At 42.2% G+C, this 60,620-nt stretch overlaps 1 protein-coding gene across 8 annotated transcripts; it reads right to left on the reverse strand.

The window, feature by feature from the left end:
* Window positions 1-19,893: 19,893 nt before the first annotated feature.
* On the reverse strand, window positions 19,894-33,677 carry Pgap4 (post-GPI attachment to proteins GalNAc transferase 4). 8 transcript variants are annotated; one of them, XM_055605392.1, is made up of 3 exons: window positions 33,479-33,677; window positions 29,566-29,729; window positions 19,894-22,846 (listed from the first exon to the last, which is right to left on the reverse strand). In XM_055605392.1, the coding sequence occupies exon 3, from the start codon at window positions 22,769-22,771 to the stop codon at window positions 21,560-21,562; it is 1,212 nt and encodes a 403-aa protein (XP_055461367.1). In that variant the 5' UTR covers window positions 22,772-22,846; window positions 29,566-29,729; window positions 33,479-33,677; the 3' UTR covers window positions 19,894-21,559. The 8 variants fall into 8 exon arrangements, with proteins under 8 accessions (XP_055461367.1, XP_055461370.1, XP_055461368.1 ...); XM_055605395.1 differs by lacking the exon at window positions 33,479-33,677 and adding an exon at window positions 33,041-33,289; XM_055605393.1 differs by lacking the exon at window positions 33,479-33,677 and adding an exon at window positions 33,000-33,021.
* Between the last annotated feature and the right edge of the window lie 26,943 nt (window positions 33,678-60,620).

Genomic DNA, 60,620 nt, shown 5'->3' on the forward strand with positions numbered 1-60,620 from the left:
GGATCCCAACAGGGACAAGAGAGAGCTTTGACAGTGAGTTCAGGGAAAGGTGATCAATTTCTGAGACAGTGGGAAAGAATAAGGATGAGGGAACTGTGAGCAGAGTTGGGAGTGTTGACTGGGTAGGTGTGTGTGTGTGCATGTGTGAGTGAGATGATGATGATGAAGAGGTTACAAAGAACAGTTTTTCCGTGGTGCTGTTTCCCTCTTTTCCCCTGTAACTGTGGGCATGGAACAAGTTTAGAAAACAAAAAAGAAGAATCAACAAGGGACCAGCACCCTTTTACACTAACATGGCATAACTTCTTTCTCTTGAGCTAGACATGGCCAAGTCATACAGCAATATTGTAATCAAAGCTGAGAAGTTACAAAGCTTATAAAGCCTGATGACAAAAAAAAGAGTGGGGCTCTTGTTTAAAAAGAAGGGTTAAAGCGCCATTAAGGACAGTAAAATAATGCTGGAAAATGACTCAGCTGGTAGCATGCTTATCACCCAACCATGAGAACCTGAGCTCAGTCCCCAGAACTCATGTGAAAATCTTGGGGCAGAGAGAAAGAAAGGGTACAGAGTTGGGTGAGCAAATAGGGGAAGAGGATTTGGGAGTTAAGGGAAAGAAAACTGTAATAAGAATATATTATATGAAAAAAAATCAATTTTCAATTAAAACATGGGGGAAAAGGCGAAGGCAAATTTGGATACAAACAAACAAATAACAAAGAAAACTGGGTGTGGGGACCTGCTTGTAAACAACTGCAGCCCTGAGAAGGCAGAGACAAATAGATCCTTGAGGCTGGCTTTCTTGACGATCTCTAGGCCATTGAGAGACCCTGTCAAAAACAAAACAGGATAGTGTCTGAAGAATGACACCCAAGGTTGACCTCTGGCCTCCATGTGCATTCATATCTATAGGAATACTCACTCACGTGCCCATTCACAAACACAATGTAGTAAAACAAAAAGTTAATGCGTTCTGCAAAAAGTCTTTGATTTCTCACAGTGTCCTAAAATGCTAAATACTGTTATTCCAAGCAGAGCAAGCTTAAAATGTAAGTTATTAGGATGGGTTTTGCCACTCATTCTGACATTATACCACGAATGCAAGAACACTCAACCTCTGTATAGACCCATCAAAGTTATACAATTTATATTTCATAGTTCATAAATACAATTTTTCACTCTTTCAAGAAGAGTAGAAACACTACATGAGATGAACTCAGTGTTGTCATTTCACTTCTTAACAGCACACAGTCTGTTTATACTTGCTGAATCACTGTAGAGTAAGGAAGAACTGAGAGGAAAAGGATTATGGGTAGCTTTTTCTTCCTCCTGCCACAGAGTGACAGGGAAAAAAGGCTGTGGTATTCATTTTTCTTCTCATTTCTTCTCATCTGGAAAACAGAAGTAAGTTCTAGAGTGAAATGTGGCTTGAATGAGAATGTTCCTTGTTGAGTCATGCATTTGAACAGTTGGACCCCAGATGGTGGCTGTTCAGGGAGGAAGTGAAGTAAAATAAGGTAGAAAAGACCAATTATTAGACAGTGATTTATTGATTTATTTATTGATATATTTATTTATTGATTGATTGATTGATTGATATATTTAGAGCATTGCCTGTTCTGTCAAGCATGACTTCCAGAGGCCCCAGGGACATCTTCTTCACCATGAACTCTAATTTTTCAAGAGAGACAGCTGCTCTGGAGCCCTCAGCCCACCAAAAGTCTCTGGAACCAGGAATTGTTTTCCCTTCAAGGGATTTTTGGATCCCTTTCCAATGGACAAAGGGACTGGGAGACCCAATAGTGAAGATACCTTGTGGAAGAAGTCTTGGTTGGACATCTAGGCCAGGAGAGGACCCCAGGGAAGTAGGCAAGATGAGCCAGGGCAGGCTTGATTAACCCACAGGGGAGTGCACACAGAGCCTCGAAGGGATACTGAAGATGGCCACAGTCTCCAAGGAAAAGGTAGACTGGTTTCCAGAGAAATAGACTAGGAAATGTATAATGGATAATGCAAATGTAAAATGGAAATGTATAATAACTTCTGAATGAATGGTGAATAAATGTATGAATGCCTGTAAGGGTCCCATGGCTCTGTGGCTATGGGATCTGATTGGGTGAGTTAATTTCACCTAAATAGGCATTCACCTTGAAGTGGCCCTAAGATAAGACCTTCTTAAATCTTTGGGAGGCAGCTTGCTAGATGTATTGCAATAATTAATTTTGGGGGATTTACTATGGCCCCCTTGCTTCTAAATAACTATTTGAGTTCTCTACTCCACTTCAAATTGTTTAGTTTCCAATAAAAGACATAGAGACCTTATAGAATTAAATAAGCTTTAAAGCACAACTGGGCAGTTATCAACCCTCTAAGCTATTTTGCTATTTCCCATCGACACACCCCAAGTTCCTTGCCATAATTGTTCCTGCCTGGACTTCTTCTGTTCCAACAGGCCAGCCCTCTTAGCTACATGCTCATGGTCCATACTACCCCATGGCCACTTCCTCCTCTCCAGCTTCCTCTTCTGCTTCCCTCTCCCACCTGACCCCAATTGAGAAACCTAAGTTCCGTCTACTCTCTTCTGCCCAGCTATAGGCTGTTTAGCCTTTTTATTGACTAATCAAGGTTAAATTGGGGGGCAAGGTCACACAACATTACTTGGTGTACAAAGGAATTTTTGGTTTGGACTGAAACCAGATCTTAGGGGCCAGTATTTAGCATTTGAATACATAGCACCAGATTAATCCCCAACATAGGTAGGCACTTGCTTGAGGGAGAAGCTTGTCTTTTTCACCCTACCCTATGCACCACATGGGACTAGGCACATATAAAATTCTCCAGCTCCTAGTTAGGAAACTTTTCTGGTCATGTTGTCTGCACAGTCCAGATGTGAGATCTGCACAGTCCTGCAAAGACTTTTTTTTATTTTAATTTTATTTATATATTTATTTATTACAATTTATTCATTTTGTACCCCTGCTGCAGCCCCCTCCCTTGTCTTCTCCCAGTCTCACTGGACCTCCCTCTTCTCTCTCTATGCCTTTTCCCTAGTCCTCTGATAGGGGAGGACCTCCTCCCCTTCTATGTTACCCTAGCTTATCAGGTCTCATCAAGGCTGGCTGCATTCTTTTCCTCTGTGGCCTGGCAAGGCTGCACCTCCCCAGGGGGAGGTGATCAGAGAGCCTGCTACTGAGTTGATGTCAGAGACAGCCTCTGTACCCCTTATTAGGGAACCTACTTGGAAACTGAGCAGCCAATGAGCTTCCTTTGAACAGGGGGTCTAGGTCCTTTCCACACATGATCCTTAGTTGGTGTATCAATCTCTCATAATATCTAATAAAATAGACTTTCAACCAAAATTAATCAAAAGAGATGGAGAGGGACACTTCATTTTCATCAAAGGAAAAATCCTCACAAGGAGGACCTCACAATCCTTAACACTATGCACCAAACAAAAGGGCTCCTGCCAACTAGGAGTAGTGCTACCTCAAGACCCAGCTATACCACTCCTAGGTATATACCCAAAATTTGCTCAAGTACACAACAAGGACATTTGTTCAACCATGTTCATAGCAGCTTTATTTGTAATAGCCAGAACTTGGAAACAACCCAGATGTCCATCAACGGAGGAATGGATACAGAAACTGTGGTATTTTTACACAATGGAATACTACTCAGCAATCAAAAAGGAAGAAATCATGAAATTTGCAGGCAAGTGGTGGGATCTAGAAAAGATCATTCTGAGTGAAGTATCCCAGAAGGAGAAAGACAAACTTGGTATATACTCGCTTATATAGACCTACAAGACATGATAAACATAATGAAATCTACACACCTAAAGAAGATAATCAAGAAAGTGGACACAGGCGAAGGTGATTAATCCTCATTTAGAAAGACAAATGGGATGTGCATTGAACTTATGACAGGAGTCTATCACAAAAGGCATCTGAAAGACTCTACCTAGCAGTGTTTCAAAGCAGACACTAAGACTCATAACCAAACCCTCGGCAGAGTGCAGGGAATCATATGAAAGAAGGGAAGTTAGTATGATATGGAAAGGATAGGAGCTCCACAAGGACCAAATATATCTGGGCACAGGGTCTTTTCTGAGACTGACACTCAACCAAGGACCATCTATGGATATAACCTAGAACTTCTGCTCGGATGTGGCCTGTGGTAGCTCAGTAACCAAGTAGTTTTCCAAAGTAAGGGGAACACGGACTATTTCTAATAGGATCTCAAGGGCAGGCTGTTTGACCCCCACCCCAGGGGAGGAGCAGTCTGTTAGGCCACAGAGGAGGACTTTGCAGCCAGCCCTGAAGATACCTGATAAAACAGGGTCAGATGAAAGGGGAGGAGGTCCTCCCCTATCAGGGGACTTGGAAAGGGGCAGGGAGGAGACCAGGGAGGGAGTGTGGGGTTGGGGAGGGAATGAGGGAGCGGGATACAGCTGGGACACAGAGTTAACAAAATGTAACTAAAAAGAAAAATAAAATAAAAAAAAAAACAAAAAAACAAAAGGGCTCCTGCATTTGTCAAAGAAACATTATTAAAAGCTTAAATCATACATCGATCCCAACACCTTAATATTGGGAGACTTCAACACCCCACTCTTGCTAAGGGACAGATCATTGAGACAGAAGCTAAACAGAGAAATAATGACACTTAAGAGGTCTTAAATCAAATGGACCTAATAGATGTCTACAGAATCTTTCACCCAAAAACAAAAGAGTTTACCTTCTTCTCAGCGCCTCATGGAACCTTCTCCAAAATTGACCATATAGTTGGTCACAAAGCAAGCCTCAACAGATACAAGAAGATTGAAATAATCCCTTGTATCATATCAAACCACCATGGTCTAAAACTAGACCTCAACAATAACAGAAATAACAAAAAGCCTACACACACATGGAAACTGAACAACACTCTACTCAATGACACCTGGGTCACGGAGGAAATAAAGAAAGAAATTAAAGACTTCCTAGAACTTAATGAAAATGAAGGTACAACTTACCCTAACTAAGCAGTGCTAAGAGGAAAGTTCATAGCACTCAGTGCTTTCATAAAGGCCTCTCCTACAAGCAGCTTAATGGCACACCTGAAAGCACTAGGAAAAAAAAAAAAAAGAAGAAGAAGCAGACACACCCAAGAGGAGTAGACAGCTGGAAATAATCAAACTCAGGGTTGAAATCAATACATTAGAAACAAAGAGCACAATTCAAAGACTCAATGAAACCAAGACAAACCCTTAGTCAAACTAACTAAAAGGCAGAGAGACACTGTCCGAATCATCAAAATCAGAAATGAGAAGGGGGACGTACAACAGACACTGAGGAAATTCAATGAATCATTAGGTCCTACTTCAAAAGCCTATATGCAACAAAATTTGAAAATGTAAATAAAATGGACAATTTACTGCAAAGACTTTTAAGTCCAAAGACACCAAGGAAGCACCTCCACTAGCTTTCTCAGAAGATAAAATTGTGCCTGTGATGATCGTGGACCTCTACTGGCTCCATATGAGACCACACCCTCCAGCTCCTAGAAGCTGTCTGAGCACCAGCTGTGTCAGTGGTGATCTGCTAAGCTCACACTGAGTCAAATTCAAGTGAGTTGGGGAAGCAAACTGGCAAACCAGACCACCAAACATGCCAGCAGTCTCCCCAAGAAGGTATATTTTAATAACTGATGAAGGGGTTACTGAAAATCAGGAAGACTTCCCAATTACTACTGACAGGAAAATAATAATTCTAGAGATGACAGATCCCAGCCTAGTCTGGCAAGCTTATATAAAGCAACACACCTGGAAAAACTGCCTTATAAGAACTGTTGCAAAGATATTTGGTTGTCCCAAGGTTGCTAACACTGATCCAACAACCTAGCAAAGCCTAATCCTAGTGTGCTTGAAACAATCCCAAGCAGGGGCCCAAGGGCCTCATGCAGACACAAAACCAGGGTTCCTATATTTGAACAACTGAAAGTTCCTTTACTGACATTGAACCCAGCAGATGGTATGGATACTTGCTGGTTCTGTGCACTTTTTCAGGCTGGGGAGCAGCTTTTCCTACGCTCACAGAGAAGTAATTTGGAACTTAAACACACAGTACCACCCACAATCTTCAGGCCAGGTCAAGAGGCCGAGTAGTAATAAAAATGGCATTGACCAAACACTGCTCAGATATTGGCCAGAAGTTCTGTCATTTATACTGTTACTGTCTGTTGTGTGCCCCATTAATGCAGTGTGATGGCTATACTCAGTTGTCCATTTGACTGCACATGGAATTAACTAAAACCCAAAAATGGCTGGGCACACCTGTGAGGGATTTTTGCTTAATTAAATCACTGGAAGTGGAACAATTCACTTCTAAAGTGGATCTTTGAAGTGGGAAGACTCACCTCTAATATGGGCTATACCATCTCCTGGGAGCCTATATAAAACATGGAAGAAGAAAACCTTGCTCTTTACTTGCTTGCTCTTGCCCTCGATAGCAAATCCATTCCTTCACTGGCGTCAGAGCCTACTTGTTTGGGACTCCAGCATATTTGAAGACCAGCTTCACGGACTGAACAATTACAAAATTCTGAACCTTGTGTTCATGAGCAGCCATTGGTGGGTTATCAGTTCAGTCTCTGTGAGCCTCTATGATAAATATTACTTGATTCTGTGGTTTTTCTTGTGGCATTCTTCACCCCTCTGGTTCCTTCCTCCCGCTCTTCAGTATTCTCTGCAGTATTCTCCATGCCCCCATGTAGTGTTTGGCTGTGGCGCTCGGCATCTGTTTTCATCAGATGGGCAAAGCATTTCTGATGACAACTGGGCTAGACGCCGATCTATGAGTATAGCAGAATATCATTAGGAATCATTTCATTGACTTTTGTTTGTTTTTGTTGTGTTGTTTCATTTTGTTTTGCCAGTCATGTTTGGTTCTATCCTAGGTCTCTGGGCTGTCCAGTCTCTGGTTCCTGGCCGCTCAGGCAGTGTCAGGGGTAGGCTTCCTCTCATGCCTCCTTCAATTTCTGCGCCATCTTGCAGGTAGGATAAATTGTAAGGTACAGTTTTGTGGCTGGGTTAGTGTGGGCACGTGGACCGTCATGGAGGTAGAACAAGGTGGAGACATGTCCAACCCCCAGAAATGTCAATCTTGAGACTGGCAGGAGTAAAGACCGCTTTTCCCCTGTTTCTCACCTGCATGCCCTGGTGCCTCAACCCCCTATCTCTGCAAATAAAGAAATCCCACCATCTCAGCCCCAGCCAATGATATGAGCGTACCCTGGAAGTTCCGCCTGAAGAAAGCATACAGGCTGTTTCACTGAATATCGTCTAAGAGTCCCTGTGTCACTGGGTGAGCTCCGAGTTAAAAGGCTGTACCACTTGAAGAGCTGTTTCAGAGAGAACTTTCTCTCTTCCGGCATGACCTGCCCGCCCGCCCGCCCGCCCGGCTAGGCTTCCTTCATTTAGGCCTGGACCTTCCAGTGCCTGGACGCTCTGGTGCCAAAGGGAAGAAGCAGACTCCAGGCTGCTATTGCCCAAAAGAGCTATAACACTGGAAACCTCAGAGAAGGACCTTCTCACCCATGCCGGCCCGCTTTGTCCTTCACAGTCTGGTGTGCAGTGATGCCTGGATGCCCTGAGGGAGGAAGCAAAGCGTGACCAAAGGTTTGTGGACCGCAGGTTGGGGTTCCAATCTGTCCACTAGAAGTCATGACTGATTAAAGAAGATAGCCAGTTCAGGCTCCATGTCCACGCTACAAGGAGTGTTAGGTAGGGTCTCCCTCATAGGTTCCAGGGAGTTTCCATTGCACGAGGTTTCTATCTCACCTGGTTTCTATGCCCCCCCCCCCAACTCAAGACATCTCTCCCAGTACCATCTCCCTCCATCCTCCCCCCACCGGAACCCTTCTGTCCCCATTCCCACCCTCCCCAAGTACACCCTCAATATTTATTGTTTTTAGTAAGTGCTAGCCATGAGCTCCTTAAACTAGGTCAGGGATGTTGGAGATGCTTGCATGCAAGCCAGGCTATTTATACTGGAGTAGAGGTGACTAACCAAACCCTGATTAACAGCACAAAGGGGCTTATTTAATAGGGGCTCCTGTTCAGTAATAGGAAAAGCTCAATCAATGGGTGGAGATAAGGGGGATGTGCCAGACTAGATTAATATAGTAGTTTCTAATAATACATCTGCCTCAAAGGTATTTATACCTGCTATCAAGAAGGCAGTTGAAGAATGTATTATTGGCCATTACTTACTTCCAGGAAGTGAGGTAGAGCAGATAGTTATATGCCTTAGATTCAAGAAATAAGAGAGCTTTCAGTAGACCTGCTAGAGATGGCCCTGTCAGGGTCCATGACGTGCAGTTCCACTGCAATAGACATCCAACAAAATCAGCAGAACCAGATCTCTATGATGATATGGAATAATAGTATGAGTAAGTGTCAAAAGTTATTAAAAAGGATTAAGAGTAGAGGTACAAATGAGAGCCAACAGGTGATATGCCAAGAGTGCCAAACCAGTTTTCAATATAGGTTCATAACATGTTATGAGAGTCAAAAAGAGAGAATGGAATAGAATTAGTTGAGAAGACCAGTTATTAAACACTGATTACAAGCTGGACCTTGGACCTCAAGGCTCTTAAGGAATATCCTGATTTCATTCCAGTGGTTACATCTCTTTCCCACTCTCACTGGTGTGGGAGTACTTATTCCAAAAAATTTCCCATAATGAAATGCAAGTATGTCACTGGGAGTGGGCTTTGAGAGCAAAAAGCCACAGAACACTTATAGTTTTCCATCTCTACTGTCTGCTGTGGTTCAAGACATGAGCTCTTAGCTTTACCACTCCATCCAATATGCTTGCCACCTGCTGTCATCCTGTCCCCACCATCATGGACTCTTATCCCTGTGGAGCCATAAGCCAAAATAAAAAGTTTCTTCCATAAGTTGGCCGTAGTGTTTTATCACAGCAAGAGAAAAGTAACCAGGGCCTAGCTTGAATGACTGTCTGAAAGCTTGGTCTGCCTGAATTATTAGTAACTTTTCCCAAATCCTTACTTAAGACTCTCTCTGAACTCCCATCTATTAACAGCCACGGGAAACCTGTGCTCCTAGACATTACCAATACTGCATGCAAACGTGGTAGCAAGTAATGACAGGCACGTGTTTATTTATCCTGTTGTTTACATACACACTCTATCGTTCCAATGAACTTTTTTTTTGAGGGTTTCTCTATCTGAGGGTTTCTCTGAGGAGCTCTGACTGTCCTAGAACTCACTCTACAGACCAGGCTGGCCTTGAATCCACAGAGATCCTCCTGCCTCTACCTCCTGAGTACTGGGATTAAAGGTGTGTACCACCACTGGCTGGACTCTCTTAACACGAATTAAAATATAGACTTATTTAGTTTTTCAAGATGCCAACAGCAGATCATTAAACCAAACAGTTAACCCTTCTGAATGTGGGTCCAAACCAGCAAACACACAAGCAAAAAAGCAAGGCAAGGGTAAGCAACTGCTTCCTGACTGCGTCTGAGGCTCACTCCATGGGAGAGAAAAAATTCCTGGTATTGTACACATGGTTAAAATCCTGTGATTAGGGAGGTCACAGGCCCTATGAGGAGATGTACTCCCGATGTTTTGCTAAGTGGACATGCAGTTAGACCACCTTCTGAAGATACGTATATTCAGACTGGTACAACTCCAAGCCTTAGAGAAGCCTCTTTTGGGAGTGAGCAGCCATCAAGGTAGAGATGTAATTGTTCAAAGCACTGAGGATGAGGCACTGCTCAATGCTCGGCCGGAAGTGACGCATCTGCATCCTCCACCTGTGACCATGGAACACTGCGGAAGAGGGGTGGAAAGATGTTAAGAGCCAGGGAATCGGGAACACTGCCGTGAAATGCTCTCCTCTGGATGTGAGTAGAACATTACAAGAATGAGCACCTAGGGTACGACTACCTACACATCTAAAAACCATGGAAGTAAGAGAGGGTTAGGGGACTGGTTAAAAAGACAAGGCTATCAGCAGGCATAGGAAGTAGTTAAGAAAGGACAGTGAGGGGGTGGCTCTTATCCATTGTAAACAAGTACAAAAGTGTCAAAAGTTGAAAAACAGAACAAAAATCCTACAAGGCCAGCCCTGGGCGGGAGAACCCCAGACTTCCAACCCACTGTTTATTTCCTGAAGTTGAAGACATTTCAGGTTTAAGTTGTCTAATTTTACAGGTCTCTTTGTTACACTTTATTTCATGACTAATGCAAATGCTTTCAGCCATTAAAACACATTGTTAGACATACCAGAGAGAATATCTGTGTTCAACTGACATTCCCATTGGTTATTTCTCTTTTGCCATGCTCCATTTTAATGTTCCACTAGGATCTCTAACTGCAAATGCACCAAACTGACATCAGATGTCCTGATATATCAAACATAGAAACAAAGCAACTAACATTTATTCATCTTTAAACTATGCCAAGCATTTTATACAGTCACTTAATGGCTACCATCATCGTTATCATCGCCATTTTTTCAGAAAAAAACAAAAGTTTAAAGGTTTTATTTCTTTTGTTTAAGATCACTCTGAGCTGAGATATGAGCCCAATATTTGTTACTTATTTACTTTTTTTTTCTGACAGGATCTTGTTACACAGTCCAAATTAGCCTCAAACTTCCAAAGCTCCTGCCTCAGCCTCCTGATTGCCTGGATTACAGGCATATACTATCATGCCCTACTATGCCCCCGATATTTATGATTATGCTATGGACTTAATCCTTCAACTGTTCAATGAAGACAAGGTAATCCATATAACATCGAGTGCTTTGAGGGGAGACTACCTTCCTCATTATCTTACTGCAAATCAGCAGGTACAGTAAACCCTGATCCCTGGTGTCCAATAGGATCACCATGACTTTGAGTGTCAGTGTGCTCGGCTTTGTAAAGTTTACTTAGAGCAGTGGTCTTTTATCCCTCTTGAATGGGGGCAAATAGACTACTTGCTGTTTCAGGGGCTCTATGGGTATGCATTTTAGGTATAAAAACAGTCACTTATTTGCAGCACTTTAACCAGTTGTGGGTCTGTGGATCTCTATTTACACCCTGAAGGAAAAAAAAATTCTTTGATTGAGAGTGAGAGCCCACAAAATTATAGGGATTAAACACTACCATTTAGCAAAACAAGAGTAGAATATTCTCTAGATCCTATGCCCTCTCCAGATAGAGGCTTTTGATAAGGTTTATATAGAAGGCATGAATTCCTGCCTGTGGAGCAGGCCTCAGATCTACCCAAAAAGCAGCTGGATACCTCCACACCACCCCTGAATGTCATTATTGAATCAGTGAGCACACACTCCTTAGCAGGTTGGTATTGTAGCATGCAGGGTCCAGCTCTGGCTAAGACCATTATGCATTTTCTTCTTCATCAGCCTGTAAGTACCTTCTAGCGCTATGAAAGCTAGCCAGCAAGAAGGAAGCTTCTGGCCAGTTCCAGATTTATTTCTCTGTGTCTTGTAACCAAGTGTGTGGAATTTTCATCAGTAGCATCTTACCATCTAGTTACTGCAGGAAGCCAAGGGAAACGACAATAGTCTATATTGTTTCGGGAGCCTCTGAGTGTCCGTGATAAATGCCTCACAGAGAGGTCTTCTATGCCTGGCACTGAAGCTTCTGTTTAATAACCTACGTCTTTTGGAAGTGCTGATTGTAATAATTTTTTTGCATATGTATGTGGTGAGCATATGTGTGGTGGGAGTGAAATTTATGTCAGTCATCTTCCTTGATTGCCTTTTACTTTATTAATTGAGACAAGGTCTCTCACCGAACCTGGAGATCTCCAATTCTAACTAGTGTAACTAGCCATATTGCTCCTAGAGATCCCCTGTCTAAGAAAATGTCCAAAGGAAAGACTGGGGTGGCCTAACTGCTCATGAAAATCTAAATCAGGAAAATCTGGCTTTGCTTCCATGGCCTCTTAGCTCCAGGCTGTGTGCCTTTGCAAAACTAATAGCTAATCTCACTTACTTAAATGTCAATTTTTCCTCTAAAAAATGCAGCCACAGACATCTGCCTCCACAGACTTGTGAGTACTAAGTGCATTAGGACTTTAGAAGTTGTTAGTTATAATATAGATGGAGGAAAAAATAGGAAATGAGAGCATTGAAAGATAAACCAAGGCCCTTTAAGTAGCAGATGTCATTGGAATGGACAAAGGACACCTGGAGACAATCTTGTTGACCTCAAGGAACTCACATATAATGGAGTGATGAACTGTAACACCTGACATCATGTGGTAAGGGCTGTAAGCCCTGCGTGACTACTTCCTCTGAGGGACAGACAATAGTTATCATACTGGGGAGACATTATGACATACTCTTCCCTCCAGGGGGAGCTCAAGGCTTTCTCCTCAAACATCGGGAAAGAATTTGTATTTCCAATGAAGAGCAGGCGTCTTAGACAGAACTGACTTAACACTCTGATGTCTCCTGGTCTTAGGAAATCTCTTCTTTCAGATGTTTGCTTTTGAATTGCTCTCCACTCTGTTTCCATGGAGCTGGAACATGCCACTGGCACATGCTGCTGTTGTAACATGCAGCTGGCACGTGCTTCTGTTACATGCATCTGGCACATGCTGCTGTTACATGCAGCTGGCACATGCTGCTGAGACTCTGGCCCTCCCCCTCCTTGAAAAAGTTGCTGTTCCTCTTAGACTAAGCAAGAATCAGAGTGTAGCCTCTTGAGCAGGAAAAGACTCATCTAGGAAATTATTCAAGGCAAAATAGACCATAACATGGTTTAGGGTAAGGTTGTTTTTGTTTGGTTTGTAAATTGCTTTGTGTTGTTGTTGTTGTCTATTTGTTTGTTTACCACATTCTAAATGATGGTGTTTGCCAAGGTATGGAAAGAAAGTAGCAAGATGTAGTTCAGAAGTTGGAGACCCAAACATAGCCAACAGATAGTTCCAGATCTTGCTTTCATTGATGTTTCATGACTCTGTGCTCTGGATTTGAAGTTTCAAAACTCTCATAAATCTTGGAAAACCATGTGTTAGAAGTGTTCTAAAATTTCTCTTATTTACTAAAGCAACTATGTCTCATTGGAAGCTATTTCTCTGATTTCTAAATAAAGCCTCATTTTCTTGTATATTTTCATCATATTTGTAAATTTTGTGTTTGTACAGTCTAGGCTAGAAGGTGTCCAAAGGTAATTTCTAGCTGCCTTGCTAGAAAGTTAAGGAGTTTTGTACAGCTTATATCTCCCCAGAAGGATACATGCCTTAAGTTTGATTTAAATGAAGTTTTTCCTTGCTAAATTATGAATCAAACTGTCTAGGGATGGTGTGAAGGAAGCCAGACCCAAAGGTAGCAGTGTCTGGGAAACTAATTTGTATAACAAAGAACCTCAGTTGGTTACTTGTTGTATAAATTGAAGTGGCTGGGCCTATGCCTCTATGCCTTTTGTTTTTGTTTTGTTTGCTGGGGAAGCTGACCTTTGTTAGATGTCAGTATTCTGAAACCATACATTCAAATTGACTTCAAGGTGCCATGAGACAAGAGAAGACAAGCCCGGCCTTACTTAGAGTGCAGTTTACCAAGTGGATTTACTATCAGAGGGGTGGTTTGGGGAAGCATAAAACTCAGGGGAACTTCTACAATTTGGGTTGAAAGAGATTTTTATTGGTTAACACAAAAGTAACTTCATTCTGTCTGTAATGTACTTTCTTTATATTAGCTAATATCAATGGGTCAGGAACATATCTGGTTTCAATCTATATGTAATGCTAAGAGTAGGGAATAGCTAGATAGATGGATTGACTGACAGATTGATAGAAAAGACAGATAAACAGATAGATGATAGGCAATAGTTAATTTGCTGGGAGACTACAGGGGCAATAACAATGTCATTATTCAAAATCGTCCCAGCCTTGTCAAGCTGAGTCCATACAACTAGCCAAGTTAGTGCCTTGGATATTTGCCAAGGGGACTGACAGAAAGTGATAAGGAAAGAACCTGCTTCGTAAGGGTTGCTGTCTGTGGCAATTGTCCTGGAGTTACTGGCGGGGATACCGATATACTCCCTAGATCCTCCCTTTCTCCATTCTTATCCCAGCCTCTAAGAAAGTGGCTTAGCTATGCAGAAGTTCAGGACTCCTCTCAATTGTTTTTGTGATTAGCATTATATCTTGCAGAAATTCCCATGAGTGTGTAGCAAGCTATTGTCCTCTTATTGTGATTTCCAGAACAAATGTGGTTTTCCTTCTACTTTTATATTCTATTGTTGTTACTGAGGAAATCCGGGTGTTTGCATAAAAGAGGCTAGATGAGAATGTTGATATCAGCTTTTGCCCAGACACTTCCTTCACATTTCCTTCCGAGGCTCACTCAAGGCTCGGAATGTTCCCAGCATTTTTAAACGTGTCTCTCACACTTAGAATATATCAACTCCAAAAGAGCTTGCTCTGCCTACCCCATCTGATGGCTCTCCCTTTTCACTGTACTGCAGCCATCCTAATCTTACTCTTCTGAAATAGGGCAGCTAGCATCTACCTCAGAACCTCATAGCATTTGCTAGCCTCCCTGCCTGGGAACTTATTACACTTCATATTTTCACACAGTTCACTCATGGCCTGGTGCTGTTACTCCAGAGATACCTTCTTCATTCAGCATGAGAAATAGCTCACAGCTGTCCACGCGTCTTAGGAGATTCGCTTTAAAAGCATTCATCACTATCTGAGTACGGTCTTCCTGCCTGCCTCACAGAATGGAGCTCTTCCTGGCGAAAAAAAAAAAAAAAAAAACAGGACCAGAACTTATTGGTCACTTCGATCCAATGCTGTCACGCCCCTTTGGCCTGCCTCAGAGAGGTATGTTTGATATGAAAAGGGGCCTGACTAGCCAGATGTGGTCAGGGATGTTGCCTTCTGTTACGGGGATAGGCCTAATTGATGGTGTTCTTGGTGAACAACCCTTAGCATTTCCCCAGCAACCTAAAACTCTTATTAAAGGTGTACATTTTTCTGCTGTTTTGAATTAGTCTGGTCAGTAACTCCTTTTCCTTGAGTGCCCCTTTATAGTTTTACTTTGTGTACCTCGATATGTCCTAAGCAACTTTACTAGATCCTTCATAACATCAATTTACTATTCCCACTTCCTTCTACATCAAAAAGAAATGCTGAAGGCTTAAGGGCTCCTGCAAGGACACCACTGGGATGAGAACTGGCACTCACTCAGGACCAGGTTTTTATTGTTGCTTCTTGGAAAATAGTTGAGACTAGATGAGAACATCACCTGGTAATCTTGAACCTATAAAAGATGGTCCTTCTTCCCATAATCCTAAAACTCCTTACTACATGGAGTATGCTAAAAACATACTTTTGAACATATTTTTAACATATTTTTAACAAGAATGTATCTTGTGATGGATGTACTTTTAACACACTTCTGTTTCTTCTGTCCCCATGTAAAGCTGTTAAGAAAAGCCAGGAACAGTAAGACTTTTATAACTGAAAACAACTTCAAGGCCAGGCAGTGGCGCACACTTTTAATCCCACCACTTGGAAGGAGAGGCAGATGGCCTCTGAGATCAAAGGCCAGCCTGGTTACAGAGCAAGTTCTAGGACAGCCAGGGCTACACAGAGAAACCTTATCTCAAAAACCAAAAAGGAAGGAAGGAAGGAAGGAAGGAAGGAAGGAAGGAAGGAAGGAAGGAAGGAAGGAAGGAAACTCAACTAAATGATTGGACACTGACAAAATCAATCAATGAATATTACACAAAATGGGATCATTAGTGTGCATCACTGATCTGCTACTCAGCTATATTTTTAAGCCTTTCCTCCTCCTCCCTTTTTTTCTAAATCTTTCCTTTTATGAAACACAGTTGCTAGAAAAGCTATGAACCAAGCAACAGGTATAATCACTATATCTCCTCTTAGCTGACTGGAACTTTTAAGATGACTTGAAATTTCATGAAAAGATGAGAAACTGGGCTTTTTATTTTTGCAGATTCAAAAAACCCCACACTGAAGCTTTTGTAGAAATCAGGACTGAAAAACAGAGCTTCCTCATCAGGATGTCTGGGTGTAAGTAGTGCTGATCTGGAAATCAGGTGACAAAACAGTGCAAACGTCTGAAAGTGCTTTCACACTCCCTATAACCCAATAGTGACTTTAAGGTAGGCATTAGTAGGCACCCAAATCTGTTTGTTCCTTTCCCTACAGAAGACCTCTTGCAACTGGCCCTCAGGCTGTCAAGCCAGGCTGGTTGTTTAGTTCTGGCCCCTCACAGTCTGAAACAAAAATCTGCTTATCTCTTTTAGCTTTAATTGATAGACCACGAGGGCTTCATGTTCCTGAAAGGACAGCCAGAACATAATGGAAGGAACTGAAGTGGGAACTGGTGCATGGAAGATGTCTGTGTTAGATCTTGGTGGCAGCTAGAAACAAGCTCTGCTGAGGTACCACTGAGATGCTGGCATCTGGTCACAGCACACTGTAGAACCAGTAGCTGAGAAGGAACTGAAAGGACAGCTGCCTTGACACACACACTGAGATAAGACAACTGTAAGCAGAAGCAAGATAGGAGCCCCACAGGATTACCTAGCATGCAGAATGGAGCCAGAGCAGAGAGATGGGAATGTAAGCTAGCTGCTGTGTGACGACTGTAGCTAGGAAGCTTCTTGATGGGTCCAAAGATGTGCTTTTCTTTGCAGACTCCTAGAAATATTTGAGTAAGTTGTTGGGAAGTTTGGATTCTATCCAAATCTTCAAAACAGTAAAGCTCTTTGATAGTCCACTGTCTCAGAAAATAAACTATGTCAAGCCTTTCCTCTGTTAATGGAAGACTTCAGCAGGCCATGTTATCGCTAGCAACAGAAGAGCTGTGGTACCAGCGTGGCACAGTAACACTATGGGTCCAATAGTAGCACACACACTCTGGTGGTAACCAACAGCTCTCTAATTGGACTTAAGATACACTCAACAAGAGAGATACTGCGCCTGGTACTGAAAAGCTAGCTCACTACTCAGTGCTGGTTTGGGGAGGAGACTCTACAGCCAGGACAAACCAGCATATGTGTACATCTCTATCATCCCCTCCAAGGCTCAGAGAATATTGTTAAAGAGGTGTCTGGAGGGAATGTAAAAGGCAGAAGAGGTATAGCAGTTTTTTCCAAACTGAAACATTTCCTCAGAGAGGTGGGGTGGAGGGTGGGAGCTGGGTCATGAGGCTCAGGAGGTAAACAAAGTTCCCTCTTTGGGAAAGCTGAGACTGCAACATTTAGGAGCACCACTCTCCGGTTAACTGAAACAGTAAACAACCCCTGGGGGAGGAGCCTGGCCTGCAGAGCTGCTGAGAGATCTCTTAGACCTGCAAGCTGTGCAGAGCTCTGCGGATGCAGCTTTTAAGATGTCTCCCGTGTTAGGTGGGTTTCCTGTGATACAGCTGCTGTTGAGTTATTTTATGACAGTAAGTCATCATCTGTGACCCTGTATGCAGTGACCCTGCCATACTGTGACCCTGTTATGCAGTGGCCACTGCTATACAGTCACCCCAATAAAAACTCATTGTTTCACCAAGTGCAATCACATTGGTTTGCAGTGACTTCCATTTCTAGGGCTAATGGGTTTAATGGATTTGAGAGAGAACATGTTGTATCTCTGGAAAACTCTGCACACAACAAATGTCACCCTGGTACCAGAACTGCAGAATCACTGTATAATTTTCGAATATTATTGCTTACAACCTACAAAAATTACATAAAATGGTTCCCAACAAAAGTATCTTTGGAGAAATACCTGAAAACCCAAAAGCAAGTGATGAACTTAACAAAAAGAGCCAAGGAACAGGTGGCATAAGAAAGTAGGAGCAGAATAGCTTTAAGCTGTCAAAAAGTAAGGACTTACAAGACAGATATTGTGTAAGACGGTCCATACATACACTCTTGCGTGTCCCATACTCTCACATAATGTGTCTCTTTGTATGCCGCACAGCCATGAAATCTAGAGAATCAGATTGGACAGTTGTCCATGCTCTGCAAAATTGTTCACTAACTTGCTGTAACCTGGCTTCCTGCTGTAGCTGGAATAATATCCGCTCATGTTCAGACTTCCCCGAGCTGATCAGGATCCTGTACACACTGGCTTCATGTCCTACCAATTCTAATGAACTGGCTTTCTTTCAGGTCCTTGGAAAGTCTACACTAGTTGTTATATCAAGGCCATTGCATTGTCTAGAAAGCTTTTCCCTTGCCTACCATCTTGCCATGTATTTCCTATAAGTTCAATTTAAATCCACCCCTCACTTCCTGGTCAGTCTATCATAACCCTTTCCCTGCATGTCTCTTAGTCACTGCCCAAAACTCTTTTATTTGCTATTTTGGTTTCTGTCTCCATCCTCTTCCACAGAGCATAAGCTGTACATCAGGGGTCTTCTGTGCTTCACTCACGGCTTTGGCTTACCTGATACCTAGGAAAGGAATGAACAAATAAATCAATAAGGGTAAAGGGGCCCACAATAGAATTACCTCAGGGGAGGGGTAGATTTGACAAAGAAAAATGAGACTAAAGAAGAAAATTAGGGACAGAACAGTAGGAGGGCTAAGCGGTTCTGGTAAATACCTTTTATATACACCCTATGCAGAGGGGGATGTCCAAGGAGGGCCTTTTTCACAGCTACTTTTCACTTTGCAGTCATAGTTTTGTCTTTCAGAGTGTTGAAGGCACCAGTCCCCAAGACTGCTCTATTGGGCTGGAGGTGTTCAAACATCTTCCTGGGGCTTCGATGGAGTGAAGGAATGATGTACCTAGTTTATATCAGTGAAAGCTGAGTTAGTTGGGTGGCCCCAATGTATCTTTATCTGAAAGCAGTGTATTGCTTTCACTGGCATTGCTCATGACTGTGGTTGCTTAGAGTCAGCAAGCTGTTGTCCAGTTTGCTTTGTTGCTGCCTGATGTAAGTGTGTGCATACGGTAATGGTGGTAGAGATGCTGTTTGACACACAAGAAAAAAAAATCCGTACATAAAAAGATAGACAGGCCTGGAGAGATGGTTCAGAGAGGACCTGAGTTTGATTCTGAACTGCTCGGGCAGTTCACAAGACCCCAGCTTCAAGGGCTCTGCTAGATCCAAAGCTTCTGGCCTCCATGGATATGTGTGTTTGTGTGTGCATAAATGCACATATATTTAAAAAAGAGAGACATCTTTAAAAAATTTTAAGAGAATTATAAGTTATGAATAGTGCATGTTGGTAATCAAAGCACAGGATTGTAAGTATAAGGCATGGGTAACAAACAGGTCAGACCCTGTATAAAATTCAAAGAATTAAAAAAGCAAAACAAAACAACAACAAAAAACAGAAGATGACAGAATTCTCTTCAGGAAGCCCCAGTACCTTCCTTTTAACTGGTATACTGATGCAGAAACACCTGGCTTCTTTAGCCTAATGATGATAATCTAAATTCTGAAAGGTGACCGAGAGTATTTGATTTCCATTCTGACAGCCTATGCTATCCTAGGGGATGAGAACCTCAGCTCTCCTATAACCCCTTGCTCAGGACTTAAAGAAGACTTTAGCACTGGCATAAAGACGGTTAGCTGCCTTTTCCACTTCATAGGCCTCAACATCTCTGGGTTCGAACTTGTTCACCCGGAGAGCAAGGGTGATCAATCCTTCCATTCTCCCTGGATGCTTGTGGGCAGATCTCAAGATAAATATCACGATGAAAATTTAAAAGCAAACACAATGTGACATCCAAGCTGGGCAACAGCTTAAATCCTAATATAATTATTCATCCTCATGAAGAGAGTTGCTGGCTGCTCGTTTAGTATTATCCAGGGACATTTGCTTGTAAGATTTCAGAGAAGGAAGTTTCAGGTGTTAGTCCTGGAATAAGTTCAACAAGAGTCCCAGTTCATGAACAGTTGGTTTTTATTTGATTTGAGGTGGGGCTAGATATAAGCTGAACTTCCCATCCTTAGAAGCCACAATGAAAAGCCAGCCTCTATTTTTAGCAGTGGTTGGGCTCAAACAGCTACTATACAGGTGTCAGCCACACGCCTTATGTCCCCACTAAAGAGTATCACAAGTATTTTACTCATAACACACCAGTGAGAGTTAGGTAGATGGCTCAGTTGATAAAGTACCTGCCACATGAGCATGAGGATCTGCGCTTGTTCCCAGCACCCAAGCAGAAAGCATGCCTATAGTGCCTGGGGGGAGGGCACTAGGGGAGGCAGAGGCAGGAAGTTGTCTGGAGTTTGCTGCCTAGCCAGTCTAGCCAAAATGGTGAACTCGATGTTCAGTGAGACACCCTGTCTCAAAAATGACAGCAGAGAACAATTGAGGGAGACACTGGATGTCCACCTCTGCCCTCCATACACATATGCACACACACGAACATGTTCCCACATGCATAATACGCCACCATCCACATACAATTTTAAAAATGTAAATGTAAAGATATTCTCTTTCACACACGTGTACCCCTCCATGAACATACAAGTGGGGGCTTTTGACTTCACAAACCATACTTGGTCTTCTATACTATAGTGTCACCAGTAGAAAATAAGCCAGATGTGGTGGCACACGCTTGTAATCCCAGGACTCAGGAAGGCAGAGGTAGATGAATCCCAGTGAGTGCGAGGTCAGCTTGGTCTACAAAATGGGTCCAGGGCAGCCAAGGCTACACAGAGACACCCGGTCTCAAGAAGGGGGGGGACAAAAAGAAAAGAAAATGAAATGGCAGTGAACCTTAGGGCAGTAAAGGTAGGGAGAAGGCTATGCTCCTCGTATGGAAGTCATTCTCTGTCTCCTTCTGGACTGTGCACCAGGCAAGGAATCAGGCTACGACAGAAATGTTCAACATTAATTTTGTATTTAACTGAAGCAACTGGACTTGGGTAATTCAGAAAGTCGTTTCACACTTTTCTGTGGCTTAAAGCTCTCATCAATAGCCTTGGCTCTGCGTACACTACTGGTATTTGGAGAAAGAAGTCACTGTATCACAGAAGAACCAGATCACTGTCTCCAAGACAATGGGCACAGCACAACTTGTGACATTTTTATTGTACCAGGTCAAGGAAAACAAATAGAATATGTCTGCATGATCCTGCCTTTTTGGCCAGGTATTCTAAGCACATATCCATTCTCATACTTGTGGGAAAGGAATCCATTCCAAAAGCATCTGACTGCTCATATTCTACCCCTAAAATCCGAAACACGAGTCTTACACCACTGTGCACAAGATTTTTGGCAGTCACAAGCTCTGTCACAAGGCAGAACTTACAGACAACGGGAGAAGAGAACTGTCTCTGACGTTCGTCCTCATCGTGGGGCACACTGCATGAGGCAGTGTGGCTGTGTGGAGGGACAGAGATCCAGACTTGTGGCTAACTGCTGCTTACAGAGGACCAGCAGTCAAGGTTTTCCACTCAGATGCATTCCCGCTGTCCCTGTGCGTTTACACCTAGCAACATTAAACAATGAAATATTAAGCAAGCAATTATGCCTAAATAAAGGATTTAATGTATGCCTCTCCAGGATAGAGCCAATTGCAGAAGGGCATTTCTCGGCATTCCTAGAGCAGACTGGGGTGAAAATTGTACCTCAGGCTAGAGAACAGCCCGATGTGTTTCACAAGGTTGGGCTCCACCACATACGCCCGCTCCCCCTTGGCTCTCAGCAGAGAGTACAATGCCATGTCTTTGCCAAAGCCCTTGTGGCAGTACACCTGGGACAGGTATGTGAGGGTCCTGCGGGCTGCAGGGGCAGGGAAGAGCATAGCTGGGGTACAACACTGAGAAGCAGGAACCACACTGTACAAGGAGGGGCTCAGGCGCCGCAGTTCCAGGAAATAGTGCCGGCCCACCAGTTCCACCAGCCCCATGCTGTACAGGGAGAAGAACAGCATGACCGGCCAACTGAAGCCTGGGCGGCAGGCAAACTTCATGTATATCCAGGTCAGCGCAGGCCCCAGCAGCATGCCCACACCAACCCACTCCAGGATTCGCATGGGCTCCGGGTTGATGTAGTGCTGTAGCCGCTCCGGGTGATAGAGCTTTAGATACAGGGCATCCTGGAGGTGTGGCTCAGAGAAGCGAGCACGCAGAAGGTGCTCCAGTACAGGGAAGATCTGTTCTTCTGGAATAGCGTCATCCTCCACCATCAGGACATAGTCTGGGTTGTAGGTCTGTAGCGACGACTCCAGGCAATAGACATAGTCTTGCTTCTCTTTCTCAAATGAATTGGTTGAAGGGTCATCACCGTAATCATCTTCGGTGCCCTCATAGCGGTTGGCCACAGGGACATACTTAGAGAGCAGCTTAGCATCAAAATGGCTCACACTCCGTTCCACATTGCACAGGAAGAGCTGGTGCCCCTCACACTGCGGACCGCACTGCTGCAGAAGCCGATGGAACTGGGACACAACTTGTAAGACGTAGTGAAAGCCAGGTTGCCTATCCACGGTGATTATGGTGATCACCAGCCAGGGCCGGGGAGTGGCCTGCCAGACGATGGGCACAGAACCATTGGCAGAGGGCAGCTCTTCGAAGTAGTGAAGGGCAGCCTCCCCCTCCTTCAGGCTCTGCTGCAGGAACTCCTGGCTCATCTGGTTTAGATGCCAATGGCGCAGATAGAAGTATGAGTGCAGGAGCCGGTGACACGCCAGAGGGGCCAGTAAGCCAAAGGTCACCACAGTTAGAATGAAGAGCTGGACAGCAGTGCTGCCCCAGGAAAGTCGCCGAAGCCTCCGGAGAAGCATGGCAGCTGGAGAGGTTGAAGTAGTCATGAGGTCAACTTTTGGTCATGTCTGGTCCCAAGAACAAACCATTCTGGATCTCAGGCCAGAATCATTAAGTCAAACCTAAAGGGAGAAAGTAGAATCAGAAAACAATACTTTAAAGAATTCCAACAATGCACATATCGAATCAGAAATTCTAGTTCACATTCATGTAACCACTAGAGACTTGAAAAGAACTGTCCGCAGTAATTGTTTTCCTGGGTTCTGTCTGCCAGTGAGCATTGCCATGCTCTCACTGTTTGTGATTAGAGGCACCCTGTGCATTCAATCAACTCTCCCTGCCCCATTAATGATATGATGTTAGCTTCGGTGCGTCATAAATCACCAGCAGTTAGTGAAACTATTATTTTGATTCACTAGCTATAGAGACATAGGTGTTAACATAGACACCCAGAAAAAAAAAGGCTGGACATAGAAGAAAGACACAGAGAGTAAGCTGCAGCATACATGCATAGTACTTGACTGTGTAATTTCTGAAAATCTTTCCTACATATTCCAGCGAATAAAAAAGGAGTCCTTGGCCGTGCTTGTTATTTAATGGCATCTTTGATTTCTCTAATCTCATTTAGTCAAATCATTTTAATTCTGACTGTCCTCCTAACTTGTTTGTATAGGACTATCATTAGAACCAGTGGGAGAAAATATTCCGTATGCAAGCAAACTGTAGACTTTGAGAGGGAAGGGAAACAACCCAATGGAGACTCCACAATGGGGCTTTTCAGTGAGGTGGGTAAGGTAAGGCAGAGGAAGAAACAGCCTGATCCAGAAAGGAATGTCTTTGGACATGATGACTCAGAGAATGGGTGTAAGGCATGAACCCCAGGTCTGCTACTTAAATGGTGGGAAGTCACTTCATCTCTCTATATTCTGGATTTCTTGCCTCTAAAATAGAAACAATCTCTGTCTCATGGGTTAACTGTGGATATTACACGTTAGAGAGCAAAGTTAAACAGAATTAAAATGTCATTAAAATATGTCTCGTGAAGCTGGAGAGACAGTGAAGTTAGTAAAGCGCTTGCCATTTAAACAGAGAACCGGAATTTGAACCCTAAAACCAGCTTCTCCCCAAAACTGTATGTGAAAACACATTCTTATAATTCCCTGGCTAGCCAGCTTGGCCTGCTGCTCAAACTCCCTGACAGTTCACAGACCCTAGATTAAAGGCAAAGTTAGAGAATCATAAAGTGGCTTAGTGGAAAGAGTCCCTGCTGTGTAAGCGTAAGGACCTAAGTTCAAATCCCTAGACCGCACATAAAAGTTAGCCGAGGTAGCACGAGCTTACAATGCCAGCATTTCTGTGGGGAGATGGGAGCCCAGACAGAATCCCTGAGAGCTTGGAAGCAGCAAGTCTGGTGTGGGCAGCTGTGAGAACATCTCAAACAAGGGAGAAGGGAAGGAGCGGTAGTAAGTAAAGGTTTGTCTTGTGACTCGTGCGACCCACCGTGGCACATCTGTATACATGAACATGAAAACACATACACACCCGTCAAAAGAAGAAAAGAAGAAGCCTGAGACATGTGAGATTCACTCTTAGCCTCCACATGCACACCGGACACGTGTGCCTGCACAAAGTGCACGTGCACATATGTCCCTCCCCTGAACAGTGCAACTGATGTTCACAGTCACGTAATATTTGAGAAGCGAGACATTCTAACGTTTTGATGGAGAAAAGATTCACCCCAAACAACAGAATTGAGAACAATGAAGCTAGTATAAAAGTATGAGGCTAAATGCAAGACTAAGCCGGGACTGTAGCATCGAATGTATACTCTTGCCTCAGAAGCCTGACGGCTTGTGGCCTTTTGGAAGAAAATGGTTCAGCCTGTGAGTGCTCTCCATGAGGTCGCAGTTGTACTGTTTGCCATTGCTCCCATGTCTGCATTCTGCCTTTAGCCATCACACTGAACTTCATTTCCTAGCCTGCCTCCTTCAGGGTAGGGGGTCACAGGACGAGGACTTGCCAGGAAGATGGGAGCTGGAGAGCCTCTATGGATCTAGAAGGGGGTCTTCCCCAACTACTCACCTCTTTCCTCCTGATGCCTGCACTGGTTAGTGTTGTGAGCTGCATGTAGAGCATTGTGTCCAGCCACTAATGATTTTTGGACTTGTTCTGCTGGAGAGTTATTCTGACCTGCCCTCTACAGTCACGCAGAACATCAAATATATCTCTTCTGTGTTGTGATACAGCTCAAAGAAGTCTGCAACAGAGGACCATCTGGGTACCCAGATGTGAGTCAAACTATCTGGAGAACACTAAGGAATGAAAGAAGCAAGGAAGTTTTGGAAGCACGTGACCCAAGGCTTGCTGCTCTGTGAGCATCAGTATGCTGTAGACTGGTTCTTCCTCCCTCCGATCTGCTCAAGTCCACAGAGTCAGTACATCACAGACTTGTACATCACCTGGCCCCACTAGTTCCTCATCACTACTCCTGGACACCCAGTATTGGAACTGGGGCAGTCCGATGTCTAGTTTGCTAGCTCTGGAAATAGGGGCATTGGTGTGACTTCCTGCTCGCATCATTCTTCTGGCCCTAGTTATTACCCAAGGGAGCAAGACCATCTAGAGGAAGGAATTAAATAAAAAGTCAACAAGATAAGACTATCAGCTTGGAAAATGCCAGGTGTACAATAAATTCTATAGCTTACAAAGATATGACAGGTGGGACAGAAATGGCTGTGCCCATGTGAACATAAAGAGGACCTTTAATCCCAGAATTTTCTCCACTGTAGGAACCAAGGCTTCTCCTCTAGTTACCTGCCGATATAGGTTAACTGAATTTCAGTTTCTAGCATACATTCTAGAATGGATAGGTAAAGCTGCCCCTTTTCATTGACCATACTGGTTTTATGACAGAATAAAAAGCAAAATGAAAAGCCACTGGCTCTCAGGGCTACTTCTTTGAGCACATAGACCAAACTACACAATTAACTCTCCTAGTTCAACAGACCATGCACAGAAAGTAAAAGAGGGCACTAAAAGTCTGAAGCAGAAAGAGGTGATAAAAAGCCTGAAGTCAACAGTCAGGGAGACTCACATCACTCCTTCAAGGAGAAGAAAATACTGTAGAACATTTGAGCACTGCAAACTAGTACACTGTGGGTGACTGGATGACAGGCTTGGCCAAAAAAAAAAAAAAAAAAAAAAAAAGAATCATATAGACATTCAAGAGTACGTTCCTGTTGTCTTTGGGGGCATGGCAGGGTGTGCCCACTGTTTATTACACTTTCCTGATAGAGTTTAACATAATGAACCATAAGGAACTGAACCTAAACACATAGGATTTTTTCATTCACAGTTTGAGGGATGGAATTTTTTTCTCCCAACCTATGAATGTAGGCAGAAGTGAGCCACATTTATATAACTGGAGGCAGATGACAGAGGAAGGTTGTGTCTAGATCAGCGGTTCTCAACCTGTGGGGTCACCACCCCTTTGGGGTCACATATCAGATAGCCTGCATATCATATATTTACATTATGATTCATAACAGTAGCAAAATTACAGTTGTGATGTAGCAACAAAATAATTTCACTCTTGGGGTTCACGACAACATGAGGACTGTATTAAAGGGCCACAGCATGAGGAAGGTTGAGAACCACTTGTCTAGATGATCCCTCTGACACATTTTCCCAGAAGCCCAGGCAACCATAAGATTACCTGCTGAGGCTCAGAGTCCAATGACATTATAGTCTGACCGGTTTTTCCGAGTCAGCAGGTAACAACTGTTTCAATTCTATGGAAGTAAGTACTTGTTTATGTCTCTCAAGTACTGCAATGTAAGATCCAGTCATTCTCTAAACTGGATTCCACCTATTACCACATCTAGGGTGTAGGGCTCAGAAAACAAAGGATAAAGACACCGGGAAAGAAGCATGAATTGGGACTTCTATGAATAAGTACAGAGTGATTGATAGACACTGGGTTTTAGTATATCTTGTAGAGAAAGTAAACTGAAAGAGCTGAAGGGATTAGAGACAGAACACCACACTATGTGTCAGGAAGTAAATACTTAGGAACGGTCTATTTTTCCCCAGTAGCCTTCCTTCATGAAAGAGACCACCACTTTCCCAGGCAACAGAGTCTAACAGTATAGCAGGTTCTGATTTGTCACTTCCTTCCAGCCCTTCCCAATTCCAGGGCCTGGGACCTGAACTGAGAGCTCTCAAGAGAAAGAAAATGGTGAAGAGATATTTCAAAAAATGCTCATCGGCGGCAGCAATTAGGGAAATGCAAGTCAAAACAACACTGAGATTCCATCTTACTCCAAGCAGAATAAAGACCAACAGATCAACCAACAACAATGCCGGAGAGGGTGTGGGGAAAAGGGAACCCTTCTTCTCTGTTGGTAGGGTTGCAGACTGCTGTAGATAATATGGAAATTTGTGTGGCGAACACTCAAAAAGCCAGAAGTTAATCTACTGTATGACTCAGCTATATCACTTGTTGGCAATGTGCCTAAAGAACTATGCAACGTGTTCACCGTGGCTCTATTGACAGTATCTAGGAAATAAAAAATTAAACGCTCTTCAATCAACAAAGGCATAATGAAATGTAGTTCAAACACACTATAGAATATTATTCACTTATTCAAATAAAAGTGACATCATTACTCTGAAGGTAAATGGATGGAACTAGGAAAGATTATATTGAGTGAGTTAACCCAGGCCCCAAATGACAAACATCCTAAGTTCTCTCTCACTGGTGGCCCCTAATGTGAGTGCATATCCTGAAAGAACTGCAGAAACCAACACAGTAAAAAGAGACCATAGCGGGGGTAGGGAGTTGGATGAGCCAGAGAGAAGGGAATAGCAAGGTAGAAGTGATTTGGTTGGGCAAATGGAGGAAAAGGTAAGGACCTAGTTAGGGAGGGAGAGGGAAATAAAACTAAAAGATGGGTAAAATAACTAGTGAACTCACGAGATCAGATAAGAACCTACAACTGCCACTTTACTAAGTCAACATAATCCCTAAATTGATACACTCCAAATATCGGTCCTTAACACTCACACATAAGTGTAGTCTTCACCTCTCATCAAAGAATCTTCTCTTTGTAACAGGAGACCATTTTAGAAAACCTCAACCAACTAAAATGCCAAGCTGTGGAGCCCAGTCCCAAGGTCTACACGTATCCCCACACCTAAGTCTCAGGGAACATTGTGGAAGCGAGGGAAAGAAAAATTGTAAAAGCCAGAGGATCAGGAACTTTGCTGTGAGACTGTGTCACCATCTCAAGTTGCATCAGAAGTTCCAGCCACAAAATTTCACCATGACTACTTAGCCATGAGCTGAACATGGACAACAACAGCAGACATGCCAAACTGGATGAGGGAAAGTCCTGAGGTCTCTCCTCTACACAAAGAACTCAAGACAACTAAGGAAGGCTGACAGCAGGAGAAACAGTCTTCCTCAGGGAAGAACACACCAATTGGTTATTCAGGGATAGCCCTGAAAACACACATACAAGTAACATTATACAGCCTGAGCAGACTATATATATATATATATATATATATATATATATATATATATATATATACACACATACATACGTATGTATATATATATGTATATATATACATATCTTTATATACACATATTTGCCTGTAACAATTAATGAATAGGAGGGCATGCATTTGAAATAGAGCAAGAAAAAGTATATGGGAGGATTTGGAGGAAGGAGAAGAAAGGAGGAAATGCTGTAATTTTATTGCCATCTCAGAAATAAAAATTTTAAATATCAATGAACTGAACACAGTTCCCAAGAGAAGAAACACAAATGGCATAGATATGTACACACACACATATATATATTTTCAATGTCCTCAGCCACTAGGAAAACACAAATTAAAGCTACTTTGATAGCTATGGAGATGGCTCAGGGGTTAAAAGCACTTGCTGCTTTGCAGAGGACACGGGTTAATTTCCCAGCACCCACACCGCAGTCTGTGAAAGCCACCCCAGACTGCAGATCCAGGAGACTGGACACACAGTGCACACATGTAGGCAAAACAGGCAGACGCGGAAAATAATGATACATAAATCTTGAAAAAAAAACTACTTAGAGATTCTATTACCCTCTAATCAAAATAGCTAGTAGCAAGAAAAGAATGACAACAATGCTGGCAAGGATGTGGAGAATAAAGAACCATTATTTGCTGTTGGCAGGAGAGTGAACTAATGCAACCACAACGGAAATCAGTACAGAGGTTTTTAATATGTCTATACTGCATACATTCATCACTGCAGTATTCACAATGGCCAGGGAACAAAAACAGACCACACGTCCATCAGCAGATGAAATGATAAAGAAAATACACACAACAGGATTTTATTCAGCTATAAATAAAAATGAAATAATGGCATTTGGCAGAAAAAAAAAGGCTTAATTGGAAATCTTTACATTAAGCAAAGTATGCCAACCTCAGAAAGACAAATACCATGTTTTCTCTTGTATGCAGATGTTATACTTTAATATTTGTGTGTGAATGTATGAGAGTGGTGTGTGTGTGTGTGTGCACGTGCGTGTTTATATGGGGGATAAGTTATAAACTTAGAAAGAGGACCTCAAGAGGAGTAGAGATCTTAAGGAGAAAGGAAAAGGAGGGTAATGAAATATATGTCACTTTAAAGGCGAAGGGGCTCCTGGGGAAGAGGAAGGGGAGCAGCAGGGGGAGCAGAAGGACAGGTGATGGAGTCCAGAGGACAAGTAAGAGCAAAGTGTTATGAAAGTTCCAAAAGTAGAGCCATGCTATGCATGCTAACTTAAAAACCGATTTAAAATACCTCACTGTGGAGATGTTTAGATGAAAAGAGCCTGCCCGTGGAAGCTGTGCATCAGGAAGGGATGCTGAAGACGAGGGTCACAGTTTCCATTACCACCGGCCCTCTGAAGCATGGGTCAGAACAGAGCTCTTCTATAAAGTTGGTGGATAACAATTTCCCCGTGTCTGCAGAAGAAAGTCCAATCGCTTTACCAAGGTCCCTCAGAATTCAGGTCCAATAATCTTTCCAACAGCACCTTTCGTACATACACCAACTCAACCATGGAAAATGAGATTAAGAAGTACACATCTCTTCTAAAAATCAACCAGATTCCCCAACCAGAACTAAGCATCTTTTTCTTACGCATATTAGGACCCTTTACATGAATCTCGCCCAGAGCATTTATTTGTCAGTTTCTGCTTTAGACTGCACAATTGCCCGTTGGGTTCCAAGGTGATTGATTCTAGGTCTCCTCACCCTTAAGGATACCAAAATTTGAAGATGCTTAGATTCTTTACATAGAGTGTCACAGTCTTCACATGCTAGCTATGCGCTTCTTAAATACATTAACTTATCTCTAATACCTAGCATTTGTAAATGCTACATAAATCGTAGCTGTGCTGTATTGTTTAGAGAATAATAACATTAAAATGAATACAAACATGCTCAGTTTGAATGAAATTTCATTTCTTATGTTATTTTTGATGTACTGTTAGTTGAGTCCACACATGTGGATCCCGAGGTACAGAACAGATTATCTATTTATAGTTATTTGTTAAATCTTCACTGCCTATCCAAGGGTGTGTGAGACCCTTGAATTTATTTCTTTGGACCAAACAAGCAGCTTTCAAGTAGCAATACAATTAACCCCATATTGGTGGAAAAACAGATTCTAGCAAATCTTAAGCAGGAAATTCAATGCCTGTAATTGTCCATGTTGCCTGATGCCTTTTATGGTGTTACTCATAAACCATACCCAACAGGTAAAATTCCTTTAAATTCCTTCTTAGTGGTTTCAGAATAATTTATCTATAATATGCCTCACAGGCCCAGCACAGTACTCTCTCTATGCAAGAAAAAGATTTAAGAATTGTTGAGCAACTAAAAGATAACATTAAGTCTTTTGGCCTCTATGGCCCTCAATTCCTGTGTTACAAAACTGGGAGTCCCATAGAACCCAATTACATACTGGGCAGAGAACAACTTATCTCAACTTTGCCCGAATGGATGTGCCAGGCATTTTTTTATGCAGTGCGTGGGTTTGCAAGTCCACTTTGCAGCTGGTCAGGCTAAAGCAGAATACACTTGCAGCGGTAAACCCAGGATTCCTGCTCTCACCTAATATGTACTAGTGCTTCTGGGCCCAAGAAAATCAAATGAAAAACCATTAGAAATGGTAAACACACTTTTAGGATATGGTAGGTACCAACATAAACAATACATGGTGTTTGTGTGTGTACATGATGCCGCTGGCTACCTCTGAGAAGATGTACACACTATGTATTTATAAAAGACAGAAAATAAATGCTCTCATCTCATCAATCAAAACACATTAATGGAATAAAAAAGCTTCAGGCAAAAATGGAAAAAAAATTAAATACCTACAAATAATTTGAAGAAACAGGCAGACTACACACATAAAATTATACTAAAAGATATTTTAAGAGCCACTAAAAAAATGCATAAAAAGACCACTTTTCTTCCAGAAGGACTTGGTAATAGAAAGATGGACCTTTTTCCAAAACTAATCATGATAATTAACACAATCTCAATTCAACTTACCCCAAGAAGAAACAATACAGTTAACAACTGTGCATTTGCATATAAATTGATACAATCTTAGCAGGTAATACCAAGGAAACCCCTTTGGCTGGGGAAAGCAAGATGTGCTACTTAAAACCAGTAAGAATTTCTCACTTAAATTCTGTTTGTAATGGGGGGGGGGGGGGGATAAATGGGAAGAGAAGGACAACTATATTGATTCAAATTATGGAAAATACACACAGTATGACCGTTTTATTTTGCATAGAGAACATAATTTAATGAAATTGAGAAGAAAGGCCTGAGAGAAGGAGGTTTCCTGCAGGCTTTCTACATGCCTATAGAGAACATGTATGACCTCAATGACCGGAACTCAAAATTTACTCAACACTGAGTCTTGTGACGGGCACATGGACAATGAGGGTAGTAGCAAGGAAGCCTAAATCCTCTTTAACCCCTAATTTAATTTGTCACATTTATTGTGTATTATATTTGTATATTCGTGGCTTATCATTATTAACATATTAATTTTTAGTTATATTGAGACAGGGTCTTGTAATGAAGTTCGGATTGGCTTGAAGTAGAGATTCTCTTCCCTAGGACTGGCAAGCCTGTGCTACCATGCCCAGATCATTTCTACGTAGTTTGACGCCATGGCTCTGTTGTTTTAATTGGAGACTTTATAACACGCACTATTCTCTTATTAGGCATATTTTTCTCTCATGACCCAGCATAATTCTCCTGGCTTTTAAAAAAACAACTTTAGTCCACAGCCATACGGCCCTGAACACCCCTACTCTTGTCTAAAAACATCTTCATCGAGGCACACTTCGTTACAACAAAATGTACCGTTTAATTGTTCAAACAGTTCGAATTTTCGTGAAATTCATAGTCAGATAACTACCGTCACATTAAAAAAAAAAAAGCTGATGAAAGTATTTTCAATAGTGTTTTGAATAATAATCAGAAAAACTCCAAATAAATGTACTCCAATTAAAACATGGGGGAAAGATTTACTATTCCATCCATAAGAATTCAAAAGACTAACACACTGGCAATCAGCTATTAATTCCTATGGGTAAAAACCAAGCAAAATTACATACCATTATTCTACATTTTTAATAAAAACTTCAAATGTAAAAAAAAAAAATCAAAGGTTAAACAGAAGCTCAACAAGCTAGAAGATGTAGTGTTATTTATAATTTGTTATTTTTAAAATGTTTTGCTTCGTGATTATCATTTCCATTTTTTCTGATTCTCGTCATGTTAAGCGTTAGACACACGCTGCTTGCTCTTATGACCTCATAAGCTACGTGGGCATAAGGACCCTCTTGGAATCCGCTCCTAAAACAACTAGTTCCCTGACACGATTTATTTCTCTTGGGGGAAAAAGAGGCGCGCACTCGCGCGCGCACACACCTGCCGATTTTGCCGACAGTCCGCATGGTGAGATCATCAGTGAGGACCCTCCGTGCTCCCCGTAGGGAGAGCAAGGGCCGAGCAGGAGATGCCAGGTCCCAGGGAAGGGCGGGGTTCAAGCCCCACGACAACCCCGAGCGCAGTGCGGCACGGGCGACGCCTGGGCACGAGAGCCAGCGCGGGGGCCAGGACACACACATCCATCCTAATGATCACTTTAGAGGAAATAACAGCCAAGGAGGAGCCGAAGCTCGACCTCCGGGGTCGCCGCTGACCTTGGAAAATCCCCGCTGCCCTCCGGTGTCAGTTTTCCCACCTGCAGGCCGAGACTGCGTGTCCGTCGCGGTGGCGTTCTGAGAACGGGCGTTCCCGGGAGCGGGAGGGGCGCCTTCCCGGGTCACCTTCGCGGGAGGACGCGCCCCGCCGGGGACGCGCGGAGGGGCGTCCGCTCCCGGGCATCCATTAGGCTGCCGCGCTCGGGCGGCCCGCGCGGCCGGCTCGCGCCGGGCTCCCGGGCTGCAGCCCTCGGCCTGGTGACGACGCGGCGGCCCGGCGGGCGACCACGGCCGAGCGAGGCGCACCCGCCCTGTGCCGCAGACGCGCCGAGGGCGGGGCCGCGGCCGAGCCAGCCCGCGGGGCGCACGGCGGGGGCCGCAGGCCTCGGGGGCACCACTCCCCGCTCCTGCCGTCGCTCCCGCAGCGCGTCCCCTCGCCGGCGCGCCTCTCCGCGACACCGGCCGGGCAGGAAACCTACCCCGTGGAGGCGGTCGGCTGCGTCCCGGCTTGCCAAGGCCACCACCGCTGTAGCTCAGGCTAGTTGACCTCGGTGGTGTCGCCTTCGCCGAACCCCCGCCAGGCCCGGAGTAGCGGAAGCCTTGCCTCCTCGCGCAGCCGGCTCAGGCGCAGGACTCCGCTCGCTCTGCCAGGCCATGTGACCTGCGAGCTGTGGAGCGACTGCAGCCCCCAAAGCTGGATCGGGAGCGGGGGTGGGGGATGGCAAGAGGCGCCAACTGATGGGCAGCGAGGGAAAAGCAGGGTCTCCCCCACACACACCCCCTCCCAGGTCAGGATAACATGACGGTTGTCCCTTTTGTGAGGGCGCTACAAACCTACCTTTTATTCCATCAGGTGGGCACACGAAGAAAGATGTATTTTAATGAAACATCTCACCTTTTGCGGATTGCGTAGAAAAGCTATTTCTCTGTTTCTGAATGGGCTTCAGTCTTTCAAATGCTTTCTGTGTAAATGCAAAGCCCCTGGGAAACATAACTGGAGATGGGAAGGAAAATACATACACTGGGATAGAATAATCCCTATAGTGCAACACAGGGAAAACATAAATGACTCAAGAAAGGGGGGGAAAAAGTGCGTGTCTAAGGAAAGGTAACAGCCAGCTCTGCACCTTGTCCTTACCAGGGCTGTCACCACCATGCATTTTTTATGGCCATTTTTATTGTTTCTAATTCTATGTCAGTTTGCCTGTCTAGGCCAAGATTTAAATGAACGTTTTGAGGTGTGCATATAATATGAAATTTGAATTTTGTTGATAGTGAAGTCATGCTCTCTGATGATTATCATTTAAATACTCAGGATGCAAGCAAATTGCAAGCTTAGGAGACACCAATAGAAAATATCCAGTAAAATCTACCCTTTCTGTAACTGGGTGCTAGTTTATAGGGCTAAAAGGAGGAAATTCCGTAATTAAATTATTTGCTGTAATAATGAGATCATTATCTTGTTCCCGATTGTTCTGGTTGCTTTCTACTACAGTGGTAAACAATCAGTACTAAAGGCAACTTGGTGAGGAAAGGGTTTATTTCCTTCTACAGCTTAGTCTGCCATGAAGGGAAGTCATGCAGGAACCTAGTGACAGGAACTGAGTGAAGCAGAGATCATGGAGGAGTGCTGCTTCTTAGCTTGGTTTCCATGGTTTGCTCAGCCTTTATCCATACATCTGCCCAGGGGTGGCACATGTCCACAGAGTGGGCTGGACCTTTCTACATCAATCATTACTCAAGGGAACGCCCTACAGGCTTGCCCACAGGCCAATCTGATGGAGGCATTTTTCTCAATTGAGGTTACAGCAGACTCTAGCTGGTGTCAAGTCGACAACAAACGAAATCAGTAATAACACTAGCATGCTGGGCATCTGAATTGTAGCCATATGCAGCTGGAACAAAATTCATTGAGTCTTTCTAAGGAATACACAGATTCTACAGCAGTGTATCTAGCCTGTGGCTAGTGGCCCCTTTGGGGGCCGCAGATCAGATGTATATGTTACGATTCATAACAGAAGCAAAATGACAGCTATGAAGTAGCAACGAAATGATTGGATGGTTGGGGGTCATCACAACGTGAGGAACTGTATTAAAGGGCCACAGCGTTAGGAAGGCTGAGAACTACTGCTGTATAGCCTCTCAGTATCTCTTACTGTTGTCTCACCGCCTGCGTCACACCTGAGCCTTTTGCAGAACACTCAGTACCATCGGTGACTACTGGGCAATGAAGTCTGAGTTATGATCACTCAATTCCAAGTCATAGTTAATTTTAACTATAACTTTGATTTAAAAATGGACCTTCTGGGCAGAAATACTATACAGGAGAGCAAAACAATCCAATAGTTGTTTAAATCTGTAAGGAATAGCCAGGAAGGAAAACACACACCCAGGATTTGATCTACTGTATGCCAGGATGAGTGGCTGCTCCCTCCAAATAGTGCAGTGTCTGCAGGTGTCTGGTTGGTCTCCGAAGAAATACAGTTTAACAGAGAATTAGAATTTAACTGTTGCTGTTGATGGCCTGTACACTTCATATGGGCAGTGGTGAGATCAGCCTTATTGAGATAAACTCCTGTTGCTGAAACCACTCAGAAGCCCTGTTCCTGGGAACATGGCTCTCTGCATGTGAGTCCAGCTTTGTACAAGAATGGTTATGTTTTCTGTCTGATTTAGATTAAAAGTTTGTCTTGTCATTTCTTGTCCAGCTTATATGCTTAGACATGTATTTTTCACTTTCTTGATAGTTAGTGCTTCTCTCTGTATCGTCCCTCCAGTTCTTTTGAGATTATAAGATTTACCTGTAAGAATTTTTTTTTCACTTTAGTCTTCTGAGAATTTTTCTTTAACAGGCCAAAGTAAGACCTATCATGAGGAGTGTTCCACGTGCTCTTGAAGAGATGGCACATCCTGCAGTTGTTTAGCTTTATAGTGGTCTCCTGCTTTAAAGCAGCAAGTACCTTCCTCCCAGGCATAGTATTGTTTACAGCTTCTTTAGTACTGATTTTTTTAGTTCCTCCAACTATGGAAAACTGTCTGTTCAGACCAATGAAGTTTGTGCATTTATCTACTTATTCCTTTCGTTGTTCAAGCTTTTTGTTTCCTATATGTCATCGCTCTGTAGCTGGACATACGGGCACTCCTGATGGCTCTCCTTCTTACCGTTATGGGGTGCCTCTACCTCTGGCAATAGTTTTCTAAAGCTTCTGAGACTAAACCAGCCATCCCAGCTTTCTTCTGTTCCTTTCTCTAGACAACGTTCAATACATTACAGTAAAAACTGGGCATTTCTGGTACCATATTGCAGCAACTCTGAATTCTACTGTTTTTTTTTTTTTTTTTTTCCCCCTGGGGACTATAGGGTTTTGCTCTAATAGACAGTTTACCTGCCTGGTTAGTTATGTTAAATTTCACTCAGTGTGTTTCCTGCAATACCTGACATCTCTGGTGATTTTTTTTTCCTCCTCTCCTTTTGTCCTCCCTCCCCCAGCTTCTGTTGTATTTGCACAGGCTCCCCAATACCCCAGGATGTCTCTTTTGTATTTGAGTAGATCACCTGAACATTTGAGTACAAACTAAATCTAGTTTGGGGGGTTTAGTTTGTTTCTCTGTTTGCTTGTTTTTACAGTCTCTGATCTAAATTTCTAGCTGTTTTTTTTTTTTTTTTTTTTCACTTCCTGCTGATGTCCTGTTACTTCAAACAAGTAAGGCTTCATCTTTGAGCTGCCTAAACAGTACCCACTTGCACACATACAGCAAAGCAAAAGTATCAATCTCACCCAGGGCGGTTTTATCTTTCAAACATAGACCCTCCTCCAATGTGTGTCTAAGGTATTGTTTTAGTTGTCTGCCTCTTTACCTGGGGCATTGCCAATAAGTGAGTAGTTCAGCAGTCAGCTGGGGATGTGGCCTCAGTTTGTACTAAAATTGTGAATCTCATACTGCTGCTGCTCTCTGGCTTCTAGCATTTTGCCATTATTTCTCAGCTCTCTTCTAGCAGTGAACTGTGTCCTCAGCCATCACGTACTTGGTAACCTCTTTTTCTGCTTCAATAGCTGTGAAGATTAAAAAATAAGAAACCAGATTTAAAAAAAAAAAACAAGCAGAAATGTCACATTTTATTATGGGTTGAATCTGGAATGTCCTTGTAGGCTCAGATGTTCAACATTTGGTCCACATATGGTGACAATATTTGGAAAGGTCCTGGAAGCTTCAGACTGGGGTCTACCTGGAGGAAGTTAGTAAACCAGAGCTGGCCTTTGGAAGTTATTTCTGGACCCCAGTCCCTCCAGTGCTTTTTCCTTCTCTCTTCCTTCCTTCCTTCCTTCCTTCCTTCCTTCCTTCCTTCCTTCCTTCCTTCCTTCCTTCCTTTTCTTCTTCTTTTTTTTTTTTTGACAGGGTTTCTCTGTGTAGCCTTGGCTGTAATGGACTTGCTTCATAGACCAGGCTGGCCTTGAGCTCACAGAGATTTGCTTGCCTCTGACACCCCAAGTGCTGGAATTACAGGCGTGTGCCATCGCGCCCAGCTTGTTTCTCTTCTCTTAAGTGTTTTATGTCTGTCATTCTGTCACAATGTGGAGAAAATTGAGTACTTGGTTTATGAAATGGCTGCCTTCTTCAGATTGCTTTTTGGTGCCTTTTACATTTGGCAAGATTTTATAAAGGTCATCTTCAGAGAGTTTGATGAATGAATCCACCCAACTCTTAATAGAAACTGGAGTATTAATTATTTAGATATTCTATAATTAACATCTTTTCTTTTTTAATAAGGATGGCTGGCCTGGAATTCATGGACCAGGCTGTCAATGAACTCACAGAGATCTGTTTATTTCTGCTACCCGAGTGCTGGGATTAAAATTGTCTAGCACTTTGCCTGCCTAGCATTTCTATTTTATTCATGCACCATGCAGGCAGAAGACTAGGCAGATAATGATCTTCAATTGTATATTTAGGCATATTTAGTAGCTGATGTAATCACAATTGGCAATTGTCGCTTTCTGTCTGCTTCCGTTATTCTACCACAAACTTAGAGAGTTTTCCAAAGTATGTGATTTATTTTTTATTATCTGCATGTACATTATAAAGGGATATTTTTTAAAGTAAACTTTGATTCCACGAAAGGGGAGATATCAAACTTTCATGGCATCACACTGATAACGTTAGTACACCAATGAGTCAACTGACAGGGAGTATGGACATCTGAAATAGACAAAGCTGTCAATGACTGGGAAACAAAGTCACAGAATGATGATGGGAATAGGACAGAGTTAAAGCTCATGTAGAGCACACAGCAAATTAATAAGTCAGTGGCTTCTCATTGAGTATAATCTATAGCTCCTTGATTTCTCCAGTTTGTGTCAATTTCTTTGAGACAAGAGTACTGACTTTGCAGCCGTGGCTGGACTGGAAGTCACAAGACAGTTCAGACTGGACCCTGACTCACAGCCATCCTCCTGCCTTAGCTCCTGGAGTGCTGGGATTGCCGGAGTGAGCCACTGTACCTGGCTTCTCCAGCATTTCTGAAAACAAAATTTTAGCTACTCAGATTCAACATAAATGGTGATGGCAGGGTTGGGTGAGATATCCACTATTTGGAAAGAAAAACCCTTGAAATGAAAACTACCCTCGTGGCTCATGCAATACAATGAAGGGCAATTACCTGGATGTTACAAACTCTTAGATATAAGATTCTAAAACTATGACAGGTATCACAGGTTCCGTTTAACGGTCCTGAGTAAGACACAATTGATAACAATGTTCTGAGCCATCCTTTCTAAACAAAGACTATAATATTAAGGTCTTCGCTGCTGAATAGGTCCCCCTGTTGGCAGAGTCAGATGAGCAGCAGCTGAAAGTTTGGGTCTGAAGGGAGCAGGAGAACAATTATCCACTGGTTGTAGGGAGCCTGTCGGGGGACAGGAGTATTGGATGAGATTTGAAAAGCAGAATGCAAAACTGAGCTGGTGTCTCTGTAGCTTACAAGTCTTTGGCACACTTTGCCAAACTCACAAAAATGCCGGCTCTAGTCATATTCTGGTAAAACTGTTAAATTTAGTGGAGCTTCATGTTGTTTTAAAGCAACATGGCTTGTGAAGAAATTCAGATTACAGTACATAAACGCCTTTTTATTTTTAATTAATTTCAGGTTAAAAATAACAAATAGACAGGTGTGATGGGCACGCCCGTAATCCCAGCACTCGGGGAGGCAAAAGCAGGCAGAGCTCTGTGAGTTCCAGGCCAGCCTGGTTTACAGAACAAGTTCAGGACAGCCAAGGCTATGCAGAAAAACTCTGTCTTGAAAGACAAAAAATAAATAAATAAATAAATAAATAAATAAATAATGGATAAATAAATAAATAAAAGACTAACACGTATGTGTATGTATGTATATTGCCCAAACTGTCCAAAAGAGAGCATTTACCCTATCAGTATTATCATTTTATCTTTACATATGCATTCTATTAATGTTTCTGTGTGAAAGGGTGGCTACTTGAGAGTAACCTGGAGATCTGCCCCCTTCTCCCTAACTCGTTCCTTGTCTATTTTATAAACACAAAGACAGCCCACCAACCCCAGTACAAGTCTCAAAATTAGGAAATTAACCTTGAAATTAACCTCATCGAATTCATAGCTTTTATTTAAATCACATTCATTGTCCCACTAATGTCTAGTTTGAAAACAAAATCCAGAATCATATTTTATGGAGGATTTTGTCATATCTCTTGAATTTTTCTTAATCATTAATTGTGTTTCTTTGAATCAGTTTCTCACTTCAGACACACACACACACACACACACACACACGCACACACACACACACGCATTACAATTTTAGAATCTGCAGGACACAGAGATGACTCAGTGGGCGAAGGCATTTGCTGCCAAGCCTGATGACTTGTGCTCAATATTCAGGGCTCCATAGTGGAAGGTTGTTCTCTGATCTCCATGAGCACACCTACTCCAAATTAAATAGATAAGTGTAAAAAGCCACACTTATTACCTCACAGTCTGGAGGCTAAAACTCCAAAATTACTCTCAATAGTCAAAGCCAAGGCGTTGGCAAGGTTGTTTCTTCTGTGGATGTTCCCAGAAGAAAATTGTTTTCCTCATCTTTTTTAGTTTTCAGAGCCTGTTTATTTATGTTCTTTGTTGGCTAACCATTTTTAACCCTGTGCTTCCATCTGTCACTAACTCAGGCTTCCTGCCTCCTGCTTAGAAGTCCTGTAGTAATCATACTGGGCCCACCAGGATGATCCAGGATCATCTTCTTCTCAAGATCCCCAGCATAATCGCATTTACTGTGGAAGGTGAAGAATGCACAGGTTGATGGGGATTAGGGAAGGGATGGGCCAGGGAATTAGTCAGCCCACCACAAGTGTTCAGTACTTAGGATGTTTCTCAAAGTCACTGGTAGTCCTGTTGAGAACAAATGGAGGGAAACAAAGGGAGCCAGGGAGATGATAATGAGTAGAAGTTTTAAGAAGCTCAGAAGAGACAGGAGACTGGGGAGAGCAGCTAGCCCCTCATTTGGAATTGGCGAGTTGGTTAATGTTTGGGTCCCCTTCTTCATGGAAGGTACCAGGTATCTTTGGGGGCCTTCTCTTTAAGTGTTTAAATGTAGCAGAAAAGCTTGACACCTTTGGTAGGAGGTTGTGCTGGTAAAAAGTGAATTCTGCTTCCCTAAATATTAATGTATTGATCACTTCCTTTCAAAGAACATATACCACACATCCCTCTGCACCTTCTCTGCAAGGAGCTAAGCCTCCGCATCTTCCCACAGCTCTCTGTACAGAAAGAAGTTGACTGGCTTTATGTGAAGCAGAATGAAGCTCAGACAGAAACTCACTTGTCCCTTCTTCAGACTGGCCCGCAGGAAGTAATATGACCACACTTGCATGTTCCACATGCACATCCGATGTTCTCCTTTATCCACAAGATGTACTTTGATTCTGCTTAGGGCTTCACAGTCTGTGCTGTAACTGTTACCATGGTGATGTTGTAGCAGTAACAGAAAAAGGTACTCTTGGAATTAGCAAAGGTTTAGAATCTGAGCTGTGCTTAGCCTGATGGCCAAAAAATGGCAGAACTGAAATTGATACCCATCAGTAAGACAGAATAAGAAGCATGTTAAAAGAGGAAGCAAGCTCAGATCTCAGCACTTAGATGGATAACAGTTTTTATCTTGGCTCATACAGCAAGACACCCATACAGATAATCCAATATTCTTTTCAGCCTTGTTTGTTTGTTTTTAATGCCTAGGCCATAAGCTTTGGCTTGTATCCTGACTAGCTCACAACTTGTATAACCTGTTTATTTTATACTATGTGTGCCACATGGCTGGTTACCTCTTTCAGTTTCATAGTCTGTCTTCCTCAGAGTCCAGGTCAAATCTCCTCTCATTCCTTCCTTTTTTATCACCATCTCACAGTTTTCTTCTTAAAAAAAAAAAAAAAAAAAAAATCTAACCCATCTCAAAAGCCTCTCATGTCTTGTGATCCCTCTTCCAGGTGAGAGCCTCAGTGCCTCAGATGAATTCCGGATGGGCTGTGTCTCAGTCCAATTTGTGCTGTGACAGGAGGGCCCTGGAGAGTCGGTAGTTTATAAGGAATTCCTTTCTTACAGTTCTGGAGGCTGGGAAATCCAAGTTGAAGGAACCTGTATCTGGCGATGGTTTCTGGCTGGGTCATCTCATGGTAGAAAGTAGAGGGGATAGAAAAGGGTGGAGCAAACTTGTTCTTATTAGAAACCCACACATTCTAGTTCTCCCTGGCTGTGACACAACACTGACCAAAAATGACTTGGGGAGAAGAGGACTTATTTCACCTTATAGGTTACAGTTCATCCTCAAAGAAAGTCAGGGTAGGAACTCAAGGCAAGAACACAGATGCAAGAACTGAAGCAGAGGCCACGGAGGAACACTGCTTGCTGGCTTGCTTTCCATGGCTTGCTCAGCTTGCTGTCATAAACAACCCAGGACCACCTGCCCAATGTAGTACTGCTCAGTGGGCTGGGATGTCCCACATCCATCTTTAATAAGGAAATTCCCCTCTCAGACTTTCCCACAACCCAATATGATGAAATTATTTCCCCAACTGAAGTTCCCACTTCTTAGATGACTGTGGTTTGTGTCAAGATGAAATAAGTAATTGGCACACCACTTTATATAGAGTGTGTTTTTTTCCATAAAGAGCCCTCAAATTTTAACTGTCTCTTAAGTGTCCTGTCTCTTAATGCTCTTGCATTGTGGCTTAAGTTTCTATCATGTAAATGATGAGGACACATTAAACATTAGTAGACTGTCTTAAGTTTTATTGCTGTGAAGAGACACCATGACCAAAGCAACTCTTATAAAGGAAACCATTTAATTGGGGCTGTCTTACAGTTTCAGAGGTTTAGTCCATTATTATCATGGTGATAAGCACGGGGGTTCGAAGGTAGACATGGTGGGGGAGAAGAAGCTGAGAGTTCTGCGTCTTGATCCAAAAGCATCTGAAGGAGACTATGTCACACTGGGTGTGGCTTGAGGGTATATCACCTCAAAGCTCGCCTCCACAGTGACACACTTCCTTCAACAAGGCCACACCTTCTAGTAGTGCCACTTCCTATGGCCAAGCATTTGAACACATGAATGTGACAAAGTGTAATGATGCACACGTATAAAAATGTCATAACAAAGCCCCTTATTTTATAAGATAATTAACAACAACAAAAATAAAATACAGGCTTTTACCACTGTTCTTGGTTTTCTTTCAGAACTACATGATATGACTATATTACTAAAGAAACCACGCACTTCGTTTGTAAGACAGAGAAAACAAGTTAGACCTGAGCTAAAACACTTCCTCATTGCTGGCTGGATTTCAGAGTGCCGGAGGTGTCTACATAAGCTGCTGGGAGAGACAAGACATCAAAGCTTACCCAACTCTGAGCCCCACAAACGTCAATACTAGCTTGCCAGGTTAGGCATGTCCATAGGTGCAATAAGTGGCATGACTATCGATGGGAACAATCAACCCCTTTCTGATGGGATTCAAGGCTTGTTCCATAGGAAAGAATCCATGAACAGTACTGTAAACCTGGCCAAAAGCTCAAGCTTAAGAAAGTCATAGGCCCTAGTAAAAAGTTTACAATTGTTGTTTAGTTAAATGGATATAATATTAAACTGCTTTCATTTTTGTTTTGTTTTCACTACTCCAAAAGGAATTTTATTTTTATTGCTGTTTCTCAAAAGAATAATAACAGAAAAATCACCAAATTAAACTGCTTTCTAAATAACTGATTATATCATAGATAAATTTTACTCTCAGCTTCAATGAGAAAAATTACAACGAATGGTGGTGAATAGAGAGACTTGTACTGCTCAAGGTACAGAGAATAAATAATGGTTGAATGCTCGGTCCTAAATAAGACATTCATAATACTTTATCTATGACTCAAGGAACATTATGGAAGCAAATAACGTATGAGCCAGAAGATGGGGAAAAGGGCTGCAAAATCATATCTTTTTGTGGGGCCAGGGAACTATGAGACCTGGTAAGAGAAGGGAGGAGCTGGCTCAGAACGAGAGTAGGGTCAAAGTGTGTCTAAACCTAGGAAATCTCATCCTAAAACTGGCAAGAGTAGGACCACCCCCACCCCACCCATACCCCACCCCCACCTCTGGCCTGCATGTCCTGGCCCACATAAGCCTGTGTTCCTAACCTTGCCCTCCTGAGGAGATCAGGTAGCCTGGCAGCCACATGTCCAGCGGCATCTGGAATTCCTTCTCATGCAAATAAGACATTCCCAGCACCCTGGCCCCAGCCAATGATGTACACTCATCCCAAAAGCTCCTACTCACACCCAAAGGTTTAAATGGCCTTTGTTTTCCCCAATTAAATGAGCGTAAGCCACCAAGTTCTTTTATAAAACAAAATGAAGCAAGAAGCTTTAGGGGAAAGTAAGCGGGTCATAATTTAGGAAGGCCTGGGAAGTTTCTTAGAAGACAGTTTTATATGACTGATTCTCACAGGGTGAAGTTGCTTTGCTTTGCTTTCTACCCTAGCCACTTCCCTTCTCCAGAGCACCCTCTTGGGTTCTGCTTACATCAGAAAGCTGTTTTACTTTAGACTTTGGAGAAAATAATAAAAAATTTATATCAAGAGTTTTGGACTGAAATCCTGCACTAGGCTCCAATATACCAACCAAAATGGGGTCACTCATGGCAAATGCCATGAAATACAAATAGAACTTTGGCCAGTTATGACATGCATTGCAATTATTGCATTGTGAAGGCCAAGGCAAGAGGACTATGAGTTAGGGTCTAGCATTGGCTGCATAGTAAGATACTGTCTAAAAACAAAACAAACAAAAAACCCGAACAACAAAACTCTCCTTAAACTTTATGAAAACAAGAAAGTACACCCAAAGCAACCATTTTTTTCTAGATTATAAAGGTCTAATTACTCCAAGACGACATGATTTAAAATTTAAACAAAACAATTTAAAACAAAACAACTCCCTACTGTGTAAAGCTGTGTGTGTGTGTGTGTGTGGGTGTGGGTGTGTATGTGTGTGTGTGTGTGTGTGTGTGTGTGGGTGTACGATATCTACTATCAGGAAACAGAGAACAATGTATGTGTGTTTGCTAGTGCTCAGCTTGCATTCTCTATTTTACAGGATCCCTTGCCCAGGGAATGGTTCTACCTAATAAGGATATTTCCACATCAATTAATGTAATCAAGATAATCTCTTACAGTCACTCGCAAAGGTCCATATGCTAGTGATTTTAAATTCTGTCAAGCTGATAATTCGCTGTCATACCAAGTTTGCTTACTCTCTGCCAGTATCGGTTCTGTATTCCTCCAGGTACCACCCAGGCTGAAGACTGATTAAGAACAAGCCAATTATTAGTGGTGTGTCCATACTGAACTATGTATACTATAAATAGAAACAGATATTATGGTGCTGCCTTGTTTTCCCCAAATATAGCTTTATTGTAGGTCTACATTTATTGAGACAGGAGGCATGTTCAAATTTGTCTTCTTGATTGATAGGTACCAAAGGAATTTAAGAGATCTTGGCTGAGGGGAAATGAAGAGTTAACTGTAACAACCAGGATTCTGGGTGGACTTGTAAACCGTGGTTGGGTTGAGGTGGAATTCGTAGATAATTCTGGCCTGTTGTACAAACACTGATGGCACCTCTGCCTTCTGGTCTCAGTGTACCAGGGCCTATTTTTGGCCCTCAGGTACCATTGTATGGAGACTTTTGGCCCCACCAGGTTCTCAAGGCTATTTGGGCCAGAAGGGAATTAAAGAGGGTCATTTGTAGCCAGTTGCTTTCCAGGTAACATTTGAGACAACTGTCCTCTCTAATGTAGACAGGAAGTGCTTCCCATGTTGGGAAATGTCTTTGGTGCATGATATTCACTATGTACCTCTTTGACAACCTCTCACAGAGATAGGATGGCCAGTGGTCAGTAATTTTAGCTATAATGGTTTGGACTGATAATAACTTTTTGATGTAGATAGCTGCTTCTTCCTTTGCCCAGATAAGGGCAGAGACCTCCTTTACTAAGTAGAAATCCTGTTTTAAGGATATGCTTAAGGACAAAAGGTGGAAATGGACATAATACAACCAAGGACAATCTAAGAGGCTAAGAATAACTATTGCTTTAATGTGATAGGCACTGATACACCGCAAAGCCCTGCCCCTTGATGCATTTACTTGACTTGCGAATTTTCAGAAGCCTGTCCCTTTTAGTTCTAACTTTGAAAGCATAACTCTCTTCCTCTTTCTTCATCTCCCTTCTCCAGACACCCACCCAGATCCTAAGCCTGCTGTTCCTCAAAGGGTACTCCTATACTGAATTCCCCAGGCATCTACCTCTGCATGCAGCTGCTTGCAGGCTTCTGTTGCTGAGCCTGCCTTCTTGCCTTGTTCTTTCTTTCTTTTCCATCACATTCTTCCCAAAAGTTGTCAAGATCTCCAGCTTGAATGCCCAGGATCTCTTCTAAAATTCTTCATCTATGAGACCAGGAGTGTGCAAAAGGAACTCTGTATCTCCTGCTGATGCTAGGTTTCTGTGCTTGTGTCTTGAAAATTACCTTCATCAATTTGGGAGACCCAAAGATCCTTTTTATAGCTCAATTTTAGAAATATATGCTGATATTTTTTCTATAGGCCTGACTTCAAGTTATACTTACTTACAGTTTCATGTTCATATAGGTCTACCATTAAATCCAGTGGGGTTGCCTTTTGGTGAAAATCCAGAATGCCAATAGTTAATATACAGAATGAAGTTTATCTGCTACACATAAAGAGATGTCTAAGAATCACTTCCCAAGCTAGGGCAGTCAGCAATTTATCTGGGTAGGGAACGCATCCTCAAGGAGGGAACACATATGTGATGGGAAGATTCCACCCAGAACATGCTCCTTCATGCTCTCTGTGTTATGTTGAGACTATGGATTTGCCATCAGAATGAAATTTTCTTCTGGCAAACTTTCAGTGAGGCATGCTCCTCAGGGTATAAGTGGAAAATTGTTGTGTCAGAGAAGTAACTTCATTTTTGGGCACAGTACCGAACAAGAGTTGCAGCCTGATTTTTTTTTTTGGGGGCGGGGGGAGTCAGGATGCTGGTTGGATGCCCCTTTGTTCACAGGTCCAATTAATTTTACACCCAAAGTTCACTTGTGACAATTTGTCCAGTTTTCTGAAAAGACATCAAACTTGATTGGCAAGTATCTTTTTAAAACTTCCTGTTTAAATATAATAGCCACACTAGCTAGATGGCTCAGAAGATGAGGGTGGTTGCTTCCATGCCTAATGAGAGAGCCTACTCCTGACAGCCGTTGTCTGACCTCCACATGAATGCCACACTCACAACAAACAGTTTAATTAAATATAGAGAGCACAACATCACATTTTCTAAAATGTGATTTTGATCCCTTTTATTTTTGTAATTATTTTGGTGTGATGATGGGTTTTTGTTTTTGTTTTTGTTTGTTCATTTTCTATGAGGATGGTTTTTGTGCTTAGAAAAGACTGTTTTCAATCATGTGGATTTTTTTTTACTCAAGAACTGGAGGCACATCTCAGTGTTCCAATGAGGCTGTCTAATGTTGGGGATGCGTCCCTTACAGCACCTTTCCAGAGAAGAACCAAAGGGGACCAGAAAAACATATAGGAAGCTTTTAATGAAACTGGAGTTAGAGAAAGACAATAGATTTTGCAAAAAGAGACAAGGCCAGAGCAAACCAGAGAAGAACAAAGGCATGCTGGTTCAGTATTTTGAGCTGTTTGCAACTTTTATTGAAGTGGGCGTGAAAGCTGTACAGAGCTCCAGGATGATGTGAACGCTGGGCTGGAGTGAAACAATGCTCTTAATTCTTGGACCAACAGAGGAGGTAACAATTAGTCACATTGTGGCTCTGTTGGCTTTAACTTTCTGGTCATCTAAGGCTGCTGTCTAGCTGGACACTTCAATGTGTGTCTTAGATTGGAGGAAATATCTGTTGGCATTTACTCCTGACAGTTTACCTCACGGCTCTGGATCAGCTTTCAGCTACCCTAGGCTGTCTGATTTTTGATCACTCATAGGAATAGATTTACTTGGAAAAGGTTACAAACAGATTAGGAATTTTCTATCACTTAGGGCAAAATGAACAGTGAGAAGTTCTAAGCTGTCTCCTTAACAATCTGTTTCTTTTCACAGTTCCTAACTCTTTGCCTACCTAAACATAAAAAAAAAAAAATAGTCAGTATATGAATGTGGCAGTTTCATTTTTTTAAATCAATTTGAATCACATTTAGAAATCCTTAGTACGTGTTTAAGCAATGCTCAAGTGTGTAATCATCTGTGGACACTGTTGAGTCTTGAACAATTCTGGGTGTTCCCGTCCCCTCCCCCTTGCCCAAATGCCTCAGTCCAGTTTTAGACTCCCTGTGGCAGTACCAGGACCTAGCTGTGTCACTATCACAGGGCTGAGGTACCTGCCACACCTAATTTTAAGATCTCATACTATATCTCTATGTTTGTTCATCGTTCTTGCTACAGCAAGTGGCAAAATGGATAGCTTGCAAATGTCTATGTGCATAAGTTTTAATACATTTTAACTTTTAATATTAGCGTTGCATAAAATCTGTCTTGATAAATGGCAAATGCACTGTCTACGTACCCTTGGTGAATTCATGCAATTATGATGAACACTTTATGCATTTGTGATTCCATGCAAAAGCTAAACTTGGCGTAATGAAAAAATGTTCTATGCTACTTAGTGAGTCACAAGTTTGCATAATTTGTGAGCACTTTTGGCAAAGTCAATGGGCAGATGTCTCTGAGTCTCTTCAATGTCCAATGCAGTTTCCCCACTGTCCCATCATCCTACATCCTTCAACTTACAAAGGGCTAACTGCCACATTTTCTCAGACATTTTACAGACAGAGAGATTTTCACAAATTAAATGGAAGTGTTACTATTCTGTGATTACTTTAATCTGTTTTGCTCTCTGGCTAATAGCTATCTTCCCAAAATTGAAAACTGTCAAAGAAGCTAAATCAGATGTTGGGGAAAAGAGGCCGTGGAGCTGACTCAGCGGTTAAGGCACTTGCTGTTATGCCTGCCAGCCTAATTTGGTGCCTGGAACCCACATTGTACAAGGAGAGAACTACCTTCGGGAACTTGTCTTCTGACCTTGACACTGATATCTTGTCATGTGCTGAAATACGTACACACACACACACACACACACACACACACACACACACACACACACACCACTCACACATTAATTAATTAAGGCGCTTTAGGAGAAAGATTAAGTGTTGTTGGCCTTTCTGGTACTGGGATGGAATGGTGTCCTGGGAAGGGTAACCCACAACTCCAAGGGCTGGGAAACTATCCCAGTTCTGAGGTGGGACAGTGTCGCAAGGGAAGGGGGGAAAGGACGAGGCTAGGGGAGGGGCAATGGGCAGCAGCAGCAGCTAGCAGCTTGGAAACCTGAGGCTGTTGTGGCTTGGAGGTGAGGCGGGGGAGGGGGGGAGGCGGGGAGAGCGGCAGGGGTGTGGGGTGTGAGTCAGCTGTGTGCATCAGGGCAGGGGATCGCCACTCCCTGGGGTGTAGCTGGCCACTATCCAAAGCAGCTGCTTTGATCGATGCTGCCGCGCGGAAGGGACTACAATGTTCGAGTGTGCACCTGTAAGTGTAGGTGCATGCACGGTCGCCATCTCTGATCTCCGTTGCCATGGTGAAGGTACTTGAATAATTCACCACGTGACAGTCACAGTGCTATTTATTTTCAATGCCATTTTGATTTCTGGGGACTCATACATTTGTGCCAACTTTATCATAATTCTAAATATATGTCATAACTGATGGAACTACTTTATTTATTTTAAAATTCTACTGCCTTATTTTTATAAGTAATTTACACTTGAGAGAAAATTCTAAATGTGGTCAACCAAAACAAAACAACAAATTTCCTAATTCAATAAATGGTTATTAACATCGTGTACATCTATTTTGTCTTATAATAATAAGATACACGTGGCTTGGTAGTTTTTTTTTTTTTTAAGAGGTTTATTTAGTTCATAATACTGAGAGTTCCAAGAACATAGGTTAGGACCAGTTAGCTTCTGATGGTGCTTCATGCTGCTCTATGCATGCCAGGATGCAGAGAGCGTGAAAAAGAAAATGTGTGTGCAAGAGAGAAGAATGGAAGGAATGCCGGTTGACTTTAGAACCATGGGCCAGTTAGCTTCCAAAATAACCGTCTTTCATAAGGTGAAAGATGTTCACACCTGTTGAAGGTTGGTGGTTTCATGACCTAACCAACTGCTACATGAAGAAGGTGCCTCTGCCTCTCTGTTTTGTTATGTGCTGAGGTTTGTAACTAGAGGAGAGATAAGGAATTTGGGAGGAGGTAAGGCAGAGGGGAGATAAAAAGGGAGATCAAGGGAAATAGAATCTGTTTCATCCTATTGTCTGAAGCTGGGTTAAAGCACTGATCAGCGGTGTTGTTTAATTTTGTCAACTGGACAGGATTTGGAAACAAGAAGGTTCATCCCGGGGAAGGTGGCATACGCCTTTGATCCCAGAACTGGGGAGGCAGAGGCAGTCATATCTCTGTGAGTTTTGAGGCTAGCCTGGTGCACAAAGCAAGTTCCAGGACACAGAGAGACACTGTCTCAAAAACAAACAAACAAACAAATAACAAAAACAAAAACCCAAACAAACAAAAAAAGGAGACAAATGTCTAAGTACATCTAAGAAGTATTTCCAAAGAGGTTTAGCAGAGGCATGACTACCCACCTTAAAAGCAGATGGCACTAGTCCATGAGCTAAGGCCCTGGGTGAAAAAAGCTAAACTAAACAAACAAGCAACAAACAAAACCAACTACCCAAGAAAGAATGAACATGATCTCTGTGAGGATGATAATGATTTCTGTGAGGATGATATGATCTCTGTGAGGATGATATGATTTCTGTGAAGATGATATGATTTCTGTGAGGATGATATGATCTCTGTGAGGATGATATGATCTCTGTGAGGATGATATGATTTCTGTGAAGATGATATGATTTCTGTGAGGATGATATGATTTCTGTGAGAGGCTGCTGGCCACATATTCACAGGAAGCTCATTGCATCCATGTGGGGTTGGGCTGACTTTGAACTTGCTGTGTAATGGAGAGAAGTGTCGAACTCCTGGTTACCCTGCCTCCACTTCCCAACTGCTGGGATTATAGATACACACCACCATGTTCCAGTTGCATTTCCCTTGTTAAGGTTTTGTTACAGCACGGAGAAAAATAACTAATGCAGAGCTAATGCAAAGTAGTTTGAGATGAACGCAGGGGCTTAAAAAAAAGAAAGAAGGAAATCAAAGGGAACAGAGTATCTTTCACCCTATTATCTAGAATTGGGTTTAAAACACTCATCTGAGGTGCATTGCTTTACCTTGTCAACTTGACAGAATCTAGAAACAGAAAGGAGACAATTCTACCTCACAGATACCTTATTTCCTTCATGATAAATATGTCTTCTGGAATCTTCCTCCAAAGAACGATGGGCTACTTCTATGAGGTTAAGTTTCTGCATGGTGTGTGTGTGTGTGTGTGTGTGCTCAGAGGTCTTGTATTTGGACAGACACACACAGAACTCTCCTGACTTGACATGCTTCAACTTGAGATTTGTCAACATTGTGATGGTGTGAAGATGTCAAAGAGATAGGCTAGATTTTGGATGTCAGCCTTTTCCCAGGCTAGTGGTTTGAGGTAAGACTGTGAAGATTCAGTATAGGTGAGCTGCAATCATGAAGGAAAACAACCAATAATAAAATAAAGTACTGTTGCCAGCCTTGTTGGATACTGTTTTGTGCTTTTGCATCTCATTACAAGATCCCCTCCCATATATATACACATACATATATACAAAAGACATATAAAAGAGGCTTTGTGTGACTTTCCTGATCATCAAATAACTAGTTGTGAGCATATACAAAGTAAACTAGAACAAATTACAATGTTCAGTATGTTGGAGTAGCTAAATGTAAATTATATTCACTCGGTGATGGATATATCAGAACACAACCACATCATAAACCAGAGATTCTTTTTTTCTTTTAAAGACTTATTTACTTTTTTTTTTTTTTTTAATGTATGTGAGTGTTCTATCTGCATGTACACCTGCATGCCAGAAGAAGGCATCAGATCCCAATAGAGATGGTTGTGAGCCACCATGTAGTTGCTGGGAATTGGACTCAGGACCTCTAGGAAAAACACACAGTGTTCTTAACTGCTGAGCCATCTCTCCAGCCCCCAAGCCAGAAATTCTGAAATACGATGCTTTATATGCATTCATTTTCCAATCTTTGCTGAGTGCTCTATTAGCCTCCTATTAAGATTTTTAAAATTACCCAAATTTAAAATAACATATTTTTTTTTTTTTCTGCATTGGGGTCAGAATTCCAAAATGAGCTTTACAGACAAAAATCAAGGAGTTGCAGAGCCTATTTCCTGGCGTTTCCAGTTTCTACGGGTTTCCCACATGCCTTGACTTTTCCACAGCACATCATCTTTTCCTTCCCTGCTTCTATCCTCATTTGACCGTCTCACTCCTTGGATCTTTCTGCGTTTCTCTATAAAAACTTCTGTGATTACTTTAGGGTCTACCGGGATTACCCAGGGCAATCTCCCGTTTCAAGAGTCTTCCTCCCACCACAAATCTGAGGTTGGCTGTGATGTGCTGCAGGCATTTCTCAGCGGAGCACTGGGCACAGATTGGAGAGATTAAAAAGTGAATGGAGCAAGACTGACAAAGCGGAAAGCAGTGGGTGCTCAGGTAGGAGCAACAGCAGTCTGGAGGGCGGAAGCAACTGAGAAAGGAAGTGGTGGGGAGTGCGCACTGCTCGGTTTTTGACCAAGGTGGTAAAGTAGCGATGGCTGTTTCTTTCACAGAGGGAGAGTAATCTTGGAGAAATGAGAAACAGAGAAGCCCCAGCTGCAGGGAGCTAAGCTGTGTTTAGTTGACATACGGACATGGGAAGAAGCTTCTGCTTGGGTAAAAAGTGACCGGGCGTCACTGTGGGGGGGACAAAGCACGAACAGCGCTGTGAGGACTCTGCGTCTGCCTGCACTGTGGAACAAACCTGGTCTGTGTCCACAGTGGAGGTGAGTTGCTCCAGTCACGTATCCTCGGGGTACAATTGAGCATGCTTGCTCGATTCCATTTTACCTTCACTTCAGGGCCCAGCATACGAAATGCTGCCACTCGTAGTCAGGACTGGTCTACCTTTCTTCATTACCCAATTACGAAAATCGCTCGTGGGCTTGCCCACAGGACAACTTAGTCTATATATTCCTTTATTAGGACACCATTCCTAGGTGACTCCAGAAATGAACCACGTCAAGTTTTAGTGAAATTTAAGAACACGACAGACTAATTTTAAAATATTAACAGGTCAAATACCAGCAAACAGGTATCAGGTGATCAACAGAATTTTCAGCAGCAAATGCATTTGATAGAAAAATGGAGGATGGGGCTGGAGAGATGGTTCAGACGCACAAGCACTGGTTGCTCTTCCAAAAGTCCTGAGTTCTATTCCCGGCAACCACATGGTGTCTCACAACCATCGACAATGATATCCTCTTTTGGCATGCTGGCCTACGTGCAGACAGAACACTGTATACATAATAAATAAATAAATAAATAAATAAATCTTTAAAAAAAGAAAAAGAAAAATGGAGGATGGCTTCCATTTTCTTGAAGGTTTCCATTTTATTGAAGGCTTTCTTTAATGTAAATTTTTTCTCAAATATAGCATTTCTCAATTTCTGTGGTAATGGGGCATCCACCACTCAAACCCACCTCTAATAACGGATCAGAAAACTAAGGATTGTTCCATGTCTTCTAGAATCTTTCAAAACTAATGTGCACTGATGTTCTCAGGGAAAAAGCCACATCTAAGTTAATGATTCTATAAGGCTGGCTGACTGATTTGGACTTTAAGGAGACCTGGAATGTTGCACATCCAGACATAGATTATTTCGGACCATTGTTAGTTTTTCCAACAGCATCGTCGTCTCCCTCACGACTCACACACTTTGAAGTGTGTTAGCAGACCACTAGCTCCCACCAATCTAAAAGCTAAGAACGTTATCTCATATTTACAGCAGAGACCCACACCTCTTATTCTAATCTCCTTACCCAACATTTCCACCAATACAATGGAAAGGTGCCTTGATTTACGTGCTGGTTAGATCTGTCAACTTCACAGAATCTAGGATTCTCTGGAATACTGGTTTCTGGGCATTTTTGTGGAAATTGTCTTCTTTGGGCTAATTGAGGGGGGAAGCTCTGCCTGTCATGGACAGGGGTCCTGGACTATACAGAAGGGAAGAGTGAGCTGGGCACACACATTCCTCAAAGTCTGTCTCTTGCCTGCAGATGGCAGGCTGCCTCATGTTCTTGATGGCAGAACTTCCCCACCATCATAGACTGTTGTCCTTGAACCATGAGCCAAAATAAACTGTTTCTTCCATAACTTGTTTTTGTGTTGGGTATTTCACCACCACAACAGAAAAAGTAACTAAGATAATTCATGGCCTTCTTTTATATTGTAACTACATATCATAAAACTGTTACCATATTTAAACACAGTATTTGGGGCAGTTTGAGCCCATGTCCTTAGTCCAGGTCACTCATGTTTATCTCCATGACCAACTTTCTCTTCTCTTTAAGTCAGCAGTTCTCAACCCCTCTGGGAGTCACATAGCAGATAGCCTACACATCAAATATGTAGACTAGCATTCACAGCAGTAGCAGAATTACAGTTATGAAGTAGCAACAGAAATGATTTTATGGTTGGGGGGTCACTGCAACATAAGGAACTATATTAAAGGGTTGCAGCATTAGAAAGGTTGAGAACCCCTGGTTTAAGGTAAGATCTCTGGTTTTCCGTTAACACTAAAAACTTTTCTCCCTTGGCAACCATTATGTGGGGAAATTGAAAACAATCATAAAATGTTTAACTGGTCCATTATGATTTAAATCTTAAAAATGTTGAGAATTAAAAGTTGTTTTGTTGCTGCTGCTGTTTTTTGTTAAAAGTAGCAAGAATGGTTACCAGAGGCTAGAATAGGGTGAATGGACTGCCTGCTTGTTGATAAAATGGTCCCATTTTTCAGATAAATATGAATAAACCTTGAGATCTATTGCATAGCAGGGTGACTATATATATATTATTATATAATATATATTATATATTATATTACAGCAGGGTGTATATATATTATATATATCTTTATATATATAATATATATATTGTATGTTTAAAGTCAGAGCAAATTACAAATGTTTCTCAATAGTTGGTAATTGAAATAAACGAATATCAACTAGCTTGATTTAATCATTCCTTAAGAAAACACTACATTTTAGTGCATAAACACATATGACTACAGTTTAACAATTAAAATGTTGTTGCTAAGAAAATCAGAACTGTTTAAACAGTGCTACCTGCTACCTTCATATAGCTTATGATACATAAATTACCTTTACTTTTCTGTAGTTTAGGGATCAACCCCAGGACCTTGTTTTTGCTATAGAAGTGCTCTACTGCAGAGCTATCCCCAAGTCTAATTGTCTTCCGATAAGAGTAAATCTCTCAGTGGGTCTCTGTGTGTGATGGGGGATGACAGTTGTTTGTACCAGTGCCTATGCATGAGGAAGCCAAGTGATGCTGAGGGTCCTGCTCTGTCACACTCAGCTTCATTCCCCTGAGTCAGGTCTCCTGCTGAATCTGAAGCATGCAGTTTCTACTTCTTTGGCTGGCCAGAGAGCACCTAAGATCCTCATTGCTGCCTCTCGTCATTGGGATTACACACACACACACACACAGACATTTCCAGCATTTACATGGATGCTAGGGATTCAAACTCTGGGCCTTGTAGCTTGTTCAGAAAGCACTCTTACATACCAAGACATCTCCTGAGCCCTATATTTCTGTCTCACCAATTACTAAGAGATCCTATATTTTGTTGCATAAAACACTTAATGGTGTTAGCTTCCAAAAACACAAAACCTGTCTAAGTATGGAGTATTTGCTGATAAACATACTTGCCTTCCTTAATTAACCTTTGGAACCTAGTACAGATTTCACAGAAGTAGCTTTTTAATTTTTTTTTTTTTAGATTAGCAAAGTAATGAGTTTCATCATGGAATATTCATACATTCTTACATTCATTTTGCTTTGTTGTCATTTCTTCCACTCCTCCACCGCTCCGCCCTTTGCCCCCTCTTGTCTCCAGCTGGTTCCTTTTCTTCCCATTACCATCCTTTTCTGCTTCTCTAGCACACATTATGCCTTCCATTGTCCTCTATTTCCTATCTCCCTGAAGATCTCTTCCAGCCCTCTCATAACCTTCCTAGTTTCCTAACCTTCAAACATACGCACAAATACATTAGTTTAAACCCAGTTTCCACACGAGAAAAACAGATACCACTTTTATTTTTTGAAACTGTTTTTTTTAACACAATGATATCCAATTGCAATCATTTTCTTGCACATGTCATGTTTCATTTTTATGTGTGCCTGAACACAATTGTGTAAGTACACCACACTGACTCTACACTGACTTCCAAAGTGCTGAAGCCAGTTTTTGTGAGCAGCTGAAGATGTACCTACACTCTCCTTGGAATTACCACTGATTTTCTCTGTAGCAAGTAATTTCAACACCTGGGCCTGAGTGTCTATGAAACTGATTAGCATTTTCAGTTTTAAATCTAAAGTAGAAGTAAACATCAATTTCAAACACAAAGGAATTTATGTTCATATTGCACTTAAAACTAAATGTTTGATGTGATTAGTTTTTTATGTGTATCACTCATTTTCAATATGGATTATATTGTAGCCTTGTGCAAGCTCATCTTTCCTTTGCTGTTGACATTTTTAAATCTTATAATTTTACCCAATTTTGCTTTTGACTTTATCACTTTTCAGTTCTTCTGCAAATTCATATTGGTTAGGTAATTTTCTCTAGTGTTTATCCGTTTTGTGAAATACTATGAGAATTGATCACTGAAAGATAAAGAAGCAACTCAGCCTACCTATTGTCCACTGTGCTTGAACTTGTCAGGTGCATAGTGACTAGTCACCGAGAGATTTTGAAAGAAGTGATGTGATTGGTCACTTCTCATAATAACTATGTTATCCTCATAATGATTTGTATAGCCATTTAAATTATCTAATATTTATACCAATAAAGACAGGAAGCTGTAAGCTGAAATATATGTTTACAAGTCTGATTCTACAATTAAACTACTAGTTCTTTAGAAATCTCTTTCTGTCTGTGCCGTTCTATCTGGTTACTCTACCTTTTCTTGAGCTCCTCCAAACCCTTAGCTCTCGTTCTTAGAATTCTGTTTTACCTGTGTTCTGCCAGCTACTTTTCTGTTGTTCTGCAAGCCCAAACAGAGGATCTCTATCTCTTTCCCAGAGCTCCTTCCAAAAGAGCTCTTCCAAGCCAGAAAGGAGAAATTGAGAGCTCTTTCAAATAAATGTCCAGTTGTTTATAAAAAAAGTCTGTATCTCCTCCCCTATACCCTTGGCAGGTTGAACATGTCATCGTGATGGTTGGGGGGCTCCAAGCCAAATCAGTAGGGGCTGAACCCAATTCACCTTTACAGTGGTGTGGCTCGAGGCCACCTAGCTGATTGTGCCATAATAGAGCAAAGACCACAAAACCTCTGCCGAGCAACTTGCCTTCAGATAGGCAGGAAAGGGGCTAGAAAGATAGCTCAGAGGTTAAGAGCACTGGCTGTTGTTCCAACGCTCCTGAGTTCAATTCCCAGAAACCCCATGGTGGCTCACAACCATCTACAATGGTATCTGGTGCTCTCTTCTGGTGTGCAGGCGTACATGCAGGCAGAATAATGTATACATAACAAATAAATCTTTTTTTAAAAAGGCAGGAACTCTCCATTCTTTAGCATTCTCATCTATGGAGGCTTTTATACACATACTCAAGCTGCATTTCTTCAGGAACACACCTAACTGCATTTGACAAATGCAATATCTATTTAGGTCTTAATATTTTGCTAATGATTAGGTTTTCTATGTACAATAATCAGATATTCTGCACCAGATTTGAGGATGATGGAGGAGCCACAAATTTACATTTTGTGTCATTATAGATACTGTATTGGCCAACTGAAGCTGAACCATGGTTGTTGGGGTCAGGTGCTTATTTAAACTAAGTTGTGGCAACTGAAACTGTGCATCAGAACTGTGCAAGGTGTAAACTGTTTATTCATAAGCTCTTATAAAGTTCCCACACCAACCCCCACAGTGAAGGAAGATTTAAGCATTATACTTAAAGGAAAGAACAAAAGAGTTGTGTTGTGAGAAGTTTGTGAAGGAGGCTAGAAAGAACCATCTATCTTAAGAGCACTTGTTCTTTCAGAAGACCTAAGCTTGGTTCCCATCCCCCACATGGCAGCTCATAATCACCTGTAACTACAGTTCTGGAGCATATAATGCCCTTTTCTGACCTCTGTGGGCACAGGGAACACATGTCATGCACATACATACAGGCCAGCAGATACTTATACACATAAAAATCTTAAAAAAAAAATAAGTTTGTAAAATGGACATGATCACACACTATTTGTTCTTGTGTGAAAGAAATAATAAAACTAAAATATAAAACACAGAAATAAAAATCGAAAATATGCGTCTGAATAATGTGACATAGAATTCAGTGTCTAAAGACAAGTATCTGGTGTAACAGAAGGGAGACGAAAAGCTGGAAAAGATAGGTTTATTGTAACCTGCTTAAACTCTCTAGCCCCTTCATTGAGACCTACTTTAGTCCTTAGCATAATTATGGCTCCTCTGTTAACACCTGCTGTCATCTTTAGCATATCAGAAGCCATTGTAACTCCCAGTCCTCATCCTGAATATGAGGTAAAATTAAGTTCAAGTTCCCAGGCTCTACAGTGCCTGAGGAGATACAATTCAATAGTTCAATGTTTGCTGCTTAGAATAAAATAGATGATAAATGCATGTTCTGCTTGAATTAAAGATAAATGAGTATGTTCTGTTAGAGGTAATATCGCTGCATCCTGCTATGTTCCTTACTCCCAGAAAGCTGGAAAGCCCTCAAGAGCTTCCCTATCCTAAATCCTAGCCAATCAGCCTAGAATGCTTTGACTAGCTACCTAGATACAACACAATACATTTGGCACAAAATCGATTATGTTTAGTTAGTCAAAATAATGTGATGCTGCCTGTCCTCACTTCCTACTGTTAGGATTTATTTAAAAATGCCACGAATACAACAGATGTGATATCAAAGAGTTTTATTTGGGGGAAGGGCAAGGGAAGGGAGTTAGGGCCTGAGTGAGCCATGAGGGCAGAGAGAAAGAGAAGGGGGTCACCCAGAAAAGGGGGAGAAACCAAGGCAGAGCGAGCAAGAGAACAGGTGGGAGGAGCAAATGGCTTACATCTGGAGCACCTGGCCAGGGTGATGACATAGGATGCAGGTGTCTGAGTGGTCAGTGTGTGGCTATTGCTTAACCCATAACAGTTTAACTTACTGTCCCATGAACAAAACAATGGTAAGACAACTAAATTATGTGCTGTTTTGAAGCACACACCAGATATAAGGAAATCACTCCTGTAAAAATGAAACCAAAGGAATGATGGATTAATGGTTCAGATTGCTGACTGTTGAATGGCAGGATGTGGTGGCAGATAGGGAGACTGTACAGGGTGCTGTGGAACTTCCAAATTCTGTTTGGGGGGGGGGGGTGTTGATCCAGCCCCAGGGCTGCCAGGAGTCTCACCCCTCACTTGTTGTTTCTTCTTGAACTAGACTGATCGACTTTACTTCTCTAAGGAAAGTGATGGCTTTTAGTGGTGGCAATAGCACTGAGTTTACCTACTAAATTATATATTGAATCCAGCGTCCTGCTATGTTGCCCAGGCTGATTTTGAATCTTTGCACTCAAGTGAGTCTCTGTTCCCACATTTGAAGTTCTTGGACTACAGGTGTGTACCACTGGACCTAACCTTATTGAATTTACTTTTAGAATGACAATTAACACAGTTGTTTAGAAGATAGTCAATGAGAGATGAAATGGAGATTTACAAGTTGATATAATTTGTGTAAATCCTAAATTAACAGTATGTTGGCTTTAATATCTTTAAATTGTTTTTGTGAAAAATGAACACAATGCTACATTCCTGAAACTCTTTATCCCTTTCAACAATGTTACAAGAACATTTCAGTGTCAAGAAGTACAACTCTTTAACAATTTCAGTTGCTACATAAACATTCATTACAGACTTACCAGGATTTCTTGAAAATTATAGCCATATTTAAACAAAGCATAGCATGATGTAAGACCTGGGGTCTCACAGCTCAGGAGTTTAAGATTGCGCCCTTCCCAGAAACTCCCCCAGACCAAGACTGATTGCAAAAGCAAGAGGTTTATTAACCATTGCACAATGGGGTCACCCCTGCCGGTCAGCAAAGAGTGGCACCCGGAGACAAAGGCCTTTAGGTTTTTAAAAGAAAAATTGCGGGAGATTTGAAGTTGCAGTCTTGGCAATTTAGGATTGGATGAGGAAGCTATAAAGTAAGATAATTGGTTAGTCTTAGGTGCTCAAGGTTGGCCAGTCCTGCCAAGTGTGGATGCAGCTGCAATTTAAGGTGGGGGTGGTTAGCTCATCCTTGAAGATTAGGGGCTTCGGACTTTTGGCTGCAGGTCAAAAGCTACTCAGAACAAGTCTGGGTTCGTTGCTAAGAAATGCTATCTCAAAGACAAGGGTCTGGTCCTTTTTTTTTTGCTGAGTGAAGGTCATTGCTTGCTTGCCTTTTTTTATAACTGTCCTCACAGATAGGGTCACATTCCTCCATTCTCTGGAAAGGTACTAAGAGGCTTTAGCTTAACCTGAACCTAAAACTCAAAGCTATAGGCTTTAGAAGACATACAGGTTATAAAGTTAGTCTAACCCTTTCAATGACTTTCTTTCTTTCTTTCTTTCTTTCTTTCTTTCTTTCTTTCTTTCTTTCTTTCTTTCTTTCTTTCTTTCTTTCTTTCCCTCCCTCCCTCCCTCCCTCCCTCCCTCCCTCCCT

Source organism: Psammomys obesus, unplaced genomic scaffold, assembly GCF_907164565.1.
Source record: "Psammomys obesus unplaced genomic scaffold, mPsaObe1.curated_primary_1811, whole genome shotgun sequence".
Lineage (NCBI taxonomy): Eukaryota > Metazoa > Chordata > Mammalia > Rodentia > Muridae > Psammomys > Psammomys obesus.

What these genes read in the sequence shown, in the direction of transcription:
- Pgap4 (XM_055605391.1), bottom strand. Translation starts at nt 22,771, where the DNA reads ATGACTACTTCAACCTCTCCAGCTGCCATGCTTCTCCGGAGGCTTCGG.